This window comes from Dendrobium catenatum, unplaced genomic scaffold, assembly GCF_001605985.2.
Source record: "Dendrobium catenatum unplaced genomic scaffold, ASM160598v2 fragScaff_scaffold_1024, whole genome shotgun sequence".
In the NCBI taxonomy this organism is placed as follows: Eukaryota; Viridiplantae; Streptophyta; class Magnoliopsida; order Asparagales; family Orchidaceae; genus Dendrobium; species Dendrobium catenatum.
In genome coordinates this window covers 765,832-837,920 of record NW_021319486.1, presented here as the reverse complement: position 1 = coordinate 837,920, position 72,089 = coordinate 765,832, and positions in this window count along the sequence as shown.

The window sequence follows — 72,089 nt, the reverse complement described above, 5'->3', positions numbered from 1 at the left end:
GTGAGGATGTGTAGAGGTGTACTGCTTATAAAGTAGGTATAAGGTTACAATATGATGTGAATACTTTTTTATTTTGAAATGTATAGTGTGTGATGATCAGAGAGCTTTAACTAGTTAGCAAAATTAAACATACAAATAAAAAACAAATAACAAGAAGTAAAAAAAAACAAAAATACAAAATAAAACAAATAGGATAAACACATAACCACTTAATCATACTTGATGTTGATTTCACTTTAGTCCCGACTTAATCATGAATATCAATGACACATAGTCTAGTCCTTAGTTTGCTAAAAGCACCATAATTTAGGGGTTGGTGAAAGTGTCTGCCAATTAATTTTCAATGGCTACATGATATAATTCTACATCCCCATTAGCTACATGATTTCTAATGAAATAATGTATAATGTATATATGCTTAGTAAGAGAGTGTTGAATTGAATTATCAGAAATATGGATGGAACTAGTGTTATCACACATAATAGAACTTATGCCTATAGATTGTCCAAGATCTAAGATCAATTGCTATAGCCATAAGGCTTGAGTAACATAGCTTCCTACAACTATGTATTCCACCTCAATGGTGGCTAGGGCTACAGAGTTTTTCTTTTTACTGAACCAAGAAACTAATAATTATGCTATGAATTGGCATGTTCTTGAGATGTCTTTTCTATGTATCCTACACCTTGAAAAGTCTAAGTCTAAATATCTTATCATTTAAAAGAAAGATACCAAATGCTTAGGTTTTGGGTGAGTAAAAGGTATCTAAGAATTCTCTTAATTGCTATCATATGGAATTCATTAGGATCAGCTTGGTATCTAGCACAAACATATACATTAAATATTATATATGGTTAGTTAGTAGTCAAATACATATGTGATTCTATTATTCCCCTATATATTTTCTTATCTACTAATTTTCAACTTTCTTACTTATATTATTGAATGTTAGAGCTCATGGGAGTATTTATTTCCATAGTGCCTTCCATCTTACACTTCTTTAGGGTCTCTTTAACATATTCTCTTTGACTAAGGAAGGTTCATTCATTCTTTGCTTAACACTAAATCCAAGAAAGTGTCTAAGCTCTCCCAACATACTCATCTCAAAATTCTTTAAACAAAGTTTTGGAAAACTCATAGCAAAAATTTTTATTTGTAGATCCAAATAATATATTATCCATTTAAATTTGAATAATGAGAAAATCATCTCTTATTTTCTTTGGAAATAAGGTGGCATCTATACTACCCTAAATAAAGGATCTATCTAGGAGGAATATTTTAAGCCTCTTATACCAAGCTCTAGGTGCCTGCTTTAATCAATAAAATACCTTTTAAATTTATAAACATGATTGAGAAAGGTTGAATTTTCAAATACAGGGGGTTGTTCAACATAGAAATCTTCCTTAATTATCCCATTTAGAATGGCACTTTTAATATCCATCTGATATAGTTCAAAACCTCTAAAATATACAAATGCTAATATAACTTTTATGACTTCTAACCTAGCAACAGAGGAAATAGTCTCCTCAAAATTGATACCTTTAATTTGATTGTACGTCTTAGCTACTAACCTAGCCTTATTTCTAATCACTATTCTAGAGTCATTCATCTTATTCTTGAACACCTACTCAATTTATATAATACTCAGGTCCTTCAATCTACTAACTAACTCCCATACATTATTCATAATAAATTGGTTAAACTCTTCTTGCATAACTAGGATCCAAAATCCATTAGATATGGCTTGATCTATACTATTGGGTTCAACCATAGAAATGAATGTAAAATGGCTAACCTCCTTCATAAGTCCATGCTTAGTTCTAACTCCTACAAATGGATCTCTTAAGATGAGTTCTTTAGGATGACTAGATCAATAGATTCTACTCCTTGGGTTACCTATAACTCTTGTTCTTCTTCTTCTTCTTCTTCTTCTAACCTAAGCATCTCAAATCTATAAGATTCGTTAAATACCACATGAGTTAACTCCTATACTAATTTCTTATTATTCAAGATCTCATAAGCCTTACCTATATAGGAATAACATAAGAATCATCATACTTTGGATCAAATTTATTTAGAGGAGAATTTTTATTAATAAGATTGAAAATTTTAAAACCCAAAAACAAGAAGATGTGAAATATTTGGTATTCTACGCTTAGGTAGCTTATAGGGACTTTTATTGAGTTTGGATCTAACAATAACCATATTTAAAATATAAAAAGTAGCATTCACTGCTTCTGCCCAAAAATGCCAAGGGAGATAATATTTAGGTAACATAGCCCTAGAAGCTTCTACATATATTATATTCTTTCTTTTAGCTATCTCATTCTACTAAGGGGTCATGGGGGTAGAAAAATTATTTTATATTCCTTGCTCCTTATAATATGATTCAAACTTATTATTCTCAAATTATCCACCATGATAACTATGAATAGGTGATATCTCACATCCTAAATTTCTTTAGATATGAGAATAGAATGCTCTGAATTCCTCAAACAGTTCACTTTTATGATATAGGAATATAAATCAGGCGAATTTAGAAAAATTATCAACAGTTGTATATCCATAAATTTTCTCTCCTAAGATGTTTGTACTAACATGCCCAAATAAGTTCATATGTAGGATTTTTAGTGGCCTAGAGGTGAAGCTAATCTTAATGGAATAAAATGATTATTTGAATTATTTTCATAGTTTACAAGCATCACAAAGGCAATCCTTAGATAAATCTAGCTTGGGTATGCGTCTAACTAAGTTGTTCTAAGTGACATTCCTAAGGGTTTTCATGCTTGCATGACATAGTCACCTATGTTATAATTTGAATTCATCAACAACAATTTTAAACATAAGGAATTTGAACAATCAACATTATTTAAGTCAATCATATAAATATTATTTATTCTTTTTCTTTGTAAAATAATATTTCAAATTAAACTAATCAAACACTTAGTAGGAAAAAATTTAATATCAAAATCTTTATCGCACAATAAACTAATACTAAGCAGGTTGTGTTTCAAACTGTCTGCTAGTAGAATATTTTCAATGATAAACTTCTTTGAGTTACCAATAATACCTGAACACCCCACTTTCTTAGTGGTGTTATATGATAGTCTTACCTTACCTCCCAATCATACAATGAATTTCTTTATGTCTCTAGTCATATATCTTAATCATCTGTTGTCCAAGTACCACATACTCTCACTAAGCCTTTTGTGAGAGCACCCCTACAATGTCAATTAAGTGTTTGATTTAGAAACCTAAGTGAGTTTGGATTCCTCCTTAATCTTTCATAGATGAATGACATATATGCTATGTAATGATGCATTTGTTTTAGGCCTCCAAACTAGATATTTTCTAGAATATATAGTGTAAGTGCAGGCTATGTATTGAACCATACCATAAGAATAGCACCTAGCACCTGGAAATGGATTCACTAACCTATATGAGTGGTTGGGCCTTCTTTTAGGGATATGATATGCCTATTGTACTTTGGGGTTATACCACTATTGTAGTGTGAGGGGTGGTATATTTTTTTAAAACGCATTAACATTTTCTTTTAAAACTCATTTTCACTCTTGAACCATGCCACTGCTCTACCCTTCTTCTTATCACCCACATCAAGAAATCTTTGGCTCAAGCTTTTCTCGTAGGAACTGAGTGAGCCCAAAAAAATATCAATAGAATAAACATTCAAATCTTTGTATTAATATATAGCACTAACTTTAACATCATAGCTAGTTGGTAGACAATGAAGAATTTTGTTGACCTTCTCAATTTAATAGTTCTCAACATAGGGCATTCAGGGATATCACTATCTGGATAAGCCTACTGTACATATTTGAGAGAGTCTCATTAGGTTGCATGCGAATAAGTTGTAATCTTGTAACAAAATATTTAATCGAGACTGATTAACTTTACTAGTACCCTCATAAGTGATACATAACCTATCGCAGATCTCCTTGCTGGTAGTACAGGTACAGACCCAAATACATTCTTCAGATTTAAGTATATATAAAAAATAGTTTAAATATTTTGCATTAAATTATGCCAGATCTCTATCCTCATTACTCCATTCACTAAACGATGTTTTAATTTCATGTCATTCAAAAATGTAAATAGGCTAGAATTACCTTCTTGAATTATGTGCCATGTGTGGAAATCAATCTATTGTTAAAAATTAAACATGCAAATTTTCCAAAAGTCAAATGGTATATTATCAAAAATGGTGAATGAGTTATAGAATAATCCCTTATAGTATTCCAATTTTCAAAATGTGCCATTTAATCTTCTCAATGGATTTTTAAATTACTCATTTTGAGACCCTTTTTGATACCAATTAAAAGTTCAAGGGAGGTGATTAAATGTTGTCTGACTGCCAAGGCACTCCAAGAGGGGGGTGATTAAAAATTTTTCTTTTTAAAAATTATTTTCTAAAAACTAAATAACAAAATTTAGAACTTAAAATTTAAATCTAAATTTCATTATATGGAAACAAATCAAATATAATTTTTATATTTCAATTTTGTAAAAAATTCAAAAGAGGAAGATACAAAGAATTTAATATTTCTACCAAATGAATCAAAATCAATCAGAACATTCAAAGCATGAATTTGTAGGAGAATAAATTGTAGAAAATAAAAGTGCATAAATAAAAAAAAAAACACACTAGATTTTATAGTAGCTGGTCAAACAATAACCTACATCCACTCCCTGGAGTCCTCTCCGAGTATTGCACCAAACTCTTAGTGTCTCTCTTTTAGCCCTAAGAACAACCTAGTGTAGTAGAGTATTGAAAGCTTTTTTATTCTCCTAGTGAAGGAAGTGAACCTCGAAGCCATTTTCACCCTCCTAGTGAAGTCATCGAAGCTGGAATCCTTTTTTATCCTCCTAGTGAAAGAAGAGAACCAAAAACACTTTTTGATCCTTTTAGTGTAGGTAGAGAACCCGAAGATCTTTATCTTTGAATCTTTTCTCCCCAAAGAATCCCCAAGAGATCGATAAAGCAATTGGAGGAATCAAGGTTTAAGCCTGCTTAGAGCAACCATATGGAATCCCCTCACACTACTTATCCCTCTCTCATAATTTCACCTTCTCCTTCTCTAGTGCTCTAAGTCCTAAAAAAACATTCTCTCAAAATCCATTCATTAGCCAAAGAGCTCCTTGGAAGACAAATAAAAAAGTTTTTATATAAGGCTTCATAAAACCTTAAAATTTCAATTCATCTGAAACATATCGTACAATACGATCTAGGATCGTACAATACAATTAGCTCAAAAGCTAATTCATCCAATATGCAGAATACAGTCTCAGTATGATCTATTCAAACCTCTATTACCTGATTGTACATTTCAATGTTTGGATCATATGGTATGATTAGTTTATTCCCATCAAGTTTGTATAAGATGATCACCTATATAATAGAAAATTATCTCTTTACATCATCCAATATGATGGGTATTATAATATATGATTAGTTCAATAAATCAAGGTTTGTCCAAGATAATCTCTGAGATGGCAAATTTTTTTCTGTTCCTATCATCCAGTATGATCTACATTGTATTTTATAATCTGTTGTATTAAATAAACCTTAATTTTATTAACAAATCATGGTACTTAATTTAGGTAATAATTCAAATATCATATAACACTAATGGGATTGTATAATACAATTAGTTCAAATTTCAAATATTAAAATATTTACCTAATTCTGATTGACGGCTAGGGTTTCTAAGTTAAACAAATTATACAGTACGATCTGGTTCGTACAATATAATTTGTTAAAATATTAATTATACAATTATCCATTTTATATATTTTCTTGAATACCTAATCATACAGTACAATTTGAATCATATGGTGAGATTAGTGCAGAAAAATTTAAGCTTCAATTTTATCACTCCCCTATATGTGTGTACACAATCTCCAAGTTAGCATACACATTTTACAAGCATTGACTCAAGAAATATAAAATAAAAATACATATGCTTAAAAACATTTATCATATTCTATCCAATATTGAGCCTTGAATCTTATTGCATTGGCGTATGTTGTACAAAAGTATTAGTACACACAGAATTTGATATACAAGAAAAATGCTAAGAGAAGTAAGAAGATAATCTGTAATATTTGTTATCATCAAAATCATAAGTTTGTGATCCCGAATTACAACACCTAGTATAGATGGATTCTAGCCCCACTAGTTAAAAGTGAGTGTGTGAGGTTATATGATATGATTCTATTTTGATTCTAGCCCCACTTGTTAAATGCAGGTATGGGAGATAAAGGAAGGCATAAATAGAAGTGGAATTATATGTATAGATCAGGACATATAAATTATAATCATTATATTGCATATGTTATTACTTTAATGAATTGAGTTTAAGCAATGTTCTAAATAAACCATTAGTAAGCTTTGAATCTCTATATGAGTTGTGATGAAAAGTGGAAGTTGAGTGTAAGTGAACATCTGAGAATATGTATTGTATTGAATATGAGAAACCCCTATGATAATGGCTATATAAGTATAAGAGATAACATTTAAATAAAGAATACACTAAAAGCCTAGCAATTAATATTTTGTTTGCACTTTAATTACTCTTTTTTAAGTATTTATAATTTCTTTAATCAATTGTTATTTAATATTTAAATTTTGATATTTATATTTGTGATGGGTCCGAGAAGGAAATCTATTGGGCTAGTTATACTCATTCAATTTCTTTTAACATTTTAAGTAACTATAGCAGTCCAATGGAGTAGATAAAGTGTAGGAGCATGATTTTCTTAGGTTGAGGTTAGTATGCCTTCTTGTTGCATATCATATTTTCTATTTTATTTTCTAACTTAAAATGAAATGCATGGTTTTTTCCTGTTCATTTTTGTTCATGTTTTTATTCATGTTTATTAAAAAAAACTATATGCTATATTGCCTATCGATAATATTATTTGACATCATCAAAAAGGAGGAGATTGTTAGAGTTTAACCCCTAGTCTGAGATTTTGATGATGATAAATAATGTTAAATTATCTTATTATTCATTGAATATTTTAAATGTTACTCTTGTTTATGAGTACTAACATTTTAGGGGGATCACATACTGCTCAAGACAATAGAAGACTAGAGACTGGGTAGAATAGGATGTGGAGTTTGTAACTTTGTATTTTTTATTTATTCTTTGTTTCTAGATTCTGGGCACAAAAAGTGTATACAAACTGAGTAACCACTCACACACACAAGGGAAAAGTTTTTTTAAGGGGAAAAAATTATTTTTTTTTTGTAAATCATACTGTACGAAACATTGTGGCTCAATGGCTATCTAATCGTACTGTATGGTTTATTTTTAATCTAAAACCCTATCAGCTAGATTAATTTAAGCAAGTTTTTAAATCATTAAATTTTGAACTATTCATACTGTACAAATATTTGAATACTTGATAAAATTAACCCTCATGATTAGTCAATTAAATAAAGGTCTAATTAATGATTAGTGATCATAATATATGACCTTATTTGTATCATACGATGAATCGAGATTGTTTTGGTCGTCCCAAAGATTATACCGAACGAGCCCTTGATTTTTGAACTAATCATACTAGACGATGTATATATCGTACATGATGACTTAAAGATTTTAATTGATCGTACTGTATAAGTTAGATCATACTAGATAATGAGTAGAGATGAATTTCAATCATCCCAACGCTCGTCCGGTATGAATAGAAGAAGTTTACCACATCGTACTGGACAATATTTTTATCGTATTGTATGATGTATTTGATAATTATTGCCTATTCGTACTCCTTCGTACCAGGATGAAAGCTATTTTGAATTAATCATACTATATGATATGTGATCATACTTTACAAATAGAAACAGCTAAATTGAAAATCTTAGGGTTATTGCAGCCTGATATTTAAGTAAAACTTTTTGTCTTTTGAAAAGAGAGAGAGGAACGTGACAAAGGAAGGGAACTCTTCAGAGGGAGCTTCTTGAAGGGATTTAGGGCTTGTGAGAGGAAGGAGAAAGTGAGTTTGTGAGGGAGAAAGAGTGTGAGGGGATCACACTGTTGCTCCAAGACTACTGCATGCTTGCTCCTCTTGTGGCTTGGGTAAATCTTGTGGGAGCTCTCTAAGGGGAGAGCATTTAAGGTCAACATCCTCAAAGGTCATCTTCCTTCTCCAAGAGGGAGAAAAATGAGAAGTTTTCCTTCCATCACTAGGAGGGTGACATAGCATTTGTCACTCCGCCACACTGCGGAAGGTGAAAGTGAGTTTGTGTAATAGCTTCTCGGCCTTATTATGGTGGCATAAGAAGAATTACTTTTGAGTAGTGAAATTCCTAAATTGGAGGACTCCAGGGAGTGGACGTAGGTCAAGTGACCAAACAACTATATACCTGGTAGTGTGCTTTTTTTCCATTTATTGTATTTTATTTTTTAATGTATTTAACATTGCAATAATGACTTGGTGAGAATTTAATTTTGGTACTTCATTGTGTGATTTATAATTTCATCACCACTGTTACAATCATTTTTAATCACTAGCTTCCACTTCAAATTAGTTAAGTTATTTTTTTAAAATTACAACTCCTATTTAGGCTTTGCTCTTTATTTTCAAAAAATACCAATTCACCGCCCCCCCCCCCCCCCCCTCCCCCCCCCCCCCCCCCCCTCTTAGTGCATCTCATAGTTTTAATTGGTATCAGAGCGAAGTTTAAAAAATAATGTTTTAGAAAACCTTTAAATAATCAATCATGACACATTTTAGTAACCGTAATATTACGGAGGATTATTTTATAACTTATCCACTATCGTTAGGCAACATACCATTTGATTTTTGAAAAATTTGAATGTCTACATTTTTATTATTTATAGACTATCGCGAGTGGATGTTGGTACAAGAAGGTTACACTACTCCTTCTAAACTATTGAATGGTGTTAAAACTCAAATTGCATTTAGTGAATGGAACAATGAGGATAGGGATCTAGCACAATTAAATGCAAAGTGCATAAATTGTTTATTTTGTGTATTAAAATTAGAAGACTACATGAGAGTTGTCACCTGTGCTACTGGTAAGAAGATCTGGGATAGACTGTGTATCTTGTATGTACAAAATAAGGATGCTAAATAGTCTACATTAAATATTTATTGCATGATTATGAACTGTTCTACATGTAACCTAGTAAAACTATATATAACATGTACACTATGTTCACCTAGATAGTGACATCCTTGCATACACTAGGTAAAGAGATTTCTAATTCTAAAAATGTTAATAAAGTTTTGAGATGCTTACCGAATTCTTATGATGCCAAAATCACTGTAATTACTGAGTCCAAAAATTTAAATGTTTATTTAATTAACAATTTTATTGGGTCACTCATTGCTTATGAGTAAGGAGTGAGTCAAAGGTAAAATGATGCAGGAGAGAAGAAGAAGAAGCGAATGATGGCTCTAAAAGCAAAAAACTCAGAAAGTAAAAGTTCTACAGCAGAGGAAGATGATGATATAGCCTTGATGACCCGATAATTCAAGAATTTTCTAAAAAAAAAATAAAGGCGTCATCAAAATAACTGGAACAAAAGTAAAAGCTCAATGAATACAAAAGTTTCATCTGACATAATTTGCTTTGAGTACAAAAAACTAGGTCATCTCCGAGATGATTTCCCCAATGTAAAGATCCATCTAACTAAGGAGAAAGGAGAGGAGAATCCAAAATATAAGAAAGGGAAGTTGAAGACATAGAAAGCATTTTGGGCTGACTCTGCCTCAGAATCATCAAAAGAAAAAGAAGAGGAGCAGGTAACGAATTTGTGTTTAATAGCTAATGATAATCTTAATCAATCAGATCAAGATGAGGTATGCTAACTTTTATATGAAGATTTGTTGGTTATTTCTAAAAAAATCCATGATTCGTATAGAAAGTTAAAGATAATTCATGCTAATTTTAACGTTGAATTTAGTACTCTACAAACTGAGCATCTTAATTTAGTTAAAGAACATTCTAATTTAAATAGAGATCATATATCCCTTCTTGATGAGTTTGTTGCATTAAATAAGAAGCATATTGAATTATCTAATACACATGATTCCTTGAAGACATCGCATACTGAGTTAGAAAAAGAGTTTAAGAAATTAGATGAACTTGCATGGGAAATCGATAACAATGAACATTGGCTAAAAGTGGAAGTGGCAGCTTATGAATATGAAAATAAAGTATTGAAAGCAAAACTCATAGCACTTGAAAATGATAAACCATCAACCCCATAAACCCAAACGAAAAAACCCCCGATATTGCATGCATTATACAACATTAAGAAGATGCATCACCACCCATATAAGTTAGTGAACCCATTTATCAGTGTTAGGTGCTTCTCTTGTAGCATGCTAGGTCACATAGCTCATACTTACACGATTCACCATAGGACACACCTAGTATGGAGACCTAAATTTCACTCATTATAGCATAGCATGCATACATCTCATTCATACAAGCAAAAGGATGAACCCAAACTCACTTGGTTTCCCAAATATAACCTTTGAATGACATTGTAGGGGTGCTTTCATGAAACACCTAGTGAGAGCATGTGGTACCTGGATAGTGGCTGCTTGAGATATATGACAGGAGATATGATGACATTCATTACACTAGAGACCTGGATTATAGAGGCAAGTTGAATTTAGGAGACAACAGCACCAGGAAAGTTAAGGGCTCAGGTATTGTTGGAAATTCTAAGAATTTTTTAATTGAAAATATTTTATTAGTTGATGGTTTAAAGTATAATTTATTAATAATTAGTTAATTATGTGATAAAGGATTTGACATAAAATTTCTCTCTGATAAATGCTTGATTAACTTAAATAATAAACTTATATTACAAGAAAAATAAATAAATAATGTTTAGATGTTAGATCTTAACTGTATTGAAAATTCAAATTCACTGTGTTTAAAAATAATAATGGATGACTCTTGGCTATGACATAGGATACTATGCACTGGTAGTATGAAAACACTTAGGAATATCACTAAGAAAAACCTAGTTAGAGGCATACCTAAGTTAGACTTCACCAAAGACCATCTATGTGATACATACCAATAAAAAAATAAGTTAAATTATCATTTCATTCAATAAAGTAAGTTAATACATCTAGGCCACTAGAAATCCTTCACATTGACCTATTTGGTCCCGTTAACACAACTAACCTAGGTGGGAAAAGTGATGGCTTTGTGATTGTAGACGACTTCTCTAGATTCACTTGGGTAATACTCCTAGCACATAAGAATGAGTTGTTTGAGAAATTTTAAACTTTCTCCACTTGGATTTAACAGAAATTAGGATGTGAAATCTCAACAATTCATACTGATCATGGTGGAGAGTTTCAAAATGAAAATTTTAAATCCTTCTATCAAGAGATAGGATTAGAGCATAACTTGTATGCCCCTAGAACCCCTCAACAAAATGGGATAGCTGAGAGAAAGAATAGAACGTTGGAAGAAGCTGCTAAGGCAATGTTAGTTGAGTACAATTTTAGTAGATATTTTTGGGTAGAGGCGATGAACACTATGTGTTATGTCTTAAATAGGGTGAACATTAGGTCGAAGTTGAATAAAATAGCCTATGAACTCTTTAAGAGACGGGCATTGAATCTTTCGCTCTTGCATGTATTTGGTTGCAAATGATTTATCTTAATCAATGGAAAATATCCTTTAGGAAAATTTGATCCCAAGGCCAACAAGGGTTTCTTCTTAGGTTATTCATCTGTAGGTAAGGCTTACATAATCTTTAATAAGAGAATCCAAGTAGTAGAAGAGTCCATCTATGTAGTATTTGATGAATTAGATAAGTCTTATAAACTAAAATTTGAAGAAGATGAGGTAGAGGCCATTTAGGGAGTAGAAACTATGACCATAGGAGAAAGAGGAGAACCTCGAGAAGAATTGCTTAAAGAATGGAGATACTCTTCTAGTCATCCTAAAGAATTAATCTTAGGAGACCCATCGGAAGGTGTGAGAACTATGCACAAACTTATGAAGGAGGTTAGTCATTCTACGTTTATCTCTTTGATAAAGCCAACGAGTATAGATCAAGCTTTAGGAGATGAATTCTAGAGCTTAGCAAAGCATAAAGAATTGAACCAATTTACTAGGAATGATGTATGGGAATTAGTTAAGAGACCTAAAGAGTAGAGTGTAGTGGGAACAAAGTGAGTCTTTAAAAATAAGATGAATAACTCAGGAACCATATTAAGAAATAAGGCCAGGCTAGTAGCTAAAGGGTACAACTAGATTGAGGGCATAGACTTTGAAGAAACATTTATCCCGGTAGCTAGACTAGAAGCCATAAGGGTTCTCTTATCCTTTACATGCTTCAAGGGTTTTAAATTATATCAAATGGATGTTAAGAGTACTTTTCTAAATGAGTAATTAAAGAGGATGTTTATGTTGAGCAACCCCCCAGATTTGAAAATTCACAATTTCCAAATCATGTATTCAAATTAAAAATGGCACTATATGGGTAAAAGCAAGCACCAAGAGCCTGGTATGAAAGTCTTAGCTCATTCTTACTAGTTGGAGGGTTTGTTATGGGTAATGTAAACACCATCCTCTTTCTACAAAGTGTAAAAGATGAAATTATCATTATTTATATTTATGTAGATAACATTCTATTTGGATCTTTATATATAAACCTTGTGTGATGAGTTCTTAAAAATAATGATTAATGAGTTTGAAAAGAATATGATGGGAGAGATAAATTATTTTCTTGGTTTTAGGATAAAACAAATGGAAGATTGAACATTCCTTAGCCAAACTAAATAGATCAAGGATATTATGAAAAAGTATGAAATGGAAATTGCTAAGGCCATGAACACTCCCATGAGTTATACGATTCAACTATACAAAGACTCAAATGAAAAATCACTAAACTAGAAAACTTACAAAGAAATAGTTGAATCTCTCCTCTATTTAGATGCTAGTAAATTGGACATAATGTTTAGTGTCTTCCTCCATGCCTGATTCCAAGCTGACCTTAAAGACTCTCATATGAATACAATCAAGAGAATCCTTATATATCTACCAGGCACCCAATACTTAAGAATTTGGTATCTTAGGCACAACACCTCCTTTGAAATCTTAGGGTACTCAGATTCTAATTTTATAGGATGTAGGGTATATAGGAAAAGCACCTCTAGAACCTGTCAATTCATAGGACAATCCTTAGTTTCCTGGTACAGTATGAAGCAAAAATTCAGTATCCCTTTCCATGGCTGAGGTAGAATATATAGAAGTAAAAAGTTGTGTTGTACAAGTGCTATGGTTGAAACAATAACTTTTAGATCTTGGATTACCCGTAGGAACCATCCTAATTATGTGTGACAGCACTAGTGCAATTTCATATCAAAAAATCCAATTCAACACTCCTGAACAAAATATATAGACATTAGAAATCACTTCATAAGAGATCATGTAGCCAAATGAGATATAAAATTGCACCATATAGCTATAGGAGATAAATTAGTAGACATATTCATGAAACCACTAGCCTATGACACCTTTAGCACCTTGAGGACAAAACTAGGAGTCATAGACATTCATGTGTGATCCAAAAGAAAAAAATAAAAAAAAAATAAACAAAAAAATAAAAATAAACAAAATTATGAAAACAAAAACAAACAAAAAAATCAGTCTAAGGTGTTTCCTGATCATCACACACTCACCTCACTGAACTACCAAAATGACTAACTTCTGTCTCCATCACACTATATGATTCAATTTCATATTGTACAATTATTACAAAATCCATAAATCACAGCCCTCTATTATACCAATGACCCAGATTTAATTTATGTCTCTATCATATTATACGATACTCTTTGTACTGTATGATCCACATGGACATGCATTTACATCATTTGGTACGGTATAATTATCCTTCATACTATATGATATCTCCCTTTTGAACTATACGTTCCATGTATCCAAATGGATTGGGATGAATTAAACCTAGTCGGTATGATATTATTGCCATTCTTACTATACGAACACCCATTTGTACTATATGATTGGTTTCGTCAATAGTCATACTAACGACTCCTCAGGACAAATTTATTTTCTTTATATTGTATTATATGATACTAATTGTATTGTATAATTTGACCACGTTTTCCCAATCGATCATCCAGATGAAATAAGTGTCTCGTCGTACTATATGATTCTCAATAGATTATAGGAATAATAAAAAAATATATAAATGGGAGGGGAAACAATTTCATTTTATTCAACCTCCCCACACTACACTCATTTTCACTTATGTCTACTCAATACCCAGCTCAAGCAAATGAGGCCGAATCATCCCGGTAAGCACCTCTTCCTCTCATCACCTTAACAATCGTTTTTTGTCTGTTAAGGATGAAGATGCATACGATAAGTTCAAAGCATGAAAGATAATTCCTCATATGCTAAATCAAGCAGCCTTTAACTTTGAGTTAATGAGCCCCTTTGCTTCCACTACCTTCCAATTTCTTCTCACCCTGGTGTTTCCATCTAATTCTAAGCTCCTCGATGAGTTCCTTGTCAACCTAAGGATAAATATAAACAACCTGACCCGCACTTCTTTTATCAGCCTTCAAAATATAGAAATCACCAAAGCAGACCACGCTCAATATATCGGGCTCTCTACTGAAGGACCTCGATCCCACTATTTCATAAGAAATAAATTTGACTAGAGTTCCATCAATTTAGTTCTTAGAAATGTTTCTTTGAACCAACACCAACCTCTTATCCAGTCCTTAATCCAAAATGCCCGTATTATCCAACATGTTCTTAGGACATCCATAATACCCAAAGCTAGAGATAAGATACGCATGACCTCAATCCTATCTGTTGTCACCTAACTAATCATGTCAAATACTAGATTTGATGAATTCAATCTAATATTTACTATAACCAGAACATGAACCAAAATTTGCCTTCGTAGCACCCACATGAAACTCAATCTTGCACTAGGGCATTTTATAGGATACATTCTTCACAACAAATACTAGTTAACCTATCCTGATGAACCCAACTATGTCCCTATTTTTTATATGAATGCCTCCTTTTGTATCTTATTTTATGAAGGCCAAGAACATGATGAGCTAGATTTTGATGATGAAGGGGAGGCTGCTCCAGTAGGAGAACCTGCTCCACCATGAAGATCTTCTACACAAAGAGGATTTGCACCTGCATATCCTCATGACAACATCATTCAATGACTCGATAAACTAGAAATCTAGCTAAACTCTCATATCCAGGAACAACACCAATAGCACAAGAAAGATATGCAATGGTTTGGGAAAATATTTGCTTCAATTAATCATCAGTTCGTGTCCACCCATCACTTCTTTCGGCCACCTCCACCACCAACTGAGCAAGATCCTCCTTTTCAACTAAATCACTATTAGATATGTTTTAAGTTTTTGTTGGTACTCCTCTTTTTGGTAATGTCAAAAGGGAGAGAAGTTGTCTACTTTAGTTAGTATGCCTTCTTGTTGCATATCATATTTTCTATTTTAGTTTCTAACTTACAATGAAATGCATAATTTTTTCCTGTTCATCTTTGTTCATGTTTTTATTCATGTTTATTAAAAAAACTATATACTATCTTGCTAATCGATAATATTATTTGACATCGTCAAAAAGGAGGAGATTGTTACATTCTATGACCCCTAGTATGAGATTTTGATGATGACAAATAATGTTAAATTATCTTATTCTTCATTGAATATATTGAATGTTACTCTTGTTTGTCAGTACTAATATTTTAGGAAGATCACATACTGCTCATGTCAACAGGAGCTCTCTAGGGGGATAGCCTTCAAGGTCAACATCCTCAAAGGTCATCTACCTTCTTTAAGAGGGAGAAAAATGAGAAGGTCTACTACCGTCACCGGGAGGGTGACATAGCGTTTGGCACTCCGCCACACCGGGGAAGGTGAAAGTGAGTTTGTGTAAAGGCTTCTTCGCCTTACTGTGGGGGCAGAAGGAGAATTATTTTTGAGTAGTAAAATTCCCTAATTGGAGGACTCTAGGGAGTGGACGTAGGTCAAGTGACTAAACCACTATAAATCTTTTGGTGTGCTTTTTCCATTTACCTCATTTTATTTTTTGTTGCATTTAATGTTGCTATAATAACTTGGTAAGAATTTGATTTTCATACTTCATTGTGTGATTTACAATTTCATCACCACCATTATAATCATTTTTAATCACTAGCTTCTACTTCAAATTAGTTAAGTTAAGTTATCCAATCCATCCATTATATCCTAGGGCTTTATAGGGAGGTATGTGAGCGATAGTTTGGAAGGATTGAGATAGTAACCAAAGCTATTGGAATTAGTCTATATCATTAAGAGGAAGGATTTTGTGCTTAATTTGGAAATCTTCTATTAAATATGTGCAAAATATGTGCATAATTGAGTTTTGTTTTTTCTTAATTTAGATTAAATGGTTACTATATCATAAAACCCTAAGAATAAGAGATAGCCAATGGACAAAGTTCCAATCAAGTGCAACAGGTCAGAGTACTATAGGGGCTAAAACTTTTAATTTGATAATTTAGTTTGCTAGGTTAATGGGCCAGCCGTTGAGTGAGGCTCAGGGTAGAATGGAAGGAGTTTAGGGAGATGAGGTTGATAAGCATTTGCAGTTATTTTTTAGATTGAAACAAACTAATTTCCAAGGTGTTGTTGAGTCTCATACAGTAGATGATTGACATATTAATGAAGGTCAAGAAGTCCTTTGTTAGAATGTAATGTCCCGAGGGCAGGAAGGTCCCTCTAGCTGTGTTATTACTAGATGGAGAAGTATAGTGCTACTGGATAGGCCAGCAGAATGAGAGATTACAAGGTAGGTAAAATATAATTTTTTTTTAGGATGAGTTTATGTAGACCTAAGAGCTAGTTCATACCACCATTTACCTGGAAATAGATATATGAGTCTTTTTTTAGACTAGTGTAAGGTATCAAGACACTGATGTAGTATGAGACAAAGCTCACATATCATACCATATATGCTTCCTTATTGATCAGTACCATATAGGATAAGTGATATTACATTTTTTAAGGATTAAGTGATAGTTTGAAGCATCCTTTTTCACATTCCACATTTGAGAATTTTCTTAGCTCGTAGGGAGAGATAGGTTTGTGGAGAATAACCTGAACTCCACCCATAAATGGTGGGATGCCATCAGAAAGAGATTTGGTTGAGAGTCTTCCAAGAGTTAATTCATTGGAAAGAAGTCTGGAGTAGAGATTGGTAATCATAGCAAGGGAAGACTGGTATGATTTAGGATTATAAAAGGATTTGTGTCCATTAAAAGTCCTCCAGTCTATGGTTTATATCATAAGATTGAAGCATACAGGTTGATATGTTAGGTATACGAGTCAATTCTTAGGTGTTTCTGATCAAGTCATAAGGTGTTGTAATGTTCATAGAGAATATTAGAAGGCAGACCTAAAGTCGAGGGCAATCAAAGTCAAAGGTAGTAGCTAGCCCCTTTTAGAGTTGTAAGTGAGAACATATTGACCTATGCTGGAGGTATATTTGAAGGAAGACCATCAAGTAAATTAGTTGGAGTTCTGGGGTAGTCCATTATTGTGGCAAGTGCAACCCAAAGCATATAGTCTAACACAGGAAGAGGCAAAAGAATATTAAGATGTGGTGACATAAAGGGTATTTATTTCTACACTACCTTACATTATTTTATTTGACTCTAGAATGAGTCATTCTTTTCTATCTGAGTATGTTCTAGATGCTTTAAATTTTATTCCAGATCTATTAGCTCAATTTTGTCTTTTATAATACCCACTATAAATTTTTTGTAGCATGATCTATAGGTGTGAAATTGAAATTGCAAATAGTAAGCCGAAATTAGAATTGATTGTCTTTCCTCTAAAAGAGTTTGATTCCATAGTGGGTATGGATTTATTGAGTAGGTATCAGACCCAAATCAGCTAGAGTAGAAAGTGTGTGAGTCTTTGTATAGATAGATAATCCTTTTACTTTCTAGGTGTTTTGCATGCTTTATCTTCTTTGATCTCTGTATTGTTAGTGGATAAAGTTTGAAAGAAAGGATATTTTGTGTCTTTGGCCTATGTGAACATTTTGAATAATCCTTTAAAAGCCTTAAATATTTTCCAATGGTGAAGGATTTCTTAGATGTCTTCCTTGAAGAGTTATCTAGATTGCCTCCATAGAGTGAGAGAGAGAGAGAGAGAGAGAGGTGAAGTTCTTTATTAAGATGGTACTAGGTATGACTCTGATAGAGATTACTCCTTATAAAATGAAAACAAGGAAATTAAATGAAAAAGGGTTATGTTATATGAGCTATTAGATATAAGTTTAATCAATTTGAGCGGGTCATCTTAGGGAGCTCTTGTATTATTTGTATAGAAAAAAGATGAAACGTTGAGAATGTTACAAATTATCTGCATTGAGTAAAGTGATAGTGTGAATAAGTATTCACTACCCAAGTTAGATGATATATTTGACTAATTAGAAGGAGTAGTTTTATTCTCTAAGAATGGTCAAAGATTGATAATCATTAGTTGAGAGTGAAGGAAGAAAATATGATGAAGATTGCTTTTAGGACAAGATATAGATTATACGAGTTTTTTATACCATTTGACTTGATTAATGCTACATCAATATTCTTAGATCTGATGCATCGAGTATTTCAAGAGCATTTTGATCAGTTTATTATTGTGTTCATTGATGATCTTCTGATGTATTTGACATCTGAAGAGGAGTATATAAATCATTTAAAGTTGACTCTAGAGACATTGAAGCAACATAAGTCATATGTTAATTTTATTTTAAGTGTGAATTCTCGATGTTCACAAATTATAATTCCTTTGATAAGATTGACCCAAAAGGTTGTGCCATTTGATTGGACAACTACGTGTGAAGAGAGTTTCTAGACATTGAAGGAAGTGTCTAGTGTTAGCTCTTGTGTTGACTATTACATTAGGGACTGAATGTTTTCATATGTATAGTGATGCATCTTTAAAGGGACTAGGTTGTGTGTTGCAGTAAAGCAAAAAGGTGTTGGCATATACATCTAGACAACTAAAACTACATGAGAAGAATTACCCGGCCCATGATTTGAAACAAATAACTATTATTTTTACCTTAAATATCAAGTGGCATTATTTGTATTATGTTCGATGTGAGATTTATACCACTACCAGCATTTTAAGTATGTTTTCAACCAGAAAGAGATGAATTTTAGGTGAAGAAGGTGGTCAGAGCTAATTAAGGATTATTATTTTAATATAATATATTAGCTAGGTAAAGAGAATGTGGTTACAAATGCTTTGAGTATAAAATTAGTCTAAGTGGTAACTAGTTTAGTTACATTTCAACATGCATTAATTGGAAAGATAGAAAGGTTGGAGTTAGAAGTGGTGTATTCATCTGATGTGCTTGTTTGAATCATTTCTCATATGATAGTCTAGCCCTCACCCTTATTTTAAGAAATGATTAAAGAACCTCAAAAAATATATGAGGAATATGTGAAGTCAATAAATTAGATCTAACCTGGAAAATGATCTGAATTATAAGTAGATAAGCAAGGTGTAATTTTCTATGTTAGTAAGTTGTAGGTCTTAGGTAGAGGTCATTTGATAAAAAAAATCTACTTAAAACCCACTATTATGGAACACTATTAATTCAAAAAGCAACAAGATGTTCCAAGACCTGAGAACTATATTTTGGCTTCTTGGATGGAAGCAAGAAGTAGCAGGATTTGTTTCTAAATGTGAAGCTAAATATCAGTGACCCAGTAAATTATTGTAGTCATTTCCTATTCTTAAGTTAAAGCGGGAGAAGATTACTATAAGTTTTTTAAAGTCTAGGTAAGGCTATGATACAATGTGGGTGATTGTGGATATATTGAAAAAGTCTACTCATTCGTTGCTAATGAGGCATATAAATCATGTTGATAAATTGGATCAGCTGTATGTGAAGGCGATGGTTAGGCTACATGGAATCCCTAATGTTATTATTTCTAATTGTTATGGAAGGTTTACCTCAAACCTATGGAGAGGTAATCAAGAAGTTCTAGGGGTGAAGTGAAAGTTCAGGAAGGTTGTTAAACCTGAAAGAACTAGCCCAAGGCTCACCAAAAGGGGGGGAGGGGGTGTGGTAATTTTAAAATTATTCTTAACTCCAAAATAATAATCATAATATTTTTGAAATAATTTTTAGAAATTAAAAATACCAAATTCTAATTAATTATGTAAGAGAATGAGTTTATCAAACTGTTAATTTTACTATGATGATATTTTGATCTATAAGACAAAACAATAATCACCAAATTTCCTAAGAAGTTATAACAAAAATAAAGATGTAGGAAATATAAAAGTGCATAAAGGAAAAACACAGCAGAGATTTTTATAGTGGTTCAGTAAACCTTGACTTACATCCACTCCCTAGAGTACTTCGCTCCGAGAATTACATTAAAATAAAGTGACTCTACTTTTGCTCCCACGACAAAGCGGAGAAGTCCTTATAGACTTACTTTCACCAAACCTGATGTGGCGGAGTGTCAAATGCTATCTCACCCTCCCAGTGACAGCAGAAGACCTTGAATAGTTTTTTTCTAAAATTCTGGAGTTTCTCCCTTCTATAAAAGTTGAGTACCTCGAGGACTTGACCTAGAAGCCTCTCTCCCTAGAAAGCTTCCAAAGACTCACCAAGGCCACAAGAAGAGAAAGGGTGTAGTTTTCCTTAAACAGCTGTATTATCCCCTCACACTCCTGTTGTAACTCAGAAATCAAGATTGAGATTTATTTTTTGATGATAACAAAATAATTTTTGTTCTGATGATTTTATTATTACTCCTAGCATAAATTGGATATTTTTGTTTGTTTTTGTATGTACTAACATTTCAGGGAAATAATATACTACTCTAGATTATTGAAGACTTCATGATAGGATAGAATAGGATTTTATATAATACAATCTATATATCTCTAATTTTTAATTCTTGAGTTTGAGCAATTGCGATTGTAATTGGGTAACTATATACATACATAGGGGGTGAGTGATAAAATCTTTTTAATAATAAAAGTATTGTATGATAGCTAATTGTATTACATGATTTAATATAGTTTTCATCCAAAATGTAGTTAATCAAATCAAGGCTTGAATTTTTTAACTAATCAAGCTGTATGATCTGAATTTGTGTAGATGATTGATAGAGTATGAAATTAGGTTCACCCCAAATCATACTAAACGAACACAATTATTTTTTGAACTGCTAGTATAGTATGATCTTCATTCGTACAGAAAACTAACAGTGTACAAACTAAGTTTTTCCAAGTTCATACCAAATGAAGCCCTAATTTTTTGAACTATTCGTACTAGACGATCCATGATTGTATAGTATGAATGTCAGACAGTTCTTTTTGAAATTTTTTCAATTTTTGGATGGTTCTTCATGTCTTGTCTATATAAAGAGTCCTAAAAATTATCTATTTATCCTTTTGCTATGAATTTCTCTTAAGCGTGACTATTGAAAGTGTATTTGGGAGAATTTTTGAGAGTGAAGAGTGAGAGATCTAGTGAAGGGGAGTTGTGAGGGTTTCACAAGGTTGCCCAAAGTGAGGATATCTTTTCTTCTTCAAGTTTTACCCAATTTCTTTGGAGACTCTTGGGTGAAGATCTTAAATATTGGATAAAGGTACTCTGCCTTCACCAAGAGGGAGAAAAAGGATGTGACGGTATGCTACCATCATTTGGAGAGTGTAAAAGGTGATGGTTCTCTGCCGCACCATGTTGTTGGAAGAGTGTTTGTAAGGGCTTCTCCTGCTTGCTATGGGCTTAAAAGGAGAGTCATTATTGTTAAGTGTAATACCTGGAGAAGGAGTCTCTAGGGAGTGGATGTAGGTCTAGTTGGACCAAACCATTATAAAATTTGGTGTTCTTCTATTATTTTTAATTTTCCCGCATTCTTATTTTTTATATTTAAAATTTTTTGTTCTTAAAATCCTCTGTGATAATCATTTATATAAATAACTACATATTTCAGGATTTGTGATTTAAATTTCTAAAAATATTTAAAAAGATTTTTAAAAATCTAATTCACACCCCCCCCTAAAAACCTATTTCCCCCCCCCCCCCCCCGGTTGTTTGCCTTGGGCCAGTTCTATAAGATCTTATAACCTACACAAACTTTCAAATGGTATCATAGCTAATTTAAAAAATTAAGGTTTAGACTACTTTTTGAAAAGATAATCATGACTAATTTTTGAAACTAGAATACTATTGAAGGATATTCAATCACTGGACCACCTATTTTTTATAACATTTCTTTTGATTTTTGGAAAACTCGCATGTCTAATTTTCTGCAATCAGTTCACTTTCGCTTTTGGATATTAGTATATGAGAGTTATACTAGAACAACTATAATTGTTAATAGCATTAGAATTGAAACATCATTTATTGAATGGACTTTAGAAGAAAAAGAATTAGCACAATTAAATGCCAAATGTTTTTTTTCTTAAAAATCTAAGGATTATATATGTATTTCTACTTGTAAAATTGGAAACGAAATCTGGGATTAACTTTGCATAACTTATGAAGGAACAAATGAGGTAAAATAATCTTGGTTAAACATTTTATTTTATGACTATTAACTATTTTGCATGAAAGTAAATAAGTTAATATCTCATATATATACAAGGTTTACTCAGATTGTTATCTCATTGAATGTTTTAGGAAGAGAACTTACAAATTCAAAATAAAAGTTAATAAAATTTTATGTTATTTACTTACTATTTATGATGAAAAGATAACTGCCATAACTGAGTGTAAAGATCTGAATGTATTTTTTATTGACAATATGCTTGGATCACTTATTGTTTATGATTAAGGAGTGAATAAAAGATAGATCAATGTAGGTAACAAAAGGAAAGAGAAAAATATAGCTTTGAAAGTTGATGATTCAGAGATTGATCAATCAATGCCATAGGATGAAGAAGATATTGCACTTATGAATTAGGAATTCAAAAGTTTTCTAAAGAGAAAGTAATGATGATGTTAACATTGGAACAAAGGTAAGTTCAATAAGAATCTAAAAGTTTCTAATGAAATCTTTTGTTCTAATTGCAGAAAGCCTCGATATATAAAGAGTGAATGTTCAAATCTCAAAGCTAATTCTAATAAGGATAAAGTTGAGGAGAAAAATAACATTAGGATGGTCAAGAAAAGAATGCAAAGAGCTTTCTAGTCTGACTCGGCTTTAGACTCTTCAAAAGTAAAAATAGAAGATGAGGTTACAAATTTATGCTTAATGGTAGAAAATCTTGATCATTCAAATCAAGAGGAGATGAATTATTTCAAGTTTTTGAGAAAATTTATAATGCATATAGGAAACTTAAAAAAATTGCATGCTAATCTTAGTACCAAGTATTTGAATTTACAAAAAGAGCATGGAAATCTGAGGAATGATCATGAAGACATAGATAGCAATCACATGGCTTTAATAGATGAATTTGATGATTTGACTAAGAAGTATGAACTATTCAAAACATCTTATAATGAGCTTGAAATGATCTTAAAGTATTTATGGGTTAATTTTTTCAAAGAGAACATAATTTAAAGATTAAAAATTTATTTTGGAAAATGCAAACTCATATATTCAAATAAAAATGAAAGCTTTTAAAGAAAATAAGTCAGCTCCAACACTTGAATATGTTTATAATCCTAACCAAAAGCATACAAGTTCAAAACCTAGGAAAATATATCATAACTCATATAAATTAGCAAATCATTTTCTTGGTGTTAAATATTTTTCATGTGGAATGTTGTGGCATATTTCCCATACTTGCACTATTCATATTAGAACACATTTAGTTTGGAGACTTAAGATGCATCAATCACAGTATATCAAACATGTGTCTGGATTAGGACTATCAAAATCGGGTCACGGGTTAGGTTCGAGCCCAAACCCGAAACTGACTAAACACTATTTGGGTCAACCAAAAACTGATAAATTTTTATAAAGGGGTCAGTTTTTAGACCCAAAACTTACGTACTTGCGGTTTGGGTTGACCCAAACTCAACCTATATAGTTATCTTCAACGACATTCCCTTCCAGTCAAAATTGGAAATTAGAACATTTTGATTAAAAGAAATGACAAGAATTCACTCTCTATGAAGAAAACATTCTCCCTTTCATGTGTTGCTCAACCTGCTCCTTGGACGATATTCCCTTCCATTCATATTGAAAGTTACAACATTTTGATCAGATTCAGCGATGGGAGTTTGCTCCATTTGAAGTAAACTTTCTCCATTTTGTGCGATGTTCGACTTCGCTCCTTGTTGATGTTTTCTTCCATTCAGATCGGAAGTTACAACAATTTTGATCAAAAGCAACAAGGGGAGTTCGATCAATGTGAAGGAAACTTTCTCCCTTTCATTCGCTTTTTGACTTTTCTTCTTGACAATGTTCCATTCCATTTAGATCTAAAGATATAACATTTTGATAGGAAGCAACAAGGGGAGTTTGCTAATTGTGAAGGAAACTTTATCTCTTTTGTGCATTATTTAACTTCGCTCCTTGGATGACTTTCCCTACCATTTGGATTAGAAGTTACAACATTTTGATCGGAAGCAATGATGGGATCTCTCTCACTATAAAGGAAACTTTCTATCTTTTATGTGCAGTGCGCTACATGACTTCGCTCATTGGAGGCTTGAACAACATACCTTTCCATTCGGATCAGAAGTTACAACATTTTGATCTGAAGCAATGAGGGAGTTCACTCGCTATAAAGGAAACATTTTCCCTTTCATATAATTCTTTGTTTGATTTCAATATGTCGGCTCAAAACTGGGTCAAAATTAGGTTTTTGAGTCAACATAAACCCAACCTAGAATTCAAAACCTGTTGAAAATTAGGACCCAAACTCGACCCATTTTGAGTTCAAGTTGACCCAAACTCAAAATTTTTGTGTTGGGTTTCAGTCGAGGTTTAAAGTCGTTTCTAATATTGACACCCCTATTTTGGATTATCATTGTCAAGAGGTGAACCCAAATTTATTTGGGGTTTCAAGTCTAATATTTGATAATTTTATAGAAATGCTCTCATATAAGCCCTCGTAAAAGCATTTGGTACTTGGACAACGATCATACAAGCCCTCGTGAAAGCATTTGGTTCTTGGACAACGGATGTTTAAAAAATATGACTGCAGATGCAAATCAATTTATATTCTTGGAGACCATGACTGAAGGCAAAGTGACACTTAGAGATAAAACCACTAGGAGAGTGGTAGTTTCAGGTATGACAGGCAACACAAAGAATTTTTTGATTGAAAATGTTTTATTGGTAGAAGGCTTAAAACATAATTTACAAAGTATTAGTCAGCTTTTTGATAAACATTTTACATAAAAATTTTTCCTACAAGCTACATTATAAGATAAAATGGAGTTGATGTGTTGGATGGAGATAGAGTAAATAATATTTACATACTTGATTAAAGTTATGTTAGTTTTTCTAATGCTTTTTTATATAAAAACTATTGGTGATGAATCTTGGTTATGGCATAGAAGACTTTGTCATGCAAGCATGAAAAATCTTATGAAGACTATCCAAAAGGAATTGGTTAGAGGCATACCCAAATTAGACTTCTCTAAGGATCACCTGTGTGATGCGTATCAATTAGGAAAATAATTCATGTCCTCCTTTCATTCAATTAAAGATCTTAAAACTTGCAAACCCTTAGGAGTCTTTCACATGGATCTTTTTTGGACTTTTTAGAACTTTAAATCTATGAGGGAAAGTTTTTGGTTATATGATTATTGATGATTATTCAATATGCACTTGGATTAAATTATTATCGCATAAGAGTGAATCATTTGATGAGTTTAAAATTTTTTCTATTTGGATTCAGAGGAAGTTAGGTTATGAAATTCTTGTAATTTATAGTAACCATGGTGGAGAATTTAAAAATGGAAATTTTGAAGTTTTCTATAAAGAGCAAGGGATACATCACAACTTTTTAGCTCTTAGAACCCTTCAACAGAATGGGGTTGTTGAAAGTAACAAAAGAACTTTGGTAGAAGTCATTATAGCCATGTTGGCACAATATTCACTTCAAAAATATTTTTGGGCGGAAGCGGTTATTATAGCATGTTATATTCTGAATACGGTGAATATTAGATTTAAGTTGAATAAGTCATCCTATGAACTTAATAAGGGTAGGACATCCAATCTCTCACATCTACATGTCTTTGGATGTAAAGTGTTCATTCATAATAATGGAAAAGCTCTTTTAGGAAAATTTGATCCTAAATTTGATATGATAATTTTTTAGGATATTTAAGTGTTGGCAAATAATATAGAGTTTTTAACAAAGGACATTGGTTGTAGATGAAACCACTCATATATTTTTTGTTAAATTTGATATTTCTAAAGGGTCTATGTTAGAAGAAGAAAATATTGAAGAAATTACCCTAGTAATTGAAAATGCAAATCTTGAAGAAAGGGTTGGAATAGAAAATACATTGCCTAGAGAGTGGAAATATTCTAAAATTCATCATAAATAATTGATTTTAGGAGACTCAAGTGAAGGTGTTAGAATTAGGCATAGACTTAGAGAATATGTGAAACACTCAACATTTATTTTAATAATTGAACTCACTAATATAAACCAAGAACTTTTTGATGAATTTTATATTATAACTATATAAGAGGATTTGAATTAATTTATTAGAAATGATGTTTGGGAGTTGGTACAAAGACATAAAAATCAAAGTGTTTTTGAAACTAAGTTGGTTTTCAAAAATAAGATGAATGATTTCGTGTAGTGGTTAGAAATAAGACAAGATTGGTGGCTAAGGGGTACAATCAAATAAAAGGAATTAATTTTGAGGAGTCATTTGCCCCTGTAGTGAGACTTGAAGTAATAAGGGCGCTCCTAGCCTTTACCTGTTATAAAATATTTAATATTTCAAATAGATATTAAAAATACCTTTCTTAATGGATTTTTAAAAGAGGATGTTTATGTTGAGCAACCTCCATGTTTTAAAAATTTACAATTTCTTAATCATGTATTTAAATTTATAAAGGAATTGTATGGACTAAAACATGCACCTAGGTTATGGTATGAAAGGCTTATCACATTCCTACTAGAAAGAATCTTTGTTAAAATGAGTGTGGACACCACTCTCTTCATAAAAAGGGTAGGAGATGTCATTCTCATTGTTCAAATTTATGTTGATGATATCTTATTTAGATCTTCAAATAAAAATCTTTGTAATGACTTTTCAAAAATAATGAGTAAGGAATTTTAAATGAGTTTGATATGAGACTTGTGCTACTTTCTTGATTTTAGCATAAAGCAAATATAAGATGGCACCTTTATTAGTTAGTCAAAAAATAATAAGGATATTCTTAAGAAGTATGAAAAGGACAAAGCTAAACTAATAAGTACTCTCATGAGTTCCTCAGTTCAGATAGATAAGGATTTTAAAGGCAAATCTGTTGATCAAAAAAAATTTTGAAGGATAATTAGATCATTACTTTATTTAACTACTAGTAGACGCGATAAACTATTTAGTGTTTGTCTTTGTTTTAGATTTCAAGCTAATCTAAAAGAATCCCATTTGACTGCTATTAAAAAAACATATGAGATCTCTTTTAGGAACTCAAAACTTTGGGATATGGTATCTTAAGCACAACATTTCTTTTGAAATCATTAAATATTTTGATTCAGATTTTGTAGGATATAAGGTTGATAGAAAAATTATTTTTAGAACTTGTCAATTTATTAGAAATAATTTAGTTTCCTAGACTAACAGAAAATAGAATTCAGTAGAACTTTCTACTGCTGAAGCAGAATATGTAGCCTTAGGAAGCTGTGTGGCACAGGTTATTTAGTTAAAATTATAACTTATGGATCTAGATTTTTAATTTGGTACTATTTTATTTTTCTATGATAATATAAGTATCATTTGCATTTCATAGAATCTAATCCAATAGTCCAGGACAAATCATATAGACATAAGGCATCACTTCACTATGAACCATGTCATTAAAGGAGAAATTGAGCAACATCATATAGCTACTTAAAATCAACTTGCAAATATTTTTAAAACCACTAGTTTTTGAGACTTTCAGTACCTTAAGAACTAGATTCAGTGTTATTGATATACATAATTGAAAAATTGTAAGTCTGTAAATTACGATTGTGTATTTTTTTTTTTCTTTTAGTTTATGATTGTATTTTGTTTTCTATTTTTCATTTGTTTTATTTGGTAGTTCTTTATTTTGTCTTTTTATTTATCCTTTTATTATTTTTGTTTTGTATTAAATGGGTCTTATTTGGTTTTTTTAGAAAAGTGTCTTGATCATCATGTGCAAATCTAAAATTTGATTTTCAAACATATTGTACAAACCACTTTCGTACTCTATGAATTCTTCAAATTTTTCATGATCTCTTTTCTGAGTTGGGAAGATAAATTTTTGACACCTTTTAATGATCATCATACAGTATGAACACCTCAACATATATATGAATCATCAATCATTTGTTTTTATGTATATGTGGCCAAAATGCTTCAGGACTAATTTTTTTAGGTTTTAGGGCGGTTAATATTCAAAAATCATCCAAGATGAACACATGTTCATATGTACAATCCACTTGTTAGTTTGCATGCTGATGAATTCAATCGACAGGTACGATCATTATTGATAAATCATCCCAGACGAACACCTATTTGTACATACAAACATTTTTGTTCAAAGGTCCTACGAAATGTGACATCGGGAAGGCAACTTTACAAAAACTTGTTTCGCTGTAATAACCATTCTTGATGGTTTATATTCGTATGTACGAACCCAATTTTGTATTGTACAAAGTTCAAAATTATTTGTATGAACTCAATTATGCACTATATGAAATCATCCATTTTTTATAAATTGGAAGTTATTCTTTGAATTTGGTCACAATCTATTCCATATTCAGTTCTTTTCATTCCTTGTGATCAATCCTTTTAAATGGAAAGCGACAACAAATGGGCACGTCACACCAAAGGAAGTTTATCTTTTAAGAGAAAATGAACAAGCCTATAGTCGATTTGATCAGGTAAAAATTACTTTGTCCCATCTTCTTATTCAAAAAGATATCAATTTTTTAATTATGCCTTTATTTGACTCCACTCAGTTTTATTTCATTCTAACATTGATTTAAGCATTTCACTATGACAAATTATTATTTTCTTGCAAATATGAGAATAAGAGAAAAGAATATCATAATGTCCTCATATGTCTTCCACCAATGAGTACAAATCACAAGAGAGGATTTGGGCATACTTTTATATCTTAGATCTGGAGTAAGGGCACATTCTATGATTTCAAGAAGTGATTTTAATTGGTCTACTATAAATCAAACTCTTAGGGGTATACCATCAATCCAACACTTACCCCTTGTTCATACTTTAAATCAAAATACCAAACTCATCCATCATATTTTAAGAACCTTAATTATTCCTAAAGCTGGTGATTGAATTAATATCACATACATTTTATAGTAACATAATACATAATGTCAAACACTCCAATCCTAGTTGATTCTGGACTACATCAAAAATCTTACTAACATCAGACTCCCTGTCATTAGAAGGAAGAAGAATGAGGCCATAGGATACTTGATTGTCTACATTCTTGAGAAGAAATATAATCTTATTCATCCCGATCCCCCAAATAATCTACCTATCTATTTTACTGATGCTTCATTTCACATTTTTTTTCATTAGGATCAAGGGGATGAGAAAGATGAGTTTGGTGAAGAAGAGGGACCTACTTAATATTTTTAAATCCTCTCAAATTGGCTATGAGTTTTTATTTACTAATTTAGAATGTTGATCCAAAGGATAAAATTTTGACTTTTTTTGCATTACAATGTTAGTTCCTTAAGAATTTTATTTTACTCAAGTTGCGTATCTGATTTTAGAAATAGAATTTTGATGATTGCAAACACTTATGTTTTACTACGACTGGCTTGCCAACTAACAATTCAGGTCCACAAGATCAAGACTGCAATTTGAACCAGCTCAAGATTGGGTAGACTATGTCTGAGTCAGTTTGTAAATCTTTTTATTTCTTGATTTAATTGTAATCTTTGTGGTGCCTGATGCTAACACACACTTGGGTGAATTTTTCTATCTGACTTAGGTTTTTTTTATTGCTAACATCATCTGAGATGATTCAAAAATTGCCTGGATGATCTGTTAAAAATAGAAACCCTAATTAGGGTATCCTAGTTAAGGAAGCCATTATTAAGCAGATCGTCTTGGACGATATTTGTATCGGCCATGAAGATATGCTCAAATCAGAAAGAATCAACTGCCAGATCTATTTAGGAAGTTTTAATTTTTAATTATCATCCAAGACATCATCATGGATGATGGGGTTCAATTATACCTAAATTGATCTGGTGATTAAGGAAAGTAATTAAGGTGATTAATTTGATCATATTGTCCTAGACGATCTCCAGATCGGCAAGGCCGATCAGTTCAAAAACCTTGATTGCTCCTGGATGACAAATATCGTACACCATCTATTCAGAGCGATATTCTGGATGATTTTGCTAATATTTGAACTAATCGGCCAGGACGATCACGAGATCGGCCTAGACGATCAAGTCATTTTGTTTTTGTCCAGACTCCCATCCAGTGTGATGTTTAGGATGATATTCCTTGATTTGTACTAATCGTACAGGATGATATATTATTATCCTTGATGATAGGAACAAAACATCTTCTAATCGTCCCAAGTTGTCCGGACTGATTGAGCTTAATTCGTAATGATCGTACAGGATGTTAAAGTTGATTCTTGAAAATATATTTAAAGGACTCATATTTTTTGAAGTTCAAAGCATCCTTTACTGCTGTCTTGACCTGGGAGAGCCTAGAGGAGAGGAAGAGAGAGGGAGAGAGAGGGAGGAACTTGTAAGGGGGAGCTTGTGAGGGGTTCCACAAGGGTTTCTCAAAGCAAGGTTCCAAGGCATCTTCTCCGATCGTCGTTCCTCTTTCTTGGAGGTTTAAGGGAGGTCTTCTTCAGTAATTGATAGAGGTTCTCTGCCTGTTTCAGGAGGAAGTAAAAGGAGTTGGGTTCTCTGGCCGCTTCAGGAGAAAGCAAAAGGAGTCGGTTCTCTGCCGCACTGGGGTTAGTCGAAGAAGTTTTTGTAAGGGCTTCTCCACCTAGTTATGGGGGCTAATGGAGAGACACTAAGTTAGTGCAATACTCAGAGGGTGCCTCTAAAGAGTAGACGTAGGTCAAGGTTTGACCAAACCACTATAAATCTGGTGTTTCTTTCTTTGTTTTTACTTATGTATTTAATTTCTACACTCGTTATTTTTTATGGTGGATTGTGTTTTTGTTTAAGTTCATATTTGTTTGAAAAGTTTTTAAAATACTAATTCACTCCACTCTTAGTTAACCTCGGGACTAGTTCATAAGGGCTTAATATCCCTAACGAACTATCAAGTGGTATCAGAGCGGGATTCATTAAAATAAGTTTTTTGAATGCTTATGAATTTTGATCCATGGCTAATTTTGGTAATCGTAATACTACGGAAGGGTATTCCATTATCCAACCACCTTTATTTGATAATATTCCATTTGATTTTTAAAAAACTCGCATGTCTACATTTTTATAATTTATTGACTATCACATGTGGATGCTTGTTAAGGATGGTTATACACCTCCAACTAGTAAACTTAATGGCGTTACTGTTCCACTTCCTTTTACTGAATGGACTCTCGATGATATGGATTTTGTACAACTTAATGCAAAATGTTTGAACTATTTTTTATGTGCTTTAAAATCTAAAGATTACATGTGTGTTTCAACTTGCACAACTGGTAAAGAAATTTGGGATAAATTATGTATTTTTTATGAAGGAACTAATGAAGTTAAGCAATCTCGTTTGAATATTCTTTTGCATGATTACAAACTTTTTCGTATGAAGCCTTCTAAATAAATTTCTAATATGTATACGAGGTTTACTCAAATCATTACCTCCTTGCATTCTTTGGGAAGAGAACTCACAAATTATGAAAAAGTGAACAAAATTTTAAGATGCTTGCCTTCTTTTTTTATGCCAAAATTACTGTAATTACTGAATCTAAAGATTTAAATACTTATTTGATAGATAACTTACTTGGTTCACTCATTGCTTACGAGCAAGGGGTGAACCAAAGAAATTTTGATGCAAGTGAGAAGAAGAATAAGAAAATTGTGGCACTAAAAGCCAACAACACAAACACTGATTCTTTCGGATCTAAGAATGATAATGTTGCCTTCATCACTAGAAAATTCAAAAGCTTTTTAAATATGAAGCAAAAAGTCCATCAGAAGTGGAAAAGAGTTAAGAATAGCAAAAATTATAACAGTTCTTCTGATGTTATTTGCTTTGAATGCAAGAAGCCTATACATGTTAAAGCTGATTGTTCTACTCTTAAGGAGCAACCAAACAAGGAGAAGGATGAAGAGAAACCCAAATACAGGATGGACAAGAAGCGATCTCAAAAAGTTTTTTGAACGGGATTCTGCATCTGACTCCTTTGAGACTGAAGTAGAAGAGGAAACCACAAACTTATGTTTAATGGCTGATAATCAAAATGAACAATCTGATCAAGAAGAAGTATGTGAGCCAACTTATCATCAATTAGTTGAACTTTATGAGAAAATTTTCATGCATCATATAGGAAACTCAAAAAATCACATGCTACTTTAAAATTGGAATTTTAAATTTGCAAATAGAGCTTGAAATCATTTTAAAAGATAACTCCCAAATTGATAGCAATCACATGGCTTTACTTGATGAATTTGATGCATTAAATAAAAAGCATACTGAATTATCTGATGCACATGATTCCTTAAATGTATCTCATTATAATTTAGAAAAAGAATGCAAAAGATTAGAAAATCTAAAAATGCATGAAAACAACAAACCACTAGTGCATACATTTCATAACTTTAAAAGGAAACACCACTACACGAATAGATTAAGAAATCCTTTTCTGGTGTTAGATATTTTTCATGTGGTATGCTAGGACACATCTCACACACTTACACCATTCACTATAGTACACATTGGGTGTGGAGACCCAAATTGCATGTTTCACAACATAACACATACGCATTGCATTCTTCTTTTCATAAGAAGGGACCCAAATATGTTTGGGTTCCTAAATCTGATGTTTGATAATTTTGCAGGTTTGCTCTCATAAAAGGCCTTGTGAGAGCATATAATACCTGGACAGCGAAGGCTCACGACTCATAATTGCTTAAACTTGCTGCTTAATAAATCCTGGATTGCTTGTTTACTATGCTGTTGATTATTGTTGATTTCCTTTTTTTATGATTTTCTAGTTATTTCATCTCTAATGTTCTATTTTGAAATGATATTTTGTCCTGGTTTTTAGTTTTTGGAATATGAATAATCAATGTATAAACATCCCTAAATTAGTTAAAGGGAGAAACTTCATTGATTATTTCCCTCCCTCAAACCTCTTTTAGTGGTGTAATTTTCTTTTCTAAATAAAAGTTTATTTCAAATAAACAACTGGACTTTGCAATTAAGATTTTTTCTATCTTGTTACAGTAATCTACCTTATATATATAATATTTAAAAGTCTTTATATTACTTTCAAGTTCCCTAAAATCTTACTGTTACATTTATCATATAAATTTAATTATGTTTTGTGGTTTATTCTTCCCTTTATTAGAGAGTGAGTTTTCTTCTCTAATAACTAGAAGATATACTCACAACTAAAAATATTTAAGTGTTTTGAAAAAAGATCTAGTTTGGAAAAATAACAAAAAGTGGTCAATGATGCCAAAACAAAAAGATGCACAATGATCGCCAAAAATTGAAAAAAAAAGACACAAAGTGTATCAAAAATCAAAAGATGCGCATAGTGCACCAATAAATTTGACAAGAGGCATAAAATGAGCCCATAAAAGGAAAAGCTTCCCTCTCTTTCAAAACTCTTAAATCTTAGAAGAATTCATGTGTCACTTGATATTTTCAAAGGGTTAATTTCAAATTTCATTATTGTGATAAATCACTTTGGTATAGTATTCTATAAGATATTTTTCTGGAACCGAGTTTTGAACGGATCTTTTTTTTCTTATCCAATTAGTTTGTTCTGAGTTAGGTATCTTATTTTTAAAAGATGATTTTGCCCTAATAGAAGTCCGAGCAAGAGTTAGTAGGATTGGTTATTCTACCATTTTTCTGATTTCATCGATGTTAACACATTGGTATTACAAGTCCCTAAATTCAATCACTTGGAAATTTTATTATGTTCATACCTTTTTAAAAAAAAAAACAAAAAAAAAATCTTTGGTTTTGTTCGCATTTTTTTGTCTTTTTTGTATCTTCTTTATATCATTTTTACTTGATTTGAATATTTTTAGGCCTTGTTTGATCATCTCCATCCATCTTCTATTTTCCACTTTTTGTTACATCATCTCGGATGATATTCATATCATCCTAGACGATCACATCAATTCTCTTTAAAAAAAAAACCATCTGCTAAATGTTCTGACCCTTCTACTCTTCATCGTCCTGGACGATGCATCATCATCCTGTACGATCTGATCGATATCTAATTCAATCATCTGTGATTGTCCTGGACTACCCTTTTGCATCCTGGATGATGCTTTCTGTAATGTTATTCATCCCGTACGATCCACTGTTCATCCTAGATGATATAGATGGACATACGTTTAATAAGCCTTAAATTTGGCCAGTATAATCCATTATTAGAATCATCCCGGACGATCCACCTATTTGTCTTGGACGATACACGAGGCAGTGCGTTTAAAACATTTTAAATTCAGCCAGTACAATCCATTATTTATCATCATCCTAGATGATCCACCTCATCGTCTTGGACGATCTACTTTTTTAATGGTCATCCAGATTATTGCCTTGGGACGATTGCATGTGTCTAATCATCCCAGATGATATCTAATCATCCCGGATAATATGACTGCTTTTTTGACCAATAGTCTAGCTGCAATTATTACATCAGATCATCTTGGACGATCTTGCAATCATCCTGAACAATATGGCTGATTTTATAAATTCAGAACACTTGTAGCCTATTTTCTCACACAATTTCCCTCTTCCAGCTTCATACTTCCTACTTTCTGGCTTTTAGTGATCATGGCAGGTGGCAAACGCTCTCGTCAGGTTTCGGGCAGTTCCTCGAGGGCCACTTTGGACTTTCGATTCTTGGAGGTAGATGATCAAGCCGCCTATCAATGCTACAAAATGGCTGGCATCCTTGTTGCCCAGTCAATCAATCCAAATCATCTTTCCTATCTGGTACTCGACCTTTTCTCCCACACCTCTTTATGTTTCCTTCTGACGCTTGCAATCCCTTTCAACTCCGAGCTTTTGTTTGAATTTTTTGCAAACCTTAGAATAAATTCTACATTCACTTCTCTTACCAAGACTATGTATAATTGTTACAACTCTCCACCACAGGGGATAAGCTTCACACCCTCTATTCTGATCCTGATTTTGACTGGGCTTTGGCCAATCACTTCCGTCGTAACACCAATGCCCACTTTCATGTTAGTGAGACTAGCTCTTTACTCAAAGATGTTAGGACTATCCAACATGTCCTTCGCACATCCATAATTCCAAAAGTTGTTGATCACATCCACATTACTCCTCTTCTTTCGCTCACCTGCTTTTATATTTTAGCCCATCTAGAATTCAATGTAATTGACCTGAATTTTTGCTACATCGAACACTTGATCACAATTCGTGATCCAGGTCATAGGAGAAAGCCAAATCTATCCGTAGGACATAGCATTGCTTATATCTTAGAATCTAAATATAATCTCTAATATTCTGCTCCTCCCAACTTTCAACCTACTTTCTACTCAAATAATTCTTTCAATGTCCTTCAAAGTACTTGTCTCCACCCAAGGGATGAGGAACCTCAGGGGGTCAAAGAGGAGGAGGCTCCTGTACCTGTTCCTGCACCTGTTTTGCTCCACCAGTACTCTCAACTAGACTAGTTGGTGGAGCATTTTGACCGGTGGGAAGCTCATTTCAACACTTACAATGCTACACAGGAGCAGCAACATGCTGAGGACATAGACCATTATAAGCAACACTGAGCGGAGGACTTAGCTCATTTTGACACCTTCGTAGCACACCAGCAGCAGCAGCACGACCAAGGCATAGCTTGGTTTGGAGCACAGTTCACCTCGCTGTCTAGCTACTTTCAGTTGCCACCTCCACCACCTCCTCCTTCAGATGATCAGGGACTAACATTTTACTAGTGTTTTTATGTTGTTCTTTTTCATTGTAGTTTTTTTTCTTTTTTATTGTTTAGTTTCTTCTTTGTTTCTATTTTACTTTCCTCCTCTTTTTTGTGATGTCAAAAGAGGGAGTAGTATTTAATCTACTGTACTGTTTTCTTTGTACTTTGATTCTATTATTTAATTGATGTGTCTTTTCTTCACTCCTTAGATTTTCTTGTGTGTTTGCCATCATAAAAAGGGAGAGATTATTGCATATCTGATTTTCAGAAATAGAATTTTGATAATTGCAAACACTTCTGTTTTATTACGACTGGCTTGCCAACTAACATTTTAGGTCCACATGATCAAGACTGCAATTTGAACCAGCTCAAGATTGGGTAAACTAGGTCTGAGTCAATTTGTAAATCTTTTTCTTTCTTGAGTCAATTATAATCTTTGTGGTGCCTTATGCTAAGTAATCCTACACTCACACACTTGGGTGAATTTTTTCTATCTGACTTAGGCTTTCTACTTTTGCTAGCATCATCCAGGATGATCCAAAAATCATCCTGGATGATCTATTAAAAATAAAAATCCTAATTAGGGCATCCTGGTTAAGGCAGCCGTCATTAAGCAGATCATCCTGGATGATATTTATATCGGTCGGGACGATATGCTCAAATCAGAAAGAATCAACCATCAGATCTATTTAGGAAGTTTTAATTTTTAATTATCATCCAAGACATCATCCTAAAAATGGGGTTCAATTATGCCTAAATTAATCTTGTGATTAATGAAAGTAATAAATGTTGATTGATTCGATCATATCGTCCTAGACAATCACTAGATCGGCCAGGCCGATCAGTTCAAAAACCTTGATTGCTCCTGGATGATAAATATTATACAACATCTATTCAAAGCGATGTTCTAGATGATTTTGCTAATATTTGAACTAATTGATTATGACGATCACGAGATTGGCCTGGACGATCAAGTCATTTTATTTTCGTTCAGACTCCCATCCAGAGCGATGTTCTAGATAATATTCTCTAATTTGTACTAATTGTACATGATGATATATTATCATCCTGGATGATAGGAATAAAAAATCTTCTAATTGTCCCAAGTCGTCCGGACTGATTGAGCTTAATTTGTACTAATCATACATGACGATAGAAAAATTGTCCTAGATGATAAAGTCGGTTCTTGAAAATCTATTTAAAGGACTCATGTCTTCTCAAGTCCAAAGCATCCTTTACTGCTATCTTGACCTGGGAGAACCAAGAGGAGAGGAAGAGAGATGGAGAGAGAGGGAGGAACTTGTGAGGGGGAGTTTGTGAGGGGTTTTACAAGGGTTTCTCCAAGCAAGGTTCCAAGGCATCTTCTCTAACCGTCATTCCTCTTTCTTGGAGGTTTAAGGGAGGTCTTCTTCAGCAATTGATTGAGGTTATATGCCTGCTTTGGAAGGAATCAAAAGGAGTTGGGTTCTCGGCCCGCTTCAGGAGGAAGCAAAAGGAGTCAGTCCTCTGCCGCACTGAGGTTGGAAGAAAGGAGTTTTGTAAAAGCTTCTCCACCTAGCTTTGGGTGCTAAAGGAGAGACACTAAGTTAGTGCAATACTCTGAGGGTGCCTCCGAGGAGTGGACGTAGGTCGAGGTTTGACCGAACTACTATAAATCCGGTGTGTTCTATCTTTGTTTTTACTTTCGCATTTAATTTCCGCACTCGTTATTTTTTGTGGTGGATTGTGTTTTGGTTTAAGTTTGTATTTGTTTGAAAAGTTTTTAAAATACCAATTCATCCCCCCTCTTGGTTAGCCTCGGGCTAGTTCATAAGGGCTTAATTACCTAACGAATTATCAACTCAAACTTTAAATCAAATTATAATTAGATTTTGATAAGGAGATCATCTTCATGTTCTAATAGACATTTATCATATAGTTATAATTATTGAAAAAATTGTGACTTATTTTTCTTTTATTTTTTTATACATTGTGTTGATTTTATTGTTATCTATTGGGTTTTATTTTGTGGTTTAATCTTTCTTAGACGTGAAATTTTTTCTTTTATTTGGAAGATAATCACATAAGCTAAAAATTACTTATTTAGGTTGTAGAAAGAACAAAATGTCAAAAGATACATAAAGTGTGCCAAATTTGAAAAAAGGCTCAAAATGAGCCTAACATAAAAAGATACTCAATGTTTGCCAAAAAAAGTCCAATTTAAAAGATATGCAATTGCATCAATAAAAATTTCACAATTTTATTTGATAAAGAGGTATAAAATGAGCCCACACTACTTTTAGTTCTTTCCTCTATATCTCTAATTCTTAGAAAAATCCATATATTAAACAATAATTTCAACTACTGAATTTGAAAAAAAATGATTTTTATTTACTTTAATTTTGCTATAATTATTCTATTTGATACTTTTGTTTTCCAGAACTAACATTGAATATGGTCAACTATTCTTATCTTATTTATTCTTTGACTTAAAATATGAGTTTTTGCATCAAAAATTTAATATTTTTCTTATAAATTTGAAATTTCTTCTCCCTAACAACTTCTAGATTTGTCCATAACATCTTACATATTCAGGGGATTTCTATATTACTTATTTTTTTATATTTTCCTTTTTTTGTTGATGTCTAAAGGGGGAGGTAATTGTTTATTTTTGCTTAAAGTCTTCTTGGTCTTGTGTTTGTATTTTTGTTATTTTGTTTGAAATCTTCTTAGTCTTGTGTTTTATTTAGGACATTTATGTTTATCTTGTGTAATTCTTATGAGTTTTGAGTTTTTTTTTTATAAAATTAAAAAAAGGAAGAAAAAAAAAATTTTTTTCTCTTCGCATGATTTTTAGTTTATTATTTGTTGAGGGAGAGTTTTAGAGAAAAGAACTTTAATTTTTAATTCAAATAATAATTATTTTTGTCATCATTAGAAAGGGGAAGACTATTACAACTCAGGAATCAAGATTGAGATTGTATTTTTTGATCATAACAAAATAATTATTATTCTAATAGTTTTATTATTTCTTATAGTATATATTGGATATTTATATTTATTTCTTTGTGTATTAATATTTTAGGGAAATCATATACTACTCCAGATTATTGATGACTTCAAGATAGGATAGAATAGGATTTTATATAAAGGAGTATGTATATCTCTACTTTTTATTTCTTGAGTCTGAGCAAGTGTGATTATAATAGAATAATCATACACATACACAAGACGAGAGTGATAAAAATTTTTTAATACTAATTGTACTATACGATATCTAATCTTAATGTATGATTTGACATAGTTTTCCTCTAGAATGAAGTCAATCAAATCATGGCATGAATTTTTTAATTGTTCGTACTGTACGATTTAAATTCGTACAGATGACTGACATAATACAAAATTAGATTCATCCCAAATCATATGGAACGAACACATTTAATTTTTAAACTATTCGTATTGTACGATCTTCATTTGTATAGAAAAATTATAGTATACAAAACTAAGTTCATCCAAGTTTGTATCAAATGAAGTCCTAATATTTTGAACAGTTTGTACTGGACAATCCACAATCTACAGTATGATTGTAGGATGGTTCTCTTCAAATTTCAATTTTTAGATAGTTTTTCATGTCTTGTCTATATAAATATTCCTAAAAACTATCTCTCTATCCTTTTGTTGTGATTTTCTATAAAGAGTGACCATTGAGAGTGTGTTTGGGTGAAAATTTCAAAGTGAAAAGTGGGAGATCTAGTGAAGGGGAGTTGCGAGGGATTCATAAGGTTGTCTTACGGATCTGTTTTCATGATTTATGATTTTGATGACAGCAAACACTTCTATTTCTCTACGACGGCCTTATTTATTAACAATTCAGGTCCACACGATCAGACTGCAATTTGGAACCAGCTCAAGATTGGGTAGACTAGGTCTGAGTCAGTTTGTACACTTTTTCCTTTCTTGAGTCTATTGTATTTGGTGAGGCTCCTAATGCTTTGTAACTTGGAAGATTTTCTGACTGTTCCCTAGAGTTTACTGTTTTTGGTAACATCGTCCGGGATGATATTTATATCGGTCTGAACGATCTGTTCAAAAGCAGAAACCCTAATTAGGGCATCTATTTAAAGCAGTCATCATTATGCAAAACACACCGTCCTGGACGATTTTTTATCGGCCAGGATGATAGGCCCAAAACAGAAAGAATATGCCGTTAGATCTATTTAGGAATTACTTATTTTTGGACATCATCCAGGTGGATCGTCTTGGACTATAAAATAATGCCAGGGAAGATCAAGGATAATTTTTCCAAAATTTCTCTTAAATTTAAGGAAAAATATTATGACTTTATTGCAAGATCAAATCGTCTTATACGATTGCCAGATCGTCCTGGCCGATATGCTGGACGATTGGACATCGGACAGCTCTTTTTCAGGATGATGTTTAGGACGATATTCCACAAGTTATACTGATTGTCCAGGATTATATATTATCATTCGGGATGATATGAACAAACTTCTTCTGATCGTCTCAAATCGTCCCGGCTGATTGGGCTTAAATTGCACTGATCATACATGACGATATTAGTATCATCCTGGACGATAATATCGGCAACTTGCATTACTGAGCTCATTTTGAGATCTTCTATTTAAGCTATAACCTGACACTTTATAAGTGTCTTTGGCAGCCATTGTAGCTTCGCTCTTTTGGGGGAAACTTGAAGAGAGAGCTTGAAAGGGAGTGAAGAAAGGGTGGAGTTTGAGAGAGGGAGAAGATCCTGTGAGGGGGGACTCAAGGGAGTGTGGAGGGGGTTCCACATGGTTGCTCCGGCAAGCTCGCACCTGAATACCTTCGGATTCAAGGCTTGTCTCGAGGGAAGTTCACCAAAGAAGAAGATCTCTTTGGTGTCAAAGGACCTGGCGACTCCACCACACCGAGGAAGGTGGAAGTGATTTTGTAAGGGCTTCTTCTCTTAGCTATGGGGGCTAAAGGAGAGACACTTAGTTTAGTGCAATACTTGGAGGGTACTCTACCACTTAGTTTAGATCAAGGTACTCTGCCTTCACCAAGAGAGTTAAAAAGGACGTGATGGTACTCTACCATCACTCGGAGAGTATAAAAGGTGATAGTTCTTTGACACACTAGGTTGGTGGAAGAGAGTCTGTAAGGTCTTCTCTGCCTTGTTGTGGGGACAAAAGGAGAGTCACTATTCTGTAGTACAATACCTAGAGAAGGAGTCTCTTGGGAGTGGTTGAAGGTCAAGTTGGACTGAACTACTATAAAATTTGATGTTTTTCTATTATTTTTTAATTTTCACATATTTTTATTTTCTGCATTTAAAATTTTATGGTTGCAAAATCCTTTGTGATAATCATTTTAATAAATAACTACATGTTTTAGGATTAGTGATTTTATTTTCTAAAAAGGTTCTTAAAAAATCCAAGAATTTTTGAATAATTTTATCAAAAAATTTTTTTAAAAACTAATTCAACCCCCCCCCCCCCCCCCCCTTTGGTTAGCCTTGGGACAATTTTATAAGGTCTTACAACCTACACAAACTTTAAACTCTCGCTCCCTCACGCACAACCCCACCTTTTCCATCCTCCAAAACACTAGATTTCTCAAAGCTTCTCTCTCAGAGTACCTTCAACAGTCACACAATCCTCTCACTATTATAAAGAGAATCTTTAAAACATATTTAAGTAATGGGATTCAAGAAACCCTAAAAAATCTATTTAACTGTTATTGTTCATATAGTACGATTCAAGTTTGTACAATATAATCAGTTCAAAACTAGTCCTGTCCAAGATGATGTAGACAGTCATTCAAATGAACTATTCAATAATTTGAACACATCATACAATATGATTAAGAGATTTTCTAGCTATTCAATTTCCTCTATTCATACAGGACAATTCTGAGGATGCAAAATAGTATATACTAATCAGCTCGTATTGCTCTCATTGTATAATACGGTTAGTTGATTTCAAGTAGGTTGTCTAGAACAATATTAATATCAACTAGTACGATTATTTCAAAAATTTAGTACGATCATTGGGATGACCAAATTTTATCTCTATAATCATTTAGTACAATCAATATCATATAGTATGATTGGTTATCAATAATTAAAACATGATTTGATTGATTAGTCATGGGAGTTAATTTTAGCATGATTTTAAATATTCATATAGTATGATTAACATTAAATAGTATGATTAGATTAAAAATTAAATTTTAAATCTTACTTAAATTAATCTGGCTTTTATGGTTTTTAGAGCATAACGAATTATCGATCATGATCATACAGTATGATTTGTTCACATAAACTAATTTTATAATTAGTCGTTAAGCTCGTTCTTTATATATTGATCATATAATATGATTGTAAGGCGTATATTATGATTAGTACAAAAAAATTAACTTTAAAAATCATATCACTCGCTCCTATGTATGTGCACAGTAATCCAATTTCATACACTCTTATGTGACTAGATTCAAGAAATAGAAAATAAAGAAAAATAAAATTACATACTTTGTTACTTTACATTCCTCTTCTACTCATTCTTGAGCTTTCAGTAGCCTTGAGCGGTATATGTCTTACATGTAATGTTAGTGCTCACAAATAAAAGAAATATCTAAAATATTTAATAAAAACAATAATAATTCAATCAATAATATTTATCTTCATCAAAATCACATACTAGGGATCCAAGATTATAACATACTCCCCCTTTTAGATTATGTCAAATAATATTGGTTGATAGGCAAGATAAATATTTTTTTCTTCTAAGCTCCCCTTCACTAGGTGATGGATTTAAAAAATTAGGGGTTACAAATTTTTACTATTATTATTATTTTTTTTATTTTAAGGAAAGATAATAATAAATAAAAAATAATATAACACAAATACAAGATTCTATTAAGCTAAAAACAAAATAAAATATACATTTTCTCCCCCTTTTGACATCACCAAAAATAGGAGGAACAACTAAACAAAGAGAATAGTACGAAAAGAATAGTAAGATAAAATAGATAAACACTAAAGAAAAGGTAGATCCCGATCACATGGTGGTTGAAAGAATTGATGGATGGAGGAAAATTTATTGTCAATCGAGGAAACCTTTCTCTAAACCATCTCATGTCTTCTTCGTATTGTTGTTATTGTTTTTGTTGTTGAAGATGATAATCTAGCTAAGTTTCTAACTGCTCGAGCCACTGAATTATGTCATCATGAGGGTATGCTGGGTAGGCAGGTGTAGGTGGTGGTATTGGTGGTAGTAGAGGTCCACCTGCAGTAGCAGGTTCCCCTTCTTCATCAAATTCTAGCTCGACATGATCTAATCAATGATGAAAAAGGACACAGAAGGAGGCATCCCTATAAAAATAGGAACATTATTGGGTTGAGAAGGATAATTGATTTAGTATTTATTGTCAATGATATATCCTATGATATGCCCTAAGGAAACATTTTATTTTCTTCAGATATTGGGATGTCAAATATGAGTCGTATTATGGATATAATTAGAAATCATTTGGGCTACTTCAAATTTGGTATTTTGCAATATGAGGTAGGTGATTACAGAAAGAAGTGGGGGTTATATTGACTCTATCCCCATCTTTGGGTATAATTTAGGTTCTAAGGACATGTAGGATGATATGGATATTCTGAGTTAAAGTGTGGACTAGTGGTTACGGTGTGTCATCCCAAGTTTAGGTTATGTATGCAATGTTGAGGGGTTGTACCACTTAGCTAGTGTGAGTGATGGCTTACTTTTCTCAAGTGCAATGACTTTTTCTCTCAAAATTTTATTAGCATTTTCATAGCTTGCCACGTCCAATTTTAATGCATGCTCACTACTATCTAGTTGACATGCAAGTTTTTCTAATTCCTTAAATGAGTTTTATAATTCAATATGTATTATTTTCAAGGAATCATGTGAATTAGATAGGTAAGTATGCTTCTTATTTAATGCATCAAATTAATCTAATAAATTCATATGCTTTCTATCTAAAGTAGAGTGATCAAAAATTAAACTAGCATGCTCCTTTTATAAATTAAAGAATTCAGTATTAAAACTAGCATGCATCTTTTTCAGCTTTCTATACGAATCAGGAATATTTTCAAAAATAATATGTAATTCATAATAGAAAAGTTAACATAACTCATCTTGATCTTATTTATCTAGATTATCATTAGTTACCTCCTCACATTCTTCTATTTCAAATTATTTTGAAGCAGAGTAAGCACAAAAAGCTTTATGTATCTTTTGCATGCCCCTCTTAAACTTCAACCTCTCTTCACCCTTCTCCTTGATAGGGTGAGTATTCAGGTTGGGATAGTCAACTCGAAGAAGGACTGATTTTTTACACTAAAAGCAAATTATGTTAGAAGTAGCTTTAATATTTTTAATGGTTTTAACATTGCTCTAATTATGTTGATGACATCTTTATTTTTTTTTTAAGGAAACTCTTGAATTATTGAGTTGTTTAGGCAATGCCATCATCCTCCTCTACTGCAGAGCTATCACTGTTGAAATTATTTGCTTTTAATGTAACAATTCTCTCCTTTTTCTTCTCTCATACATCACTTTGACTAACTCCTTACTCATAGGCAATGAGTGATCCAAGCAAATTGTCAATATAATAAACATTCAAATCTTTAGATTTAGTAATTGCAGTTATCTTGACATCATAATAAATAGGAAAAAAAATTAAAATCTTTTTTATTTTTTTGAGTTTAATAGTTCTCTACCTAGTTCATATAAGGATGTCACTATCTGGGTGAACCTAGTATACATTTCAGTTATAGTTTTGCTAGGTTTTATACGAAAGAGTTCATAGCCATATAGTAGAATATTTAGCCTAGACTATTTAACTTCACTAATTCCCTCATAGGTGATACATAACCTATCCCACATCTTTGTTCTCACAGTGGATGTAGAAACTCTCATATAGTCTTCAAATTTTAAAGCACAAAAAAAATAATTCAAATATATAGCATTTTGTTGTGCGAGTTTCATATCCTCATTGCTCCATTCATTAAAAGGAATATCAGTTTTGACACCATTAACTATATGAGATGAAAGTGAATAACCAGTTTGAATCATATGCTAAATTCTATAGTTAATGGATTTTAAAAAGTAGACATTTTCATTTTCCAGAAATAAAAAGGAATGTTTTCAAATATTGGTAGATGGTTTATAAAATAACCCTTAGTAATGTACAATTACCAAAATGAGCCATTGATCGTTCTTCAATAGTTTTTTAAAACCTTATTTTTGAAATCCGCTCTAATGCCTCTTTAAAGTTTGTGAAGGTTGTTAAACCTTAAAGAACTTGCCCGAGGTTCACCAAGAGGGGGGTGAATTAGTAATTTTTAAAAAAAATTCAACTCCAAATTAAAAATACCAAATTCTAATTGATTATGGAAGCGAATGAGTTTATCAAAAATATTAATTTTACTATGATGATATTTTATCTACGAGACAAAGAAATAATCACCACATTTTTTAAGCAGTTATAACATAAATAAAGATATAAGAAATATAAAAAAGTGAAAAGAAAAAAAAAACACACCAGAGATTTTTATAGTGATTTGGTCAATCTTGACCTACGTCAACTATGCAAAGTCCTCCTCTCTGAGAATTTCATTAAAATAAAGTAACTATTCTATTGCTCCCACAGCAAGTAAGAGAAGCCCTTATATACTCACTTTCACTAAACTTGATGTGGCGGAGAGCCGAACGTTATGTCACCCTCTCAGTGATGGCAATGGAACTTGACTCTTCTTTCTCCCTCTTGGAGAAGGCAGAGAAATGTTACAACTTAATTTTCATAACTATATTTTCATATCATGTGTGTTTCTAATAATTCCAAAATATTATTATATTGATTATTATTTCTCCTAACATATATTGTTAATATTGCTTTTGTTGTTTATGTGTACTAATGTTTCAGGAAATTCATACTCCGGACAATTGAAGACTTCAAGACAAATTAGACTAGGATTAATTATATTTGAAGTATGTACTTATTATACTTTTCTTGAGTCTGAGAGAGCATGATTGTAATTGGGTAACCATGCACACACAGACTGGGGGAGTGTAAAAACTTGTAACATTTTAAAACTAATTATACTATACAATTTTAGATGGTACAGATGATTTGGTGTGAGCATTCCTCTAGAAGCAATTAATAAAATCATGGATGGAAAATATTCTAAGTATTATCTGTACTGTACAAAGTTACCTTCATACAGATAATGTCCAGAGTATGAAATTGATGCATACATTTTTATCCATACGAACAGGTAAATTTTTTGAACTATTCATCCAGGATGAACTTGGATTTGTATAGACGACCTCTAGAGTATGAAATTGATGCGTACATTTTCATCTATATAAATAGGTAAATTTTTTGAACTCTTCATCTAGGATGAACTTTAGTTCGTAAAGATGACATCCATAGAACAAAATTTATGCGTACATTTTTGTCCATATGAACAGAAAAATTTATTGAATTGTTCGTACTATACAAACTTATGTTCGAATAGACTATTCAAAGTATATGAAATGGACTTGTCCATTTTTGTACCGAACAAAACATGGTTTGATTAAAGCAGTTCGTACTGTACAATGTCAGTTTATACATAAAACTTTCTGTGTACAAATTTGATTCATACAAGATCATACGAGCAAATTTTAACTATTTATACATATGATCATCGATCATATTATACGATCATGGACAACCATATTTGAAAATTTTAGTTTTTTGGATGATTTTTTGTGTCCTTTATATATATAGTCCTAAAAACCGACTAAGGATGAATCCTTCATCATTTTTCTTGAGAGCAAAAGTGTGAGAGTGATTTGGGAGAGTGTTTAAGAGAGAGTTCTTATAAGTTAAGAGTGTAAAGGGTTCACAAGGTTACTAAAATGAGAAAATCTCGTTATGTTTATATCAAATCTCTTATTTACTTCTTTTAAGATGCTTAAGGGAAAATCTTTAAAAAAGATTTGGTTCTCTCCCGACACTTGGATAATGTGAAAGGACATAGGTTCTCTGCCGACACTAGGAGGGTATGAAGGGATGATGATTCTCTGCCGACACTTGGAGAGTGTGAAAGGACGATGGTTCTCTGCCGACATTTGGAGAATGTGAAAGGATGATACTCTATCAATACTTGCAGAGTGTAAGAGGATGATGGTACTTTACCGCACAGGGGATTGGTGGAAGAGAGGGTAATTATAAAGTCTTCTCCGCCTTATTGTGGGAGAAAAATGAGAGTCACTTTGATAATAGTGCAATACCTAAAGTGGGAGTCTTTAGAGAGTGGACATAGGTTTAGTTGGATCAAACCACTAAAAAATTTCTTTGTTCTTTTTAGTTTATCGCATTTTTATTTTCTTGCACTTTATATTTTTTTGGTTGAAAAGTTTTTATTTGGAAAATTTTTCTTTGTACAAAAAGTATCAAATAGTTTTTTTTCTAAATTTACAATAGTTTTTTAAAATAATCAATTCCCCCCCCCCCCCCTCCCCCCCCTCTTGGTTAGCATTGGGATAATTGCTATAAGTCTAACAACTTATATCGACTTCTCAACTGGTATCAGAGTGTTTTTAAAAAAAATTATGGTTTAGAAAATTTTTTGAAAATGAACATGGCTACGTTTAGAAACTATAACTCACCTAAGGGTATTCGATCACTAGACCACTATTGTTTGATAATACCTCTTTCAATTTTTGAAAACATGTATCTACTTTTCTTCATTCGCTTGACTATTACATGTGGATCTTAGTATAGGAATGATACACTAGGTCAACTAGACTTGTAGATGGCATTAGAATTGAAGCATCACTTGTTGATTGGACAGTAGAAGAAAAAGAATTAGATTAATTAAATACTAAATATTTGAACAATTTTTTTGTGCTCCTAAATCTGAAGATTATATGCATGTCTCTACTTGTAAAGTGGAAAAGAAATTTGTGATAGACTTTGAATCATATACGAGGGATTTATGAAGTGAAATAATCTTAATTGAATATTTTGCTGCATGATTATGAACTATTCCACATTAAACCAAATGAATCAATCACTGATATGTACTCATGTTTCACTAAAATAGTTACTTTATTTCATATTTTAGGTAAGGAATAAACGAATGCTGAGAAAGTGAATAAAATACTTCATTTTTGCCTACTACCTATGATACAAAAATAATTACTATTACAGATTCTAAAGATTTAAATATTTATTCTATTGACAATCTTTTTGGATCACTAATTACTTACAAACAAGGAGTGACTCAAAGATAGATTAATATGAAAAGTGAAAGGAAAAGAATATAGCATTAAAAGTGGATGACTCGGAGAGTGATCAGTCTCAGTCTGAGGATGAAGTTGATATTGCTTTGATGACAAGATAATTCAAGAGTTTTCTAAAGATGAAGCAAAGGATAAGTTAGCAGTGGAATAAAGGTAGGTTCCACAAAAATGTTAAGGCTTCTAACGATGTGATTTGCTATGAATGTTGGAAGCCTGAACACATCAAATTTGAATGTCCTAATCTTAAAGTCAATCCTAGTAAGAAGAACATGGAGGAGAAAACAAATGTGAGGAATGGCAAGAAGAGACTATAAAGAGCTTTTTGGGCGTACTCATCTTCAAATTCTTCAGAAATAGAAGTAGAGAAAGAAGTCACCAACTTATGTTTAATGGACAACAAGCTTGATCAGTCAGATCAAGAAGAGGTACATGACTTAAATTATGAAGAATTATTTATTTTTTCTGAAAAGATTCATACAATATTTATAAAACTCAAAAAAGATACATGCTAGGCTGAACTTAGATTTCCTTAAATTACAAAAAGAGCTTGAAATCCTTATAAAAGATCATGCACTGATTGATAATAACCATATGAAACTATTAGATGAATATGATGAACTGAATAAACAACATGAACTATTAAAATCATCCCATACTGAACTTGAAAAGGATTTTAAAATATTTATGGATGAATCTGATAATAGAGAGCATTATTTAAAACTTGATAATGTTGTGTTAGAAAGTGCAAACTCATTTTATAAAGGTCAATTAAAGCACTTGGCAAAAATAAGATTCCACCTACAACTGAATAATTTTTTTAATCTTGATAAAAAGATTAAAATTATAAAACCTAGGAAAATAGTTTAATACACATAGATTAATAAATCTTTTTCCTGAAGTAAGATGCTTTTCTTGTAGATTACTTAGGCATATCTCACACACTTGTATTATCATAGTAAAACTTATTTAGTGTGGAGACCTAAGACGCATAAAACAAGTAATATCAAACATGCATCTAATTTATTTTTACCAAGAGGAGAACCCAAACTTATCTGGGTTCCCAAGACTAATATTTGATTTTTTTTTTATAGAAACGCTCTCATACAAGATGTTATGAGTGCATTTGGTACCAGGACAGTGGATGTTTGAAGCATATGACTGGAGATACGACACAATTCATATCGCTTAAATCCAAAAATGGAGGCAAGGTTACAATAGGAGATAATACCACTAGGAAAGTGGTAGGCATATGTATGATTGAAAACTTGAAAAAAAAATTCATTGAGAATATTTTAATCATAGAATGCTTAAAGTATAATTTGTTGAGTATTAGTCAACTATGTGATAAGAATTATAATGTAATTTTTTTTTCACTAGTTGCATATTAAGCTAAAATAAAATTGATGTATTTCATGGAACTAGGGTAAATAATGTGTGTATGCTTGATTTGAATTATATTAAATCTTTTAATGATTTTTGTCTTAAAACCATTAGTGATGAATCTTGGTTATGACATAGGATAATTTATCACACAAGCATGAAGAACCTTAGAAAAATTACCCAAAAAGAACTTCTTAGAGGAATACCAAAACTAGACTTTACTAAGGATCACTTGCGTAATGCATGTTAACTAGGAAAATATGTGAAGTCCTCCTTTCATTCCATTAAGGATCTTATGACTAATAAACCATTGGAAATTTTTTTATATCAATCTTTTTGGATCGATTAGCACTGTAAGTCTAGGAGGTAAAGTATTTTCATTTATGATTATAAATGATTTTTCTATATTCACTTGGGTTAAGTTTTTATTTCATAAGAGTGAATCATTTAAGAAATTTATAAGTTTTTCTACTTAGATTCAGAGAAAACTAGGATATGATATTTTATCAATTCAAAGTGATCATGGAGGTGGATTTGAAAATAAAAATTTTGAAGAGTTTTATAAAGAGAAAGGAATTGATCACAATTTTTTAGTACCTAGGACCCCTCAGCATAATGTGATAGTCGAAAGAAAGAATAGAATATTTATTGATGATGCTAGAGCCATATTGGCAGAATATTCATTTCTAAATTATGTTTGAGCTGAAACGGTCAATACAACTTATTATATTTTGAATAGGGTGAACATTAGATCTAAATTGAATAAGATATTCTATGAACTTCTTAATGATAGAATACCAAATTTATCACATTTGCATGTTTTTAGACGTAAGGTATTCATTCATAATAAAGGGAAAACTCCTTTAGAAAAATTGTATCCAAAAACTGATGAAGAAAGTTTTTTTGGAAACTCTAGTGTTGAAAAATCTTATAGAGTTTTTAACAAGAGATTTTTGATAGTTGATGAGACCATATAGGTTATTTTTGATGAATTTGACACTTTGAAAGAGCCAAGGTTGGAAGAGGATCATATTGAAATAACTCCCAAGGAATTGAAAAAATGAATTTAGAAGAAAATGTGGAAAAAGAACACCTTTTTCCTAGCTAGAGAATAAAAATTTTTGAAGAATCACCCTAAGGAATTAATTTTAAGCAAATCTAGTGAGGTGTTTAGATTAGGCATGGACTTAGCAAAGAGGTGAATCATTCTACTTTTATATCAATGATTGAACCCACAAATATAACTCAAGCACTTTTGGATAAATTTTGGATTTTGGCTATGCAAGAAGAATTGAATCAATCTATAAGAAATGATGTTTGGGAATTAAGTGAAAGGCCTATGGATCAAAGTGTTATTGAAACTAAGTGGGTGTTCAAAAATAAAATAAATTTTTTTAGGATATGTGATTAGAAATAAGGCGATACTAGTAGCTAAGTGGTATAATAAAATAGAAGGGATTGATTTTGAAGAGACTTTTTCCCTTATAGTAAGACTTGAAGCAATTAGAGTTTTGTTAGTCTTTACATATTTTAAAAGATTTAAATTATATCAAATGAATATCAAATGTACCATTTTGAATGGGTTAATACAATAGGATATTTGTGTTAAACAACCTTCGGATTTTGAAAATTCTAAATTCCCTAATCATGTTTTTAAATTAAAAAAGGCATTATATGAACTGAAGCAGGCACCTAGGGCTTGGTATGAGAGGTAAGAACTTTTCTATTTGAGATAACTTTTGTGAAAGAAAGTGTGGACACCACTCTCTTTTTAAAGAAAATAGGAGATGATATACTCGTTGTTTAAATATATGTTGATGATATCATATTTAAATCTAAAAATAAAAATCTTTGTGATGATTTCTCAAAAATAATGTGTCGTGAATTTAAGATTAATTTAATTGGAGATTTGAGTTATTTTTTTTATTTTAGCATTAAGCAAAATGAGGAATCAATTTTTCTTAGTCAGTCAAAGCGTATTAAGGGCATCCTTAAGAAATATAAAATGGACAATGCTAAATCTGTAGCTACACTAATATATTTTTCAGTACAGTTGGATAAGGATCCTAAGGGAAAATCTATTAATCAAAAGAAATTTACAGGGATAATTGAATCATTGCTTTACTTGACTACTAATGGACCATATATAATATTCTATTTTTATTTGTGTGTTAGATTTCAATCTAATCCAAAAGAATCACATTTGACAGCAGTAAAAAAATTTTGAGATGTCTTTTGAGAACTTAAAATTTAGGGATTTAGTATCCTAAGCACAGATCTTCATTTGAAATTATTGGATATTCTAATTCAGACTTTTTCTGGTTGTAAGATTGATCAAAAAAGTACATCAGAAACTTATCGATTTATAGGAAACTATTTAGTTTCCTTGTCTAGTAGGAAACAAAATTCAGTAGCCCTATCTACTACTGAAGTAAAGTATATTTCCTTAGCTAGTTATGTGGCATAAATTCTATAGTTGAAATAATAGTTGATTGATTTAGGATTTTTAATTGGCATAATTCTAATCTTTTGTGATAATACTAGTGTCATTTATATTTCAAAGAATTCTAATCAATATTTTAGAACCAGTCATATAAACATAAGGCATCACTTCATTAGAGATCATTTAGCTAAGGGAGAGATTAAATTGGATCATGTTAATACGAAAAATCAACTTGCAAATATTTTCACAAAATCACTGGCCTTTGACACTTTCAGCACCTTAAGAGTCAAGTTATGTGTGATTGATCTTAATGCTTAAACTAAAATTTCTATAAACTTAATATGTTCTTATATATGTGTCTACTTAGTTTATCTTTGTTTGTTTGTTCTGTTTAATGTTGTGTGATTAGTTATGTACTTCCTTGTTTTTGTTTTTATATGTTTAAAAATTAAAAAAAAATTATGAATGAATGATTGGTTTTTAATAAGTTTTTCTGATTTTCATGCCTTATTTTTAAGTGTTTTATTCGTACTGTATAAAATGTTTTCATCCTGCACGAATTCTGTTGCACGTGCATATTAGGTTTCGAAGTTGAACATGCAAAACATAGTTTTTTATAGGTTTCATACTGTATAATGATATCATCATCTTGTACGATTAGCATACTTTCGTCTATACGTGTGGGGACAATTTTCCATAAAATGTCAGTTATTTATTGTTGATCGTACATACAAAAGCATTTTCATCTGTATGATCCAGATGTTAGTTTTTGTGGGAGATGAACCTAACCACCTTTAAAATGATCTTTAATATTCTGATCATCCTGGACAGAAACCTGTTCGTCTGTACGATCGTGTGGTTAAAAAGCATGTATGAAAGGATGCCTCATAAATGGCATTTTACAAAACGTTGTTTCATTTTTGGCCATTCCATTCATACGTACAAAAATATTTTTGTCCCGTATAGTTTAACAATCGTACGTATGATCCAAATTTTGTACAGTATGATTGTTCATTTTTCTTTAAATAGAAGGATCTTTGAAATCATTTTCATTCACTTTCATATCTATTTCAAAACCCTCTATAGCCCTCGCCTTATAAATGGCTCATTCTAGCAAACACCCTCATGGTTATAAAAAATCTTCCTCTAAAAGTGGTGGGGATGAAAACTTCCTATCTAAGAAGAATAAGGATGCTATTTTAGGTATTCTACTAGTTAGATCGCCCTCTTTAAACTTCTCATTCAAGAAGATCATCACTTTTCTATCATGTCTTTATTTGCCTCAACTCAACATTCTTTCATTTTCACTCTCATTTATGCCTACCATAAAAAAACTTTCCAATACTTCTTGGCCAATATGAGAGTTAATGAGAACCACTCTATGATAACTTCTTATGTACATAAACAACATGTAGAAATAACCAAGGAAGATTTAGGCAACTTCCTTCGTCTAAGAACCCAGGGGATTCAAGCCCACACTTTGACCTCTAGAGCTGACTTTGACTGGTCTAAAATTAATGAAGTTCTTAGAGGTGTCTCCCAAGTTAGTCATTTGGCTAGAGTTTATACTTTGAATCAAAATGCCTAGATCATTTAGCATGTTTTAAGAACTTTGATTATTCCTAAAGCTAGTGATCGAGTAAATATGACTCCACTTTTATCTACAGTCACCTATCTGATTATGAATAAAAATCTCTTTGATGATGCCCAACTCATTATGGACTACCAATACAACCTTTCTAAAATTGGACTTCCACGCCATAAGAGGAAGAAAAATGTGGCTTTAGGACATCCAATTTCCTACGTTCTTCATCAGAAGTACAATCTGATTCATCCTTCTTCTCCACTGAACTACCAATCTACTTCATTGATGCCTCTTTTCAGACACTTTTTGAGAGAGATCAGAATTGTTATAGTGATGATTTTGAGTGAGAAGGGGGAGCTCCTGCACAAGTACCTGGACCTGACAAAAACTTTTACAAAGAAATGAACCAGTGTTTTGATAGATTAGAGACTCATTTTGATCAAATTGAGAATCCCTTGGCTCAGCAGGATGCTCATTACAATGAAGATATGGGTTGGATCCATGGTCAATTTGACACAGTGAACGTGAATGTAGCTATGCTGAATAGCTATTTTTTAATATTCTACCCACCACCTCCTCCAGACTAGGGTCCCTCAGAGTTCTAAACATACTTCTTTGTTGTTCTTTCTACTGAGCTTGTGTGTTTGCTATTATGATGATTTTTCTTCTATGACTGTAGTGTTTTCTATATGTTTTTTAGTTTCTATGTGATGATATTAAGTATTGTTATGATTGGTATCATTGGAAATGAATGTATGTGATCTATTATGGTATCAATGAAAAGTGTTATATTTTGATGACATGTTTTAATTCTTGCTTCCTGAAATGTTAGTATCTCTAATGAGATAAACTTTTTGAAATTGATCGTTGAAATGGGCAATAAATAATTTTGCACTACAAATTAATTTCCTTACAAAATTTAATTTTTCAAAAAATTAAATTTAAATTATAACTGGAATTAGATAAGGAGATCAATTTAATATTCTTTTATACAACTATATCTAAAATATAATTATTACAAGATTGATGTCTTATTATTTATTTCTTTTTCAATATGTTTATTTTTTTATTAATAAAATTTAAATTTAAATTATTGATTTTGAAAAGACCCAAAGAGTTAATCAAAAGAAATGCACAATATGTACAAAAATTAAAAAGAGGTGTAATTGTGCACAAAGTAAAAAGATGCATTAAATTAACTCAAATAAAAAAGATGCACAAAATGTGCCACTAATTTTTTAAAAGATGTGTAATGTCATCAATTAAATTTTTTTTATTATTGTGTTCTTTCTACTATAATTTAATCTCTAATCCAAATCCATCTAATTAGTAATCATATTCAATGTTAAATTTGAAGTTAACTAATCTTAATTCATTTTATCATTTTTACAATAATTATCTTTATTTGAATTGTCTAGGATGAACAATGACTTTGATTGAATTTTCTTATCTTAGTTGTTCTTTGATTTAAAACTTTGAATTTTTCCTTTTTAGTATTATGAAATTAATCTTATATTTGCAATTATTTTAAAACCCTTTTCTCTTCAACTCTTTTAGTTTATTTATTGAAACCTCTCATTCCAAGTTGTACTTTCCTTTTGTTGTTGTCAAAAGGGGAAGTTATAATATTATTTGATTGATTGATAATTATTGTTTGATTATTTATGTGCGTGTATGTTTATTTTTTGATTGTATGTGTGATTGTTGTTTGAATGTTTGAATGATCGTTCGTGTTCATAGTTTAGTTCAAATTATTTTTGATTTTGTGTCTTTTATTTTTAGTTTTATTATTTTTTATCTTCATGGAATCCCTTATTTTTTAAATGGTCATTCATTTAGGGGGAGCAAAGGAGAAAATTGTTTTAAATGTTAACTCAAACAATAATTATTTTGTCATCATTAAAAAGAGGGAAATTATTACAACTTAGTATTCATAATTATGTTTTCATATCATATATGTTTTTAATGATTTCAAAATATTATTGTATTGATTATTGTTTCTCCCAACATATATTAGAAATATTACTTTTGTTGTTTGTGTGTAATAATGCTTTAGGTAAATTATACTCCAGACAGTTGAAGACTTCAAGTCAAATTAGACTAAGATTAATTATATTTAAGTCTATACATTTTATATTTTTCTTGAGTCTGAGAGAGTATGATTGTAATTGGGTAATCGTGCACATACACACTAGGAGAGTGTAAAAACTTGTAACTTCTTAAAACTAATCTAAACGTATGATTTTAGATCATACGGGATGATTTGGTGGGAGCGTTTCTCCAGAAGCAGTTAATCAAAACATGGATTGAAAAATTTCTAAGTATTGTTCATATTGTATGAAGTTTCCTTCGTATAGATGACATCTAGTGTACAAAATGGATGCATACATTTTCATCCATACTAATAGGTAAATGTTTTGAACTATTCGTCTGAGACAAACTTGGGTTCATACAGACAATGTCCAGAGTATGAAATTGATGCGTACATTTTCATCCATATGAACATATAAATTTTTGTAACTATTCATTTGGGATGAACTTGGGTTGGTACAGACGATGTCTAGAGTACCAAATTTATGTGTACATTTCATCCATACGAACAACAAAACTTATTGAATTGTTTGTACTGTATGAACTTAGGTTCGTATAAATGATTCAAAGTGTATGAATTGGACTCATCCATTTTCATACCAAACAAAACATGGTTTGATTAAAGCAGTTCGTACTGTACGATATCAGTTTGAACTATTTGTATTGTAAGAACTTAGGTTCGTACAGATGATTCAAAGTGTATGAATTGGACTCGTCCATTTTCGTACCAAATAAAACATGGTTTGATTAAAGCATTTCATACCATATGATATCAGTTTGTACAGACAAGTGTATGTGTACGAATTTGGTTCATACAAGATCGTACGAGCAAATTTTGAACTGTTCGTTTGTAGGATTATCGATCGTACTGTATAATCATGGAGGGTCATATTTGAAATTTTTAGTTTTTTGGACGGTTTTTTGTGTCCTTCATAAATATAGTCCTAAAAATTGACTAACTGTGAATCCTTCTTCATTTTTCTTGAGAGCAAAAATGTGAGAGTGATTTGGGAGAGTGTTTAAGAGATAGTTTTTGTAGGTTGAGAGTGTGAAGGGTTCATAAGGTTACTTGAAGGTGAGAATCTCTTTATTTTTATAGAAAATCTCTTTCTTACTTCTTTGAAGACACTCGAGGAAAGATCTTTGAAGAAGATTCAGTTCTCTACCGACACTTAGAGAGTGTGAAAAGATGTCGATTCTTTGCCGACACTAGGAGAGTGTAAAATAATGATGGTTCTCTACCAATACTTAGAGAGTGTGGAAGGATGACGATAATTTGATGATATTTGGAGGGTGTGAAAGGATGACAGTACTCTGCCGCACCGGAGATTGGTGGAAGATAGGGCAATTGTAAAGGCTTCTCCACCTTGTTGTGGGATCAAAAGAAGAGTCACTTTAGAAATAGTGTAATACCTGAAGAGGGAGTCTTCATGGAGTTGATGTATGCTAGTTGGACTGAACCATTATAAATATTATGTGTTCTTTTTATTTAACCATAATTTTATTTTCCTACACTTTATATTTTTGTGGTTGAAATTTTTTTTTTTATTTAGAAAAGTTTTATTTGTACAAAAAGTATCAAGTAGTTTTCTTAAATTTGCAAGAGTTTTTTAAAATAACCAATTCAGCTCCCCAGCATTGTGACAATTACTATAGGTCTAACAACTTATACCAAATTTTCAAGAACCTCAAATCCTTTTTCTCCTCCCTGAAGAAGACAGAGTACCTCAAGGACATGACCTAGAAGCCTCTCTCCCTAGAGAGCTTCCAAAGACTCACCAAGGCCACATGAAGAGCAAGGATGTAGCTGGCCAGACCAAATGTGTGATCCCATCACACTCCTCCCTTATGTTCAACCTCATCTTTTACTTCCTCTCAAACTATTGATTTTTCAAAGCTTCTCTCTCACAGTACCTTCAACAATCACACAATCCTCTCATAATTACAAAGAGAATCTTTGAAACATGCTTAAGTGATGAGTTTCAAGAAACTCTAAAAAATCAAATTAGCCATCACTATTCGTACAATATGATCAGCTCAAAACTAGTCCTATCTAGTACGATGTAGGTAGTCCTTTAAATAAATTGTTTAATTAATTTAAGCATATTATACAATACAATCAAGAGATCATCTAATACAATCTATTTAATTTTGTCCATTCGTATAGGATGATTCCTTGGAAGACAGAAAATCATCTCTGCTAATCATCCCATACTACTCTCATCATATAGTACAATTAGTTGATTTCAAAAAGGTCATCCAATATAATATTAATATTGTAGGTTATGATTACTTTAAAAATCATGGTTTTTTTTTTTTATGATCTTTGGGATGACCAAATTTTGTCTATGATAATCATTTGGTAAGATCAATATCATACAGTACGATCAATATATCATACAGTACGATCGACTATCATTAATTAAGCTATGATTTGATTGAATAATCATGGGAGTAAATTTTAGCAAGATTTTAAATATTTGTATAGTACGATTAGTTCAAAAATAAAATTTTAAAATCTTACTTAAAATATTCTAGTGACTAGGGTTTTCAAATCATATAGTTTGATCATGGTCGTATAATATAATTAGTTCACTAAAACTAATTTTGTAATTAGCTCTTAAGCCCATTCTTTAAAAAATAGAAAATGAAGAAAATTATAATTATAAACTTTGTTACTTGATATTCCTATTCTATTCATTCTTAAGCTTTCAATATATAGCCTTAAGCGGTGTATGTCTTACCTACAATGTTAGTGCTCACATACAAAAGAAATATTTAAAATATTTAATGACAAAAATAATAATTCAATCAATAATATTATTCATTATCAAAATCATAGACTATGAATCTTGGATTATAATATGAAGCTTTATTTCAATACAACTTTCCATCCACATATGAATAGGCAGTCTGAATGGATTATTCAAGTTCTAAAAAATTTATTAAGGCTTTTTGTTTTGGATTTTTGTGGAAGCTAGGAAGTTAATATATCATTGATTGAGTTTTCTTATAATAATAGCTTCCAAGTAAGTTTCAACATGGCTCCTTATAAATCTCTATGTGAAAGAAGGTACAGGACATTATGACCACGGGTTAATGTAGCAAAAAGGAAGTTAGTAGGGTTTGACTTACTAGAAAATACTATAGAGAAAATCATACTAATCAGAAAAAGATTATAAAAGAGATATGCATAAGTGAATTTTGATTATAAGCATAAGCCTATGGAGTTTCAAACTGGAGATTTTTTGTATCTAAAGGTCAGCACAAATAAAGGTTTAAGAAGATTTGGAAAGGATGGCAAAACTAAGTCCTTAGTATATAGGATCATTTGAAGTAATCAAAAGGATTGGGAAAACTGGTTATAAATTTTATTTTTCAAATCACATGTCAAATATTCATAATATGTTTCATGTATCTGTAGTGAGAAAATGAGAATCAAATGCAAACCATGCAATTCCTGAAGCTAAAGTAGAAGTGCAATATGGCATAACCTATTATTAAAAAACTTGAGCATATTTTGAATTCCAATATGGCACCGAGTAAGCAGCATTGTGGCATTGAGCTCTCTAGGGAGGAATCAAAATTTGAACGTACACTATTTCAATAGGTGGCACGGCTACAGCATAATGCTCTCTTTTTGGAAAGATGCTAGTGAATCAAGAAGATTCAGCTCAGCGCTATAGTGCTGAAAATCTAATTATGTGATGTTATATCAATTTAGTGATTTTTATATAATTAAATAACTAAAATAATTTGCAAAGAATGTCACCCATCCATTATTAGGGATGAAAGGGAGAGAAGGAAGAGGAGGGTAAGGAAAAAGAAGGAATGAGAGGGAGTACAGAAGTTAAAACTCAGGTTTCGTCCCTAAAGCCTATTTAGGGTAATTTGGAGCACAATCTACATTTCTAAACTCACATCTCTGATTTAGATTCTATTAAGTTTATAAAATGTTATGAATAAAAATGTGTTTTTCTCAAATTTATGAAGTCTTCACCACATAACTTTAAATATGATGTTATATCATTTATCTGAGCATTTGGCTATATTAATTCACATTTTCACTAGCTTCTTTTTTTCTATGTGAATTTTGATATATATAATTGTATTTATACTTTTTCTAATAATTATAGTAGTTATGTAACAATCTTCAAATGTTCATGTAGATTCCGCTCTGAAATTGGAAGTTAAAGAAGAAAATTCCAGTAGCTATATTGTAAAGCATGTAATGTGGCTTTTTATCGGTAATTCAAGCATTATCTAAGTATTGCATTGGCTTTTTTAATTTAATTATTGTTGCAATGTGTTTATATTATGCATAATGTGGCATTGGATATGTTCTAATATGTGAAAAAGTGCACCCTCTAACATGTTATAAGAGTCTTATATATTTTGTTCTAGTCCCATCTGCCTATTGTGAATGTTGGAGGAATTCTTGCCCTATTTACTAGAAGCTGGTGTGGGAGGTTATGTGGCATGATTCTATTCTGATTCTAGTCCCACTTGTTATAGTGAATTTGAACATCCATTTTTTTAATTCATGCAAGATAATCATGGCAATTGGGATAATGGAGTTATGGTTAAATGTCGTAGGCTCGGAGGTTAGTATTATTAAAGATGCATGTGAATGGAATGGTTGCATATCAATGTTCAAGGTGATGATATTTACACTAATGATGATATAAATTTATCAGTCAAATTAATATTGGAATCCTATCTTTGATGCAGATAAGATGCTATCCATCATATACGATAGGACGGTTGACACAAATCATGATGTGATCTCATGGTGTAGGAGCTAGCTAGAAAGACAATAATACTTCCAACCCTCATTATACCATGATCACACAAACAAGATTATAACAACCTCAATAGGAAGCTTATAATTTTTTTTTAGTAGGATGCTGAGAATTAATTTGGAGCTACCCAATTTTTGTGGTAAATAAAATCCACAAATTAAAAAAAGAATTTTGGAACCTTATTATCTTCTTAATTTTCTTAATTTCCCAGTTGATAGTGTTCATTCTTATGCTTATCACTTTGATCTTTTATTTATTGCTCTAATCTAATAAACGACATTATCTTCTATTATTAAAATTCTAATAATATAATATACTTTTATGATCTTCAATACAAATCAGCTAACTTTGAGCTGAGAATCTTATAAAAAAAGTATACCTTATGCGATATTTGTTCAATATAATTTTCTTTCGCTTTCATAGCAGAAGCAAATCAACTCATTTTATCGCAGAAACTTTCTCACCCACTCAATGTCTCTCTCAGCACACAGCAACAGCTAACTGAAAAGCAAAGCTTCTTATTCTATGTAATCTTTGAATGTCTTATCAATGGCCGTCTTATTAGTCAGAAATAAAGATTTACACGTCAATTTTGTCACTCGCCAGCATGCAGATATTGATGGAATGCAAGTGAAGAAAAAGAGAAACGTCGGTAAATATCTGTTGGATAATTTATGGTAAGTTGTGGATTTTATTTTTTCTTCGGATGCACGAGCTTCACAAGATCAAAGGGCTTGTTTCATTGGCGTCTATTAAGAGCCAAACAGCAAAATTGTGTCCCATATGAAAGGGTGTAATTGAGTCGAGCTAATTCGTGAGCTCGAGCTCGACTTGATTAATGACTCGTAAACTAAGCTCGATAAGCTAACAAGCCGAATTTGAACCAACCCCAACCTGACTCGCCAACTGTTGTGTTGGCTCGTTTAAAAAAAGTTTATATTAAATGCACTTAAAATTTAAAAAAAAAATCATCAAGTTTAGCATAAAATTGCTACTAAAAGTTATTTTTCTCATTCTTTTTCAAATGATTTCTTATTATTTCTCATTTCATTTCTTATTCTTTTTACCAAGTTATTATAATAAATACTTGAATAAAAATAATTTTCTCTATTATATTACAACTCAAGGGCTTATGAGCTGATTAAAACTCATAAAATTAATCAAGTTCAAGCTGAGCATGACTCAAGCTCAGATCAACTCGTTTATACAATTATACCCATAGCCTTATGTAAGCATAAAAGATAAGAATTGCTTATTTTATTTCTTGGATTTAAGCATTACTAAGCTAAGTTGGGGAACGTCTTAGTTTGGAAAGCAGTTATTTTAGTTTACCTTAAAATTAAAACATATCAATTTTACTATTACATTTATTTTATTAAGTATACATTAATATCTTAATATTTTATTATATTATCATGTATTTCATAAATACTATATTTTTAATACTTATTTGCAAATAAAATCACATAAACTTATATTATTTATTTGAATATTCCTGCTGTTCGATCCTTCTGCTTACGATGCCTCAAATGCTATCATACGTTAAAAGTTGATGCACAGGAGCGCAAATAAGGCATATGATTTTTTATTTTCAGCTTTTGGTTCATTGTATCTTTAGAAATAATTGGTGATCTCATCATCATTGGAACGATAATAATTGCCAACTGGTGAGCATAACTTTGTCTGAGTGGATGTTCTGAAATATATGAAGAAACAATTTTAGCTTATGTAGAACAATACTGAAAAGAGTACCACTTGGTTGTCATAACTAGATCAATTTTTGTATTGTTTTGTAAGCAGTTGTTGGATTTTTCATAAACAACTTTGAAATTAAAATTATTTTTGAGAATAATTAGTCTTTATCTTAGTGATGTTACATTCCATGATACTGGTCAAATTTCTTCATTTGATGTTGAAAAAAACATACTTGTTGAGAAAAAAATGTTAGGTAATGCTTTTTGGATTTTTTTGTGTGATGAGTTTGGTAGGAGATTAATACAATGTTGATATTGTTGTAGTAGGTGAAAAATGTGTGATGTTGATAAGGTTTCAATATGTAAAAATGCCATCTCTTCTAGGGTAAGAAAAAGAAGCAATGTTTCTAAAGAGAGTTTGAGAATTGAAAGGAGTTGTGATTTTGAATTTAAAATAGATGAAGTTTTTTTTAATATAAATATTCAGCAAGAGTTTTTTTTTTTTTTTTTTTTTTTTTTTTTTTTTTTTTTTGAGAGAGAGAAAGAGAGATAACAAATAAAGGAATGGTTTATCTTATAAGATAAGATGCTCACCAAGGATAATTAAAATAATTGGAGCATCAAGATGAATAAAGTCATTAGGAACACACAAAATGCATGGGATGTCATTTAGAAAGATTATAGAGAGCAAGATTATGTTGCTTACTTTATCCTTGGCCCAAAGGGGAGCCATGAAGTATTCAATAAAAGAAGAGAAAGAAAGCTCCTTATCTCATCTTTCAAGAAGTGGATGAAGATTGGTTCAAATAGATGTGCAACTATTGCTAAAAGAGCACTGGGGAAGCATCCAACATGCAACCAAGAAGTTTATCAAGATAAAAATATTTATCTTCAAACTCCTACAAGAGTATTTGAACATTTATTTATGGAGAAATATAAATCAATTTTAGCTTGTCACTAGAGTATTCACCTTTATCAATTAATTTAAAAAGAAACATTAAAGATGCTAGTAAAGTAAAAAAATATGAAGAAAATTATTCATACTTAAATCCAAGTTTTAGGTACACTATTGTTATTACCATTGAAGATACTAAATATAAGAAAATCTTTAGGATGGAGTAATTATTAAGATCCATGCATGCACATGATAAAAAAGCAAAAGAAGAATAAAAAAATAAAAATAGATAATGGTGCAACTATAATAACTCAACTTGAAAGAAGACACCTTTGATAAAGATAAATGCTAAAAAGAAAGAAGATGTTGCAAAGGATGTGGCCATGGACAAGAAAAACAACAAACATGTGAATAAAACAAGAACTCTAATAACTTCAATAATAGAGATAAGAATGCGAATTCTTAAATAACTACTTTTTAAAGCTTTGTTTCTCTTGAAAGAAAGATGCAAAGCAATTAAAATTTTTATTTCTTTGGGAAACTTGAAATTGATCTTTGAATTTTAATTCTGACGTAGAACATACCATTGGAAATGATAAACTATCTCTAGAGCTGAAAATAAGATTTTCTGATGGGTTCAGATTTAGAATAATAAATTCTATCCTAAATATTGTAGCCAAATTCAGTAAGGAACTAAATATGTCCCCGAAGGTTCAAAATAATGCTCGATCAAATATTTAGCTATTCATATTCGAGGTCATAAAAGGAAAGGATGTATCTTCTCAATGGAAGAAAATATCATTCTTAGTTAATTATTATAATATGACGATAACAATCATCATTGGTTTTAATTTTTTCCAAAGAAAATTAATTGATTTTTTTTCAAATTGATTTGGGATCTTTAAATATCCTACGAGGCAAGACCTCATAGTTAATTACATCATATAAAATTTTGAGTTTTCTCCCAATACTCTCGATTAAAATAATGGTAAAAATTTTATTTTGAATTTTCAAGCGGAGATATTAAAGGAGTGAAAGGTTAATATTCTAATAAGGATTGCATCAAATTTTGAATATTTATTTTTGGAGACCTACAAAGGAGTAGGAGGAATTTTAGGATTCTGAAATGATTTAGAAATGCCCTTATCTATCCTATGTGTTGGGATTTAATTTTTTATTTTAAGAGAAAATTTAATTTTAATTATCATTTTGTTAGAAAGTTAGGATTATATTCACAAGAAAATTAATTGATTTTTTTAAAATTGATTTGGGTTCTTTAAATCTCCTACAAGGCAAGACCTCAAAACTAAATGCAAAGCACTTGATTCATATAGAGCACAACATTCCTTTTATTCTATGTAAACTTGAGAAGAAATTTTCTCCAGCATTCTTTGACTTAATGGAGCCTTTTTTGTGACAAATTTGTGAAAGATTTGCAGTGAAAATCTATTTCAAATATATGGAAGATTTTTTATCGCAAATCCACCACAAATTTGTCACAAATTCACCACAAATTTAATGCAAAATACCCTATGTAAGCAGGCTTACTAGCCATTTCTTTGATTTGCTTAACATTCTATTTTGACCACACCCATGAGCTCCTTTGATGAAATTTGCTTGGCATCATCTCCTTTGATGATGTTTCTTCCTCTCTAATCCAAAGTTACACTTCCTCATTATTCTTTATCTTCTTAGCCATCGTATGTCTTCTCATCGCCAGTTGTTTGGCCTCCTTCAACGATGTTACTTCTTATCGCCTCCATCAATAATGTTTCCTCTTGTCACATCTAAAGTTTATATCCATTCTTCTTCATCATTTCTTTGACACGTCCTCACCTTCATCTATCCTTAGACTGTGACCTTTCTCGGCTCCTTCCATGAAGGTCCTCCTCTCGACTTATCATAACTTGCTCATTGAGAAGGTAGATCTATATTTCTTGCTTAAATTTTATGAGTCTGATATTCGTTGTGATGGTGTAATAGATATAGATATTATAAGTAGAATTTATGTTAAATGGAGGATGCATTGGGCTTGTTGTGTGTGATAGAAAATTCCCTCTAAAACTTAAGAGAAAATTTTATAAGACGGTAGTGAGATATACATTGTTTTATGGTGTAGAATGTTAACCATTAAAATAAAAGTATAATATTAAGTAAAGTGTTGCATAGATAAAGATGTTGTATACAGTAATTATGGCATGTTAAATGGTTAGAGAATTCATGGTCAATTGTTAAAATGGAGGATAATGTGTCGTGATTATCGTGTGATAGATAAGTTCCCCTAAAACTCTAAAAATAATTCTAAAAAAAATGTGGTCATACCTATATATAATGCTTTATGGTATAGAATGTTGGCAATTAAAAGATAAGAATAACATTAAGTTAAGTGTTATAGAGATAAGGATGTTTAGGCGGATGGGTGGCTTTACTCTTAAATTCTGCTATCTATGGTGATGGTGTAATGGATGGAGATATTTTTAGTAGAATTCAAGTTAGATGATTGAAGTAGTGCATGTGATAGAAAAAGCCCTCTCAAACTTAAGGGAAAATTCTATAAGATGCTAATGAGAGCTGCAATGCTTTATGGTGCAGAATGTTGGCCATTAATAGGGAAGCTTAATATTATTAAGTTTTGCATAGATGAGGATGCTTGGGAAGATAATTAGCTTTACTCTTAAAGTCTACTATTCATACTGTGGTGTAATTGATGGAGATATTATTAGCAGAATTCATGTTGGATGGTTGAAGTGGAGGAATGCATCAAACTAGCTTGTTGGCTAATAAAAAGGTCCCTCTCAAACTTAAGGGAAAATTCTATAAGATGGTGGTGAGGCATGCAATGCTCTATTATGGTGCATAATCTTGGCAATTAAAAGGGAAGCATAATATTGAGTTAAGTTTTATAGAGATGAGGATGCTTATGTGGATGAGTGCCTTTACTGTTAGAGTATATTATTTATGGTGATGGTATAATGGATGGAGATATTATTAGTAGAATTTATGTTGGATAGTTGAAATGGAGGAATGCATTGGGCTTATTATGTTATAGAGAATTCCCTCTAAAACTTTAGGGAAAATTTTTAAAAACGGTGGTGATACCTACAATGCTTTATTATGGTGTGTAGAATGTTGGCCATTAAAGTGAAGTATAATATTAAGTTAAGTATTTCAGAGATGAGGATGCTTAGGTGGATGATTGGCTTTATGTTTGGGAAACTAAATTTATTAGTGTTTTGCACTAATTAATACACACTCTTCTATTGCCCAATATATAATGAGTGACTGATGGAGTCGTACAACTATCTATGCAAACTCCTAAAATTATCACTATTACATATATTATTTATTTTTTTAATTGATATAAATCTAATAATTTTCTTGTAGAATTTATAGTCTAAGTGAGTTATGGATATTTGAAAGTATAGAGGTTGGATGCATGACCAACTTTTTCCTAGACGTAAGGCATTGACAGATGAATTTCTAAACTAAGTGAACTATTTCATTCAAGTAAGTTGTCAATTATCTTTATGTATATTAGAGAGTATGTTTCATTTGTCCATATTCTAAACACAAAAATTAGTCTTACCTCACACCATATAAGATTATTGTTGATATATATTACAAAGAATTCATGCTAGAATATTGGTATTGTACCTCACATGGTGAGTACAAAACTCTTTATGACTCTTAGTGTGACTTATCTACAAGTTCCAACTTATTTGAGGAAGACAGAGTTACTATGTTTGAGGACTTGATTTATGATGCAATTGGACCATAATTTCAAAAACATATAGAACAATCCCTAAATAAGGAGGCATAAAAACTTTTATGATTTATTGCATGCTATATAACAACTAATTTGGAATGAGTGCACTACTCACTCAGAGATATATGTAGCTGTGAAGATGTAAAGCATAAAAACATAATACAATGTACCTAAAGAATGCTTTAATCAATTTATTAGCTTACTTAAGGACACCAACCCGACAAATAATATAATTCTAACATATTTATATTGAACTAAAAAATTAGTTTCCAAAATTATTTTGATAACAATAAAAATATATTATTGTGTTAATGAATGCATGTTATACTACAGGGATAATTTGTCAGAGATTGCATGTCATTATTGTAATGCACCAAGGTTTAAATAAAAATTTATAAAAGAAAGAAAGCAAAATGATATGTTAGTCAGTTGATTGTTCTACTTATTCATCATTCCCATATTGAAATGTTCATATGCATGCATGAGGATTGTTGCACATATGAGATGACATAAGGAACACAACTCATAAGTAGGTGTTCTAACATATCTATTAAAACCATATTCCTAGAAACACTTTGATCATTTACCTCCTATAGGATTCTGGCTACTTATCATATCCAACAAACATTCCACCATTTTACTACCCACCTCCTCATCAACCCCATGCAGCTAGACCTTCTACCCCAACTGTAGTTAAACCTTCCACGTAGGCTGCTGAAACACTCACTGTAGATGGGCTTATATTTATTCAACTTGAGGGTAACATATACATAAATGTGTATGTTTTATATTACCCATATATTTGAGAAATAATATTCTTCAACTAAATATTTTTATAAGTTTTATCAATCAAAACAGCCCATGCATAATATATGGAATATCAAATAGAGTAGGTTTCATGCTCCATATATCTCTTAGATGAAAATCCCAAAGGATGTACATGACATGTGATTTTGGAAGTTTGAGGTTATTAACTTGCATTATTGTTAACATCTCTTCATATTTTATTATGCTAATAAATACAACAACAACAACAACAACATCAAGCCTTTATCCCACTACGTGGGGTCGGCTACATGAATCCTTTTTCTCCATTGTGTCCTATTAAAAATCAAATTATCGTTTAAATCTAATAAAGAAAGGTCATTCCTAATATTTTCTAACCAAGTCTTTTTAGGTCTACCCCTACCTTTCTTAACATAAGTCAAATCTAATACCTCTACTCTCCTAACCGGGTCATCGGAAGACCGCCGTTTTATGTGACCAAAACCATCTAAGGCGACTCTCTCTAATCTTATCTTCTACTGGAGCTACTCCAACCTTTTCACGTATATGCTCATTTCGTATCCTATCTCTAAGGGTAAAGCCACTCATCCACCTGAGCATTTTCATCTCTGTCAAACTTAACTTAGTATTATGCTTCTCTTTTAAAGGCCAACATTCGGCACCATAAAGCATTGCAGGCCTCACTACCATTTTATAGAATTTTCCCTTAAGTTTGAGGGGTACATTTCTATCACATAACAAGCCCGATGCATTCCTCCACTTCAACCATCCAACTTGAATTCTGCTTATAATATCCCCATCTATTTCACCATCACTTCGAACAATAGATCCAAGATATCTAAAACGTGTACTCTTATTAATGTCTTGATCGCCCAAAGTCACAATCCCTTCACTAGGTCTATTACTACTAAAATTGCACTCCCTATATTCCGTTTTAGATCTACTCAAGCGAAAACCTTTAGACTCTAAGGTTGACCTCCATAATTCAAGTTTACCTTCAACTCCCTCTCTAGTCTTATCAACAAGAAGAATATCATCAGCAAAAAGCATACACCAAGGTACATCCTCTTGCAAATGTCTAGTGAGAACATCCATGACTTATGCTAATAAATAATAATTTATTAATTCATTATATACGTCAAGATATCTACTGATTGCCAAAGTATGGTACTCAAATCAGATAAATTTTGACAAACACATAGCAACTTGCTTGCGAGACATGTTCACTCGCATTAAGAGGATAGGCGTGTTGCTGCTTTGGATTGGAGATGGTCTATAGAAAAAGCTCAATAGGCAACCCAGATCATTAAGTAAAGAGGGAGAAGAACAGATATAACCAAGCTTCTGATATCAGGGGCCTGGGTAGTACCGTACATATTGGGTCTCAGTTTAACACATTGAGCATAAATGATGATTAGTAAGAATTTTAATAGATTTTAAAATTTATTTATTTATGTATTCTAATCTAATTATATTGCATAAGGAGATGTTTGGCAGAGAACTCATTGTAGTTAGAGTTACAAAATCATACTCATAAACATCAGGAGGACCAATAGTTGGTTGATGAGCAAGCTAGGAGAGCATATATAAGTAGATAAGTATATTATACTTATAAAAATATTATAAGTTATTATTATAGGATGATTAATCTTATGTTATAATTTATAAGATAAGTATACAAGGCTTCAAGAAAGTCAGGTTGTAGTAGTTGAGGGTTCCTCTAAGTGATCTATAAATATTTTTAACTACCGCATGTGGTCACAAGCGATAGGTGGAATACATAAGGGATGTGTTTATTGATTAGGATTGTAGACTTATTCATACGATGGATAAACCTCTTTTGCTACCAGCTACTTTCTAGACAACCAGGAGAGTTTATATAACCAAGAGGTGGCTAACTTTATTGTGGAGTTAGAAAATGTCTTAAAAACATAAATAGACATGAATATTTAGATACTAAATGAGCTTAGGAGATTAAGAGAGCATATGGCATAAATTAGCCTGCTCCTACATAGGCTGAGCATGATAGTGAGGACACAAATTCTACCTAGAGTGTCTGTAAAAACATTTTTGATTCAGTTAACTTCTTTGATGTATAAGAACTACTATTAAAACTTTAACATAGTTATGATAATTGTAAAATTTTATGAAATGTGGTTGTTAATTTTAGCTATTGGAATATTTATTAATATTTGATTATTATTATTACTTCTTATTACTGTAATTATTGCTTATAAACTATTTGAATTAGTGCTATTAGAAAATTTAATAACTAATTGCAGCTTCATATTTTCGATTGATTTGTGACAGAAATTTCATTGCAAACCTTGATACAAAGATCTAGTATCATTATTTGCAATAAAAATATCTATCATAAATGGAAGCAGATTAAATTTTCTAATAGAATGTATGATGGATATTCTGCGACAAATTATGATAGAATTTATGTCACACATCCACCACAAATCAAGAGCAAACCGAGGGGAGCCATTAAGAAAACCACATCGATTCCACCAGTGCATCAAGAAGAGATAATGTCAAACTTAAAGATCTTACTAATGATACCAACGTTCAAATTGTAACTAATGAGAGTGAGTTATAGTTATAAAAAAGTATATTTAAACATTGAGAAAAATTTTGAGGAATCTATTAGTTGCAAAGATTAATGATCATTGCATAGAAGTAAATTAACAAATGATTAGTAAATAGAAGGTAAATATATTTAATGTATATATAAGTTCATTTAGTTTTTAACAGCATGTATGGTAATAGTTACAATTTATAGGAAGTGCATAATTTCGTTTTAATAGCATAGTAGTAGTTGCTTCAATTTGTTTATCATTTCCCTTCTTTGTTTTCACAACATAGCAGTAGTTACAAATTATATGAAGCATATGATTTTAAAAGCATAGTAGTAGTTACTTCACTTTATTTTTCATTGCTCTACTTTGTTATATCCTATAGTAGTAGTTACAATTTATATAAAGTGCATGGTTTCTTTTTAATAGTATAGCAGTAATTACTTTAATTTGTTTATCATTGTTCTACTTTATTTTCTCAACTAAGCAGTACTTACAATTTTTATGAAGTGCATGTTGCTAATATTTTTTTATAGATGGCTTCTGGTTATGAGCACCTTTACCAATTGATATCAACCGAGAACATCTTTAGTAGGCGAAAGAAGGTGACTAGTGGCTCATCGGGTAGGCCTATACGTACTAAGAGAACCTCTACTTCTCGACCTGCAACTCAAAGCTAGCCAAGCCTTCCTTTACCTACTCCTCTAGATAGTAGTCCTTAGTTTTACTCTAAGAACCCCCACCTTCCTTCACCGGGCCCCACACACAGTACTCCCTTTTACCCTTACTACCCCCACCACCTTATGGAGTCCATCCCACTTATCCATGTCCACTATATGTGTTGTCATTCTACCACCTACCAAGCCCTCAGCCCTACTAGTGGGCCTTCTACCTCTATTATAGTAGAGCAAACATCAGATGGGCGCATGTTTATTTCACCTAAGGGTGACACGTATGTACTTACTGCATTCTTAATACTATAAAGATAATTTAAGAAATATTTTTTCACCTAACATATTTTTTACAGGTTTTATCCACTGAAGCAGCCCACACATAAGATATGGGGCATCATATAGAGCAATTTTGACGCTTCTTTTATTCCTTCAAAGAAAATTCCAAAGGAAATAGGCAACTTATGGTTCAGGGAGTTTGGTATTAACCATTAACAAAAATATTTTATATTGTATTATTTTAATTAAGCTAACAAAAATATTATATATTGTAAATTTTTATATGCATAAAGATTTTTACTAGTTGCTCGAGCATAATGATAAAATTAGAAAAAAAAATTGAGAAGCACTGGTTTACTTGCCTGTGAGACATATTTATGGACATTAGAAAGTCAGGCAAGCATCCCCTTTAGGTTGATGAGAGTGTATGGGCTGAACTAACAAGTGTTTGGGGCAGTCTAGATTATACCAAGTGGTGGGA